At 37.6% G+C, this 72089-nt stretch overlaps 2 protein-coding genes across 6 annotated transcripts; one reads left to right on the plus strand and one right to left on the minus strand.

Moving 5' to 3' along the window:
* Positions 1 to 18802: 18802 nt before the first annotated feature.
* Positions 18803 to 24859, plus strand: LOC107831220 (peptidyl-prolyl cis-trans isomerase FKBP20-1). Of its 4 annotated transcripts, none has more exons than XM_016658965.2 (7): positions 18803 to 18954; positions 20712 to 20845; positions 22282 to 22415; positions 22495 to 22574; positions 23462 to 23554; positions 23688 to 23838; positions 24656 to 24859. In XM_016658965.2, exons 2-6 carry the CDS (start codon positions 20737 to 20739, stop codon positions 23830 to 23832), a joined length of 561 nt encoding a protein of 186 aa, XP_016514451.1. In that variant the 5' UTR covers positions 18803 to 18954; positions 20712 to 20736; the 3' UTR covers positions 23833 to 23838; positions 24656 to 24859. The 4 variants fall into 4 exon arrangements, with proteins under 4 accessions (XP_016514451.1, XP_016514450.1, XP_016514449.1 ...); XM_016658964.2 differs by lacking the exon at positions 24656 to 24859 and adding an exon at positions 24167 to 24436; XM_016658963.2 differs by lacking the exon at positions 24656 to 24859 and having other exon boundaries at positions 23688 to 24047.
* A 1170-nt stretch (positions 24860 to 26029) lies between these two features.
* Positions 26030 to 31136, minus strand: LOC107831219 (E3 ubiquitin-protein ligase RDUF2-like). 2 transcript variants are annotated; one of them, XM_075233538.1, is made up of 2 exons: positions 29420 to 31136; positions 26030 to 26354 (listed from the first exon to the last, which is right to left on the minus strand). In XM_075233538.1, the coding sequence occupies exon 1, from the start codon at positions 30944 to 30946 to the stop codon at positions 29741 to 29743; it is 1206 nt and encodes a 401-aa protein (XP_075089639.1). In that variant the 5' UTR covers positions 30947 to 31136; the 3' UTR covers positions 26030 to 26354; positions 29420 to 29740. The 2 variants fall into 2 exon arrangements, with proteins under 2 accessions (XP_075089639.1, XP_075089640.1); XM_075233539.1 differs by lacking the exon at positions 26030 to 26354 and adding an exon at positions 26395 to 27799.
* Positions 31137 to 72089: the final 40953 nt, after the last annotated feature.

Genomic DNA, 72089 nt, shown 5'->3' on the forward strand with positions numbered 1-72089 from the left:
GAAACCTTCTCTCTCTAAGGCTTGTGAGTTTTGACCAATGGGTAGAAATTCGAACATCTTTTGAAAACAGAAAGAGAGAAATCCCAAAACTCTCCACAAATGGCATTGGGAAATGTAAGATTTGGAGTACACAGTCGTCTACTGTTTTAGCTGACAATGTATCACGAGATCTCCACATGGGGGATTCTTCATTCTTCTTCCCATCAACCCTTTCCTTTAACCTTATTCACTCACCTATGTAATTGTATTCCTTTTACTATATATACACACACCCCTTAATTGAACTTATTATTTTTAGCTTGAATTATATATATTTAGACGACAACAATAATATCTCAGTGTGTTTTTATAAGTAGGGTCTCGGGAGGGTAGGATATACGCAGTCAAATGAGGATTTAGGGGGGCGGAAGGATGTTCACTCGAACCTCCTTTGTCGAAAATTACACTTTATATGCAAGGTAAAATCTATTTTTTACCTTTATATATTATGTTTTGAATCACCGTGACACAACCCAAAAGCATAACTTAGTAGTCAAGGGGGTTCAAAATATTTATAAGGTCATTGATTCTATCCCCACTAGCTACAACCTTTTTAACTTTTTTCTTTTTTTGAACCCCTTTGGCGATAATCTTGCCTCTATCACTGTACACAACCTTCTTCTTTTTTTCCCTGTACGTAGCCTTACTCCTACCCTGAAAAGGCAGAAAGACTGTTTCCGATAGACCCTCGGCTTAAGAAACAATGGAAGAAGTACTGATAGCAAGTAATAACAATACATGATATTTAAAAAACTAAATCCAAAATAACAAAAGAGAAGATGAAAGAAATACTTATAGCAAGTAATAATAGTACAATATATATAGTAATAATTATATACACTTGGACGAATATAAAAAAAGAAAAGCATGTTTACATCTGATAAGATCATATTCGCTCATAACTCATTAGATTAGACTTTTCAATTAGCGTATGCATTTACATTTTTCTCATTTTATTTTAAGCGACATTATTTTTCTATTAGTTCGTAACGAAATGGTACTTTCTATTAGTGCTGTATTCTGGGCCGGGGCCGGGCCTTCGTGGGCCGGGGCCGGGCCTTCGTGGGCCAAACGGGCCGAACTTCGTGGGCCTGGGCTTCGTGGCTTAACAGGTGGAACCGGCCCGTGACGGGCCTAAGCCCACATGGTCCTGGGCTTAACGGGCCGGGCTTGTGGGTCTAGCGTTTTTTTAAGGCAATTTCTTGTAGTATCATGGCTATATTAAAAATATATATGTAGTATATATGTAGATCTAATTATTAAAGTGCTTGACGAAAAAGAAAAATAACAAAACAATAGTAAAACACTAAATTGTCATGCATAATATATTGTCTTGTAGTATATATTGTATCTTATGTATATATATTCGCATAATATATTGTCTTGTAGTATATATATTGTATCTTATGTATATATATTCTCTTATATATTTTCTTGTAGTATATATATTGTATCTTATGTATATATATTCGCATAATATATTGTCTTGTAGTATATATATTGTATCTTATGTATATATATTCTCTTATATATTTTCTTGTAGTATATATATTGTATCTTATGTATATATATTCTCTTATATATTTTCTTGTAGTATATATATTGTATCTTATGTATATATATTCGCATAATATATTGTCTTGTAGTATATATATTGTATCTTATGTATATATATTCTCTTATATATTTTCTTGTAGTATATATATTGTATCTTATGTATATATATTCGCATAATATATTGTCTTGTAGTATATATATTGTATCTTATGTATATATATTCTCTTATATATTTTCTTGTAGTATATATATTGTATCTTATGTATATATATTCGCATAATATATTGTCTTGTAGTATATATATTGTATCTTATGTATATATATTCTCTTATATATTTTCTTGTAGTATATATATTGTATCTTATGTATATATATTCTCTTATATATTTTCTTGTAGTATATATATTGTATCTTATGTATATATATTCGCATAATATATTGTCTTGTAGTATATATATTGTATCTTATGTATATATATTCGCATAATATATTGTCTTGTAGTATATATATTGTATCTTATGTATATATATTCTCTTATATATTTTCTTGTAGTATATATATTGTATCTTATGTATATATATTCGCATAATATATTGTCTTGTAGTATATATATTGTATCTTATGTATATATATTCTCTTATATATTTTCTTGTAGTATATATATTGTATCTTATGTATATATATTCTCTTATATATTTTCTTGTAGTATATATATATTGTATCTTATGTATATATTGTAGCTTATAAATAATTCTAAGTAAAGACAAAGAAATATTGCGAAAAGATATTCAAGGGTAGAAGCAATAAATTTTATTACCAAAAATGGCATATCTTTCTTAGTCATCCTTCCCCCAATGGAATGAGCACAACAAGGTACTAATACCACCATTAGAAGGAAAAAAAACTAAGGAAGATGTGCCAAAATACAAGTTACATATTAGTCTATGTATTATACAAATCTCATAAATCCTTCAAGGTTCGGAGGAGGTTGCGTTGGTGGTGGTGGAAAAGAAGCTTGTTCATCACCACTTCCGGGCGAAGCCGAATCCTCCGCAAGTTCAGCTATCATTTCTTCATAAGCTTCATCTATCGCCGGTTGTGCTTCTGCAATTCCAAAGTTTCTTCTTTCCGAGCGGATCCAATCTCTAAACAGTACTGATTTTTCCAAGCTATCCCTCATAGACGCTCTATGATCACCTATTTGCAGTCTTGCTTGACTGAAAGCGCTCTCTAATGCAACAGTTGAAGCTTGAATTGATAAAATATCCCGAGCCATCCTTGCAAGAACCGGAATATATTTTTCCCTTGCCTTCCACCATTCCAAAAGATCAAAAGAGCCGTCTGGATTCTCCTTTTCAAGTCCCTGAGACAAATAAACTTGAAGCTCATTTAGATGTGAAGCTCATTTTTCCCTTGCCTTCCACCGGAAGGCTGACTTTGCATAAACAGCCACTTTTGGGTCATATTTAAGATTTGGTCCAGTTGACCCACACAGCCTTAAAAATCTTCGTCCCCGAGACGTTGAAAGGCCGTGTTTGCAATATTGAGTTTTCTAAATTTGAAAAACGATAAAAAGAGTCATAAATAAGTCAGGTGATGTTGTTTTGTCATAAATAGTCGAATGTTCCCGAAAGGGACGCCGGGAGGCTGACTTTGCATAAACAGCCACCTTTTCGGTCATGTTTAGGATTTTTGGTCTAGTTGACCCACATAGCCTTATAAATCTTCGTCCCTGAGACGCTGAAGGGCCGTGTTTGCAACACCAGGTTTTCACAGTAATTTGAAAAAAAAAAACACAAAGAGTCAGTGGTCAGGTGAATACTGTTTTGAATTTTGTCATAATAAGCCGAACCAGCTTCGGCCGCGTCTTAAATCGTTCTTTCCGAAATAGCCTTAGAGTATCTTTCAGTTGTCGAAAGGTTATTTTCGTAAAAGAACGGACAAGTTTGTAAAGTGTCCTAAAATAATCCTCCTCGGCCTCAAAATTCATGTGAAAGTTGGAAGGGGCCACGTTTGCAAAAACAATCATTTGGTTAAAATTAGCAAACGGAGGAAGGAAGTTGGCCATATGTGGGTTGTTTGATTTTCGAGTTTGTAGGTCATCTTCAAACCTTTGAAACCAGTTTGTTCTAATATGAAAATTGAAAAAATATTTATTATTGTTTATCTTCTATTGGCACGAACTACGCTCGGTCTGATTCATGCGGGGTCATGATACGTAGGCAATCTCCATAAGATTCGACCACGAAAAAATGGGAAAAGAAAAGAAAAATGAAAAAAAAGAGAAGAAAATGAAAAAAAAAATATCGAAAAAATGAGGAAAAAATATATATTGATAATAATAAGGACCGACTGAGTCCATTCTAACATGTTCTGTTTTAAATTGTGAAGAAAGTTGAGGTGGTCGGTTTGTGGTAAGCGGGCAACACAAGGTCCAAGGAAAAATGATAGCTGGCGTCGAAGCTGTTACAAGTGCTCCAGAGACTCAGGGTCGGAGGGTTCAACAAGAGTCTACTATGGTTGAGGAAAATAGAATATTGAAACAGCAAATGACCGAAATGTGTCAAGCATGGGCCAGTGGTCAAGGACAGCCTCGTCATGAGTCACAATTCGCAACACAACAAGAGCAGTACCACTCTCCTGAGTACCACTCGTACTCGTTTGATCTTCCTGCAAAGATTGAGAAGCCTGCCCAAAAGATGGTACAAGAAGAAATGACCCAAAGAGTGAAAAGCTTAGAACAATGGTTGAAAAACATGCAAGGGTTGGCAGGTCAAAAGAGTGTTGCCTTCAAAAACCTATGTATGTTCCCCGATGTCCACTTGCCGCCTGGTTTCAAGACTCCCAAATTTGAAAAGTACGATGGACATGGAGATCCCATAGCCCACTTGAAAAGGTATTGCAATCAATTGAGAGGTGCGGGAAGAAATGAAGAGTTGTTGATGGCTTATTTTGTGGAAAGCCTTACGGGAGTAGCCCCCGAATGGTTTATGGATCAAGACACGTCTCGCTGGTATGTCTGGGATGACATGGCACAGGCCTTCGTCAGACAGTTCCAGTACAGCATCGACATTGCCCCATACCGCATTTCCCTTTCAAACCTGAAGAAGAAACCAAGTGAAAGTTTCAGGGAATATGCCATTAAATGGAGAGAGCAAGCAGCTCGAGTTAAGCCACTCATGGATGACCACGAGCTAATTACTCTCTTCCTTCAAGCGCAAGAGCCATATTACTTTCAAAACATGGTGTCCGCAGTTGGAAAAACCTTCTCGGAAGAAATCAAAATTGGAGAAATGGTAGAGGAGGGTCTTAAGACAGGCAAAATTATAAGTCAAGCAGTTTTTAAAGCCGCAACTCAGGCTGTCCGGGTTGAGTCTGATAATTTTAGCGACACAAATGAGAAAATTGAAGAAATCATGATGACATCAGGGTCGAGAAGAGGTCCCAGGAGAACATCTCGAAGGTATGAGCAGCCTCCTCAGGTTTTCTATGGCTCCCCTGAGCAGTATTATCCACCCCAGGACCCTCAATACTCTGTCGCTCCACCTCAGTATGTTGTCCAGCCACCAAAACACCCCAGGAGGCGAGCACGAGCATCACAAAATCTCCAGAAGTCTCCACAAAATTTTCAGGTGCCCTATAACCAACAGCCAAGCCAGTGGTATAAAGGGGAACAAAGGTTGAAAGATAATTTTACACCAATAAGAGAGTCCTATGAAAGCTTATTTGAGAAGTTAAAGAATCATGACATGATTGCACCTATTCCTCCAAATTGCGTGGACCCACGTGCAAGAAGCTTTGACCCTTCTAAAAGGTGTGAATACCATTCCAATGCCCAGGGGCACAATGTTGAAAGCTGTCGGGATTTGAAAAGAGAAATAGAAAGAATGATCCAAGAAGGGCGGATTGTGATCAATAACAGTGACATGGAGCACTCGAACCCTATCGAGAACTTGTTGACAGAGGGTGATGATGTTGAAGCGGGTAATGGTCTTGGCAGTATTGATGCAAAGCTCAGTGGCTAAGATGCCAGTTTTTGATAAAGTGGGAGGACGCTTCGTTCCATGGTCAGCAAGAGAGAAGCTGGTGGTGGCTTATTTTGTGGTCATTTCTATTGTTCGGATTATTAGGGTTATAATTCGGATTTTGTCCTGTGTCAAACTTTCTTATCTTTCCATTTTGTCATAGCGGTTGTTTAAATTTTGTCCAGTTTGTTTCAGGATTCTGTTCTGGTTTGTTTTGTTATTCAAACCATTTCACCAGTCTAATGCAAATCCGGTCTTTTAGTATTTCCAGTCATCTTTTTTGTTTAGTCCTTTTATCATTTTTGTTCAGCGCCGATTCTAGTGACATGACATGCGCACACAATTTGGGCCTAGTCTTTAAAGTTAACCACAAAACCCTGGAGAGGTGATCAGAACAGTTAAAGAAAATAAGGACGGTTTGAGATCAATATAGAGCTCGAGTCATGTGGAACTAGGGCAAGTAAAACACAAATAAAACCGTTAAAAAGCAAGATTCGCCAAATTGGCATGAGGGTCATTCATGATAATGAGAGTGTCGCCCAACGGTGCTTTAGAAATGACAAAGGAAAAATAAAAGGTTTAACATAATTGTCAAGTCCAGCACCATCGGAAGAGACTATAAATCTATGTTCAATTGTGTTGTTTGCACTTGACATGTTTTGAAGACTGGAATGACGAAGGCATTTTGTTCTACTACCTAAACACTTTACCCTTCATTACCCCTTTTGAGCCTTATTTATTTTCTTTCATACCCCTCGTTCGGAATTAGTAGCAACGAATAGAAAACGCAAGCGCGGCAGGTAAACAAAAGAAAGAAAAAAAGAGAGAAAGAAAAGAAAACAACAAAACGAAAAAGAAAAAAAAAAGAAAAGAAAATGGTAACAAAGAAAAAAGGAAAGTCAAATGAAAAAAAGGAATTGGGAACTACGTTTGACCTGATTCCTCAAAGAGGATACGTAGGCGCTTCACAGCTCGGTCATAATTTTGAAAAATGAAAAAAAAAATCAATTAAGATATCCCCAAGAAGGAAACTGGGGCAAAGGTTGCGTTTGTTGTAAATAAATCTAATTCCGAAGGTTGTAATTAATAACCCAAAATCGATGCATTTTTGAGCCTTTAATACCCTTTCTTTCTAGCCCTATCCAAAACCCACATTACGGTCCAAAGAAAGACCTTCTGATCAGTCTTCAAAAGATGCCAAGTCAGACAAATGAAGAGTCTTACCGGCGAACCTAACATTCTGTTCCACAGCAGAAAAGACTCTAATCTCCAACAGAAAGAGTCATACCGGCAACACTCCGAATCCCCAGCTGGAAAGTGATACAAAGGAGAGAGTCTTATCGGTGAAAATCTTCACGGACACCATAAGGCGATGAAAGCTGAGAGAAAAACCAAAAATGAGAGAGACTTGATAGTGAAAACCCTTCGGGCACTACAAGTCGAATAGGATTGAGAATCAGATGAGGAATTGCCAATTGAAGATCTTGAAAGATGATTGGCGGTAGAGGATAGGCCATATATGCATGTCATGACCATTGGAGTCGGTATTTGCATTTGATAGGTTTTTATTTATAGTTTCTTTTGTTAAAGAGTCATCTTTTTCCTTTGTCTTTTTATTCTGTCCCCTTTTATCTTTTTCTTTCATAGAAAAATCCCCAATAGAGTATGTTTGGTCAGAACAAGTGTGAATTGACTTCAAAATATGCCATCAACTTTCCAAATATGCAAGATGAGATCTGATTAGTACATCCAAGTGGTATAGTCAGCAAGGAACAAGCGTGGGGCCAGTGTCAAAAAAGATATCCCCAGCAAAAGGGAATTGACAAAAAGATTGACAAGTGTCAAGAGGGATACCCTTGCAAAAATCAAAGGTTATAAACCTCAAGGCCAAAGCCCGTGGGCAAATCAAGGAGAGCAATGAGCATGATTTGGGAAATTCATACTAGACTAAAAGGTCGGAGAAATGCCAGTTTCCGAGCTATGTCACAAAAGAAGAGGGATATCCCCAGCAGGAAGGGATTATCCCCAACACATAATATCATCCCCAACAAGCTGTGGAACGCAGAGCAAGGAAGGAGAAAGGGAAAAGTCATCCTATTAGGAGTATCACAACCAACCACCGCGTTTTAAACTAACAAATTTTGTTTGATTTGAAACAGGTAAAGGAAACGACATTGATGCCAGAAATGCATGCACAGGGATATTATCAAACTGGGGCAGAAAATTTTCCTTCCATTTAGAAAATTTTTTGGAAGTCAGGTACCCATTCGGGGAAGAATAAAAGATAATGCCAGTCTCGAGGGAAGTGGTCTTAGAGCCAGTGTTGCCCCCAACATAATAAGTTTCAATAGAGGAAGTTGTTCCCCAGCAAAGGGATGAAACTTGAGCTCAGAAAAAGCAAGAGGCCAACATCATTCCTAACAGCCTTCCGAAGAGTGAAGCACTAGTTCTGAAGGAATCAAAATCCCCCGGCAGTGTTATCCTCAACAGCGTTATCCCTAGCTGATAACATTTTACCCCCAACAGGTAAGTAAATAATTCCCCAACAGTGTTATCCCCAGCTGTTTCGAGGAGTCCAACACAAGTTTGGTGAAAATCGGTATCCTCAGCAGTTCCTTTCGGGGAAAGGCAAAATGACTCTCAAGGGAGGTAGTCTTCGAAGGAAGAAGCTATGCAAAAGCAAAAAAAAAAAGAATAAAAAGAATATAATGAAAAAAAAGGGAAAGTCATCCCCATCAAAATAATCCCCAGCAGTTTCGAGGGAAGACAACACATGTAAGTAAATAATTCAGGAAAAAGGAATGGTTCACGCATAGGAGACGCACTTCCTAAGCGAAGATTTCATTAATAGGAGACGCACTTCCTAGTTTGAAATCATTAGAGTTTTACCCATAGGAGATGCATTTTCTCCTAAGTTTATGTTTTAGCCATAGGAGACGCATTTCCTCCTAGGTTTATTTTAGTTTCACCCATAGGAGATGCATTTCCTCCTAAGTCTAGTTTTCCCCATATGAGATGCATTTCCTCCTAAGTTTTACCCATAGGAGACGCATTTCCTCCTAAGTTTGTTTTAGATTCACCCATAGGAGATGCATTTCCTCCTAAGTTTACCTTTACCCGTAGGAGACGCATTTCCTCCTAGGTTTAAGTTTTACCCATAGGAGACGCATTTCCTCCTAAGTTTGTTTTAGTCCTAGTCTGATGAACTTTCTCCTAGGATCAAAATCTTAGTCCAATGAATTTTTCTCCTAAGATAGAGACCTAGTCTGACGAACCTTCTCCTAGGATCAAAATCTTAGTCTGATGAATCTTTCTCCTAAGATACCAAAAAAACAAGACCTAGTCTGATGAGCCATCTACTAGGATCAAAATCTTAGTCCGATGAATTTTTCTCCTAAGATAGAGACCTAGTCTGACGAACCTTCTCCTAGGATCAAAATCTTAGTCTGATGAATCTTTCTCCTAAGATACCAAAAAAAACAAGACCTAGTCCGATGAACTTTCTCCTAGGATCAAAATCTTAGTCCGATGAATTTTTCTCCTAAGATAGAGACCTAGTCTGACGAACCTTCTCCTAGGATCAAAATCTTAGCCTGATGAATCTTTCTCCTAAGATACCAAAAAAACAAGACCTAGTCCGATGAACTTTCTCCTAGGATCAAAATCTTAGTCCGATGAATTTTTCTCCTAAGATAGAGACCTAGTCTGACGAACCTTCTCCTAGGATCAAAATCTTAGTCTGATGAATCTTTCTCCTAAGATACCAAAAACAAACAAGACCTAGTCTGATGAACCTTCTCCTAGGATCAAAATCTTAGTCTGACGAATTTTTCTCCTAAGATAGAGACCTAGTCTGACGAACCTTCTCCTAGGATCAAAATCTTAGTCTGATGAATCTTTCTCCTAAGATAACCAAAAAAAAAACAAGACCTAGTCCGATGAACTTTCTCCTAGGATCAAAATCTTAGTCCGATGAATTTTTCTCCTAAGATAGAGACCTAGTCTGACGAACCTTCTCCTAGGATCAAAATCTTAGTCTGATGAATCTTTCTCCTAAGATACCAAAAAAACAAGACCTAGTCTGATGAACCTTCTCCTAGGATCAAAATCTTAGTCCGATGAATTTTTCTCCTAAGATAGAGACCTAGTCTGACGAACCTTCTCCTAGGATCAAAATCTTAGTCTGATGAATCTTTCTCCTAAGATAACAAAAAAAACAAGACCTAGTCCGATGAACTTTCTCCTAGGATCAAAATCTTAGTCCGATGAATTTTTCTCCTAAGATAGAGACCTAGTCTGACGAACCTTCTCTTAGGATCAAAATCTTAGTCTGATGAATCTTTCTCCTAAGATACCAAAAAAACAGAGACCTAGTCTGACGAACCTTCTCCTAGGATCAAAATCTTAGTCTGATGAATCTTTCTCCTAAGATACCAAAAAAACAAGACCTAGTCTGATGAACCTTCTCCTAGGATCAAAATCTTAGTCTGATGAATTTTTCTCCTAAGATAGAGACCTAGTCTGACGAACCTTCTCCTAGGATCAAAATCTTAGTCTGATGAATCTTTCTCCTAAGATACCAAAAAAAATCTTAGTCTGACGAATTTTTCTCCTAGGATAATTTGAAAAAAAAGAGTCATTTTTAGTCTGAAAAAAAAACAACGTTTGAATTTGAAAAAAAAAGAGTCATTTTTAGTTTTCTTAAGATTATCAATGTTTAGTTTTTCCTAAAGCCAGGCGCCCACCTGTATAACGAGAGGAATACTTTTTAGTCTTTACATTTCATGCCCCTGTATAACGAGAGGAATACATTTCAGTCTTTTCATTTTAAGTGTTGAAGCCAGGCGCCCACCTGTATAACGAGAGGAATACATTTCAGTCTTTACATTTCATATTTCAGGCGCCCACCTGTATAACAAGAGGAATACTTTTTAGTCTTATACTGCAGATTTTGGAAATCAGTAACCCCACCGGAAGGTAGAAGGTTACAACAGGAATCCCCAACAGGAAACAATAAAAATTCCCGCACGGGGAAGCAGAAGGCTACAACAAAAATCCCCAGCATTCAATCAAGTTATAAATAGCAAAAGCTCGCCTCAAGAATGTGAGTCAACAGTCTGAGATGGTCAACAAAAGCTGGTCACAAGAAACAAAAAAAAACAAGAAAAGAAACAAAAGAGAAAAAATGAATCCAAAGTACGGAAGTGGAGAACATATGTGGTCTGCTCAAGAACTAGCACCTACAACTAGCAAGTATCAAGGTTCAAATCCAAAGTCTGTATGAAGCACCATTCAAGACTCAAGACCAAGTTTCAGAAGACTTAAAGATAGGAATCCTTGTAACTAGTAGCTGATAGGCATAGTTAGTCTTTTTCAGTTTTCATTTTTGATGTAATGACAGGACCACAGACCGGAACCTCAACGAAACGGCACCTCGATCAGCTCTTCACCTCGGTACACTTTACCATCTCTCTCATTTCCGAAATACACGTGGCCTGATTCCTGTATAACCAAGGATATGTAGGCAGCTCAGATACCAGGGCTCGGTCACATTCCCTTCTTTTCCTTAGTGTAATCAGTCCAAGTAATGGTCGGGTCAAAAACATGTCTAGTCGTTCTTTGTCGGAAAACTCTTCGTGTTTCCAGTCAAAGAGGGGCAGCTGTAGACACCTGATTTTTGACCCTCCCCGAGAATTTTTACATTTTTAGCGTGAATATGTAAAATTGGGTCTAATATAGCCATTTTAACTATTTTTACTTTATTTCGTCGCAAAAGAAAAAAATTACAAAAATATATATATAAATTTTTAGTTTATGTATTTATCATAAACTTGAAAAAATACAAAAATTGTACTTTATTTTTGTACTTTATATAATTTCGAAAATTACCAAAATATATAGTTCTATTAATGTTTTATAGTCATTTTAATTTTGAAAAATACAAAAAATATTACTTTATATTTTATCTTTATATTAAAAAATGAAAATTACAAAAATAGTTTTAATAATATTTTGTAGCTATTTTAATCTCGGAAAAATATTAAAATAATAATAATATAGTTTTGTTTTAAATAATTAGTCTTATTTTAGTAGCTATTTTGCTTACATAATCAGTTGAGCAACGTCGTGTTCCTATTTCTCGGGTCCGGGCAAAAAAATAATATTCGGGTTCAGACTACCCGTTTTTAGGCCTAATTTTCGGACCTAGCCCATAATAATCCGAGTCCACCACACATGGGGGACACGCGTGGGGAACACGGACGGAACACGACACACGGGGAACCCCACCACGCGTGGGGGACACAAGTCTTGAACCCCACCACGCGTGGGGCTCATTTTTCTTGGCAAAGCTACACAAATACACGGACAAGTTGGACTTTGAACGGGGGACTTTTAAAAATTTTTGGGAGGAAAAAATTTAGACTATTCATCTTCTTCTTCCTCAAAGAAGAAGAAGAGAACCCTAGCGGAACCCTACCCAAACCAACCAGTCCCACACCCTCACGACCACCATCAACCACCCCGTCTCCTCCCAAACCCCATCGCAACCAGTCCGTCACCTTCCCCATCACCCTCCCATCGTGAAACCACCACCAAATAGACCCTTCCACCACCATCACTGCCCGTCGACCCTACTGTCGACCACCTGCTCCGACGACACCAGCTCCCTCATCATCTCACACAGCCACCACACCAGCTCCCTCCATCGTCGATCACTGTCCGGCGACCCCCACGCCTCAGCTGCTATCAAGCAGCAGCTGCTGCTGCTTCCTCGTCGGAATCGCCACTGTTTCGCCGTCCCCAGCCAGCGAGCTCCTGCTCGTCGTCATTGTCAAGCTGACGACCAAACAACCCAGCTCAACACCACCACCAAACGCCACTGCCCAAACGACCCCTCGTATTCCCAGCAATGAATCCGTAACACCGTACCAAGGCAACCATCCAGTCACCACCACCAAGTCCAAACGGCTGCTTGCAACATCCAGCCATGAACGACCCCCCCCTCCTTGCCATGACTGACCGGAACACACACACACACACACCAGCTGAAGCTTAACCGAAAAACGTTCGAAAAAGTAGCCCAGAAGTTCTGTCCGGGGTGAGGTCCGTTGAGGTCGTCTTTGGTTCGTCGAGGTCCGGTACGTCGAGGTTGTTGTCCGAGGTTTCGTCGCAGGTCCAACGCATCGGACGTTAATCTCAAGTAGGTCATCTCTGTCCGTGTACCTCATATTTTCTGTTAGTAATATGTATATGTGATGTTTTAGGATACCATCCTAGTTCATGCGGATAGTGCGCGAATTGAGCGAGACATATATACATGATGTTTGCGAATGGCTATTTTTGTTAATTAACTCCGTATGGTATTGAAATTTGGCCGTGAACGTCTTTTTCCTTTGTTTCGTTTGCTTCAAGTAGTTATTTGACATTTTGGCTTCTTCATGTTTAGAGTGTTGTTATCCAAATATTTGTCATAATAGGGGAAAAGTGTTAATTATTTTAGTTTGTCTTATAGTTGTATATACATGTGGTAGTAAATGTTGAAATTATAGTAGCAATTTTAATTCCGCGGAAAAATACTCGTTTCATCAAATAAGTCCAATTTACAACCCATGACCTAGCAAAGTAGCAAAAAATGTAGTTATTTTTAGCCTTATCCTTTTCCTTTTTTAAAAATAAATAAATAAAAGAAAAATAAAAAAAAACGATACGAGCTTCGTCAAATAAAAAATGTACAGATTGCGGAGTCCTCACAGAATATATGTATTAAATACTTAGATTCCGGGACGGGCCATTTAGCAAATTTCACGGCCCTACCCAAAATAATAATGCGCTAGTTGCTTTAGGCGCGCCTTTAATAATGTTATCTCCCTAAAACTCGGGTGCACATTTATGTGACCCAAATCCAAATCTCAACGAAATCGAAATGTGTCTCTAATCACGGGTACATTCATTGTGACGTGGTCTAAGATGCATTTCCATGACGTTGCAAATTCTTTTTTTTTTAAATAATAAATGAGACGAGCCTCGACAAACAAAAATGCACAAGCTGCGGGGCCCTCTAAATGTATATATTAAAATACTTAGAATTCGAGGACAGGCCGTTTAGCGAATTTTACGGCCTTTCCCAAAAATAACAAGACGCTAGTTGCTTTAGGCGCGCCTTTAATAATTTATTTTCCTTAACTCGGGTGCACATTTATGTGACCCAAATCCAAATCTCAACCGAGTCGAGATATGTCAAACAACTACGGGTGCATTGATGTAACGTGGTTCGAGATATGTTTCCAGGACGTTGCAATTCTCGTAAAATAATAACAATAAGTAAGAAAGCGGTAAAAAGATAAAATTTTGCACATAAGTTCATATTTACATAAAATCAGATAATCAAGCCGAATATAACAGTTGAGCGACCATGCTAGAACCACGGAACTCGGGAATGCCTAACACCTTCTCCCGGGTTAACAGAATTCCTTATCCGGATTTCTGGTACGCAGACTGTAATATAGAGTCATTCATTTCCTCGATTCGGGATTAAAATTGGTGACTTGGGACACCCTAAATCTCCCAAGTGACGACTCTGAAATAAATAAACAAATCCCGTTTCGATTGTCCTTTAATTGGAAAAAACTCCCTACGCCCCCTCGCGGGGCGGAAAAAGGATGTGTGACACATCTAACATGGAAAATACTAGTAAATGCAGGATTTAGTGTTGTTGTAAGCATGCCTATAGCACTAGTGTTACTAGAAGCATTATCCATAGAAATTGCCATTATTTTATCGCTAAAGCAAAAATATCTACAAATATCTGCAACAACGTTAGCTATAAACTTACCTGTGTGACGCGAATTAATTATTCTATATGCAATTATGCGTTTTTGCATTATCCATTCTTCATCTATCCAATGACTTGTAACAGTTAGATAATCACAATCATTACCACTTCTACCAATATCAGTAGTAATAGAAATCCGATTAGGTATATGAGTAAATAAATACCGCAAATATTGTTCATATTCATGTTTGAATTTATAAATATCACTCTTAACTGTTGCGCGAGGCCAACCTTTATAAGTAGGATTAAAAACTCTTCTAATATAATGAACCCAATTAGGATTAGAAGCAAAAGTATAAGGTAAGCACATAACAGTAATCATCTTTGCTAATTCTTCACGATCTCTATTTGGATCGTAATATAAAATACCTCCGGTGACAGTGTTAATTCCTGGTTGAACTAGATTTGAACCTGTACTAGGGTTAACCGCAGAATCTACACTTGTCCCCTCTAGCTGCGCTTTCATTTGAAAAAATCTAGCCTTATCTCTAGGGTGTGTTTTTATGTGCCTAGTCAAACTACCCGTGCCGCTACGGTCTCCAGTATATTTATGCGACATTAATTTCCCACAAGTTTTACACTTAGCCTTATTTTGTTCTCTTACTTGAGTAAAAAAATTCCAAACTAATGATGTTTCTAGGCGTTTAGCAGGTTCTCTATTAAAAGTAGGAGTTTCTACAGGTGGGTCGACCGGTGCATCAGTTGGGTTATTAAGAGGACTAGTAGGTGTATCATCTAAATGCGGTGCTTGAGTTTCATCCTCCTCCTCATTTTCCTCATTATTTTCTAAGATGGTTTCATTAGGATAAAGAACATTCATAATTTCATCATCTAATCTTTCACCTAGTGCAATATTATGGTAAAATTCACTATCGGTAAATTGAAAACAAGGGTGATCACTATCAAGAATTAAAGAAGGAGGAGGACGTCTAGGTTGGCGACTACTTTCAACTTGCTTATCTTTTCTAGGTCGGGGAGCCGAGGGAAGGGTAGTTGGTTGGCCACTACTTTCACCGGTTTTATCTTTTCCTTTACCAAATATTTTTTTCAAAGAAAATGCCATATTAATTATAATTATGCAATCTAAACCACACAAAAATATATTCTTAAAACGTAAGAGTTGAAACGAGTTTACCGGATTGCCGAACAACTTCTTGAAAATTAAAAATCGTTGAACACTTGAAAACTTCAATTCAACAACTTCACAATTTTTCACGAAATTTCAACAATAGATTAAGTAATTGTCGTAGAGAGATTGAGAGATATTGATGAATAAAAATGAAAGAATGAGGAGGTATTTATAGTTGAGAAATGGGAAAAAATGTAATTATATAAAGTTTGGGGTTAAAATAAAGTTTGGGGGCTAAATGACCATTTTCTAAACTACCAAACGGTCAAAAAAAGCCCCAAATGGCTACTTTTTAAATATGGCCGTTGGGCTGTTTTTTAAATTTTTTTTTTTAAAAAAAGTTATAGCCGTTAGGCCCGCTAGGCCCGCTGGGCTCGGACCAGGCCCGCCAGCCGGTCCCGGACTAAACGGTCCCGGGCTCGTGGGCTTACCAAACAAGACCAGCCCGCCACGGGCTTTAAGAGACCACCAGGCCCGGCCCACCAGGCCCGTGAGGCCCGTTAAGACCGCAGGCCCGGTCCGGTCCGGTTCGGGACCGGCCCACAGTGCAGCATTACTTTCTATATTAGGAAATGATTAATTTCAAACATCTCATTTTATTTTTAATGATATACTTTTACAACTATAAGAATTTTATGGCATAGTTAATATTAACTAGAAAACAAAACATAACCAAAGTTTTATTCCTTTTTTAGAATAAGATTTCAAACAAATGGAAAGTTAAATACTTTTCTTGATTCGAGAGTTTATTTGAAACAACATCTTTACCTTCACAAGAAAGGTAAAGTATGCATAAACACTATTTTTTTAGATCCTTGTGAAAATATACTAGTTATATTATTGTCATTGGAAAGTCGATTTTTACCAAAAATACATATTAAACATGCACATATTGTATTTTCCCGGCAAAGGAATGATTTTTTCCCAAAGCCGACTTCCTTTATCGAGCGGCTCTCTCTGTTGACGATAAAAGCAATGGTCCGGACTGTCTGAAATAAGCGGTAATTTTTCTCAGTCCTAATCCTAATAAATACCACGTGAAGCGCGTGATCACCCAGATTCCTAATGCCTTAATTATCTTATATATATAATAACTTATCGACGTCAGCCCCTTGTAAACAAAATATAAGAAAAGAACACTCTTTCACATTATAGGTTTTTTTTTTTTGGTTAATTAATGTTTCTGTTTCGGATAATACAAAGGTTCGTGACTCATAGACACCAACTCAATCTGGAGTTTTCTATACTCGTTATTTATGAAGGGGCAATAGGGTCCCCATTTGATGTCTATTATGTAAACACTATCTAATCCTATGACTCACTAGACATTGGTATCTCTTTTTCCTCTGCCAACATAACGTTGTGTTTGATATATAATTATTCATAACGCTTTGTTTTCAATTGTTGATAAAATAAAAAAAAATAACTCGGTGCATTAAGATCCCGTTATGCGCCGGTCGAGGAAGGTTCAAACCATAAGGGTCTATTGTATACAACGTTATCCTGCATTTCTACAAGCGGCTATTTTCTCAACTTGAACACATGACCTCTTAGTCACATGACAACAACTTTATCAATTATTTGATTTATTAGGTTAGAAATTTATTATTTGTACTTATGTAATAAATTTTAAAAAGCTACATTTGCCTCTGATTACTAACGAAAAAAACAAGTACTATCATTAAGTTGTTTGACTTTTAAGATTGTGTTGGTATTCAAATGGGTGTGAGTGTTGGTACTTGGTGTCAAGATTTTTGTATCTTTTAATTTGTAGTTTTTTACTTTTATTTTAAAAAATAACAAATCATTATTTGTATTTCTAACCATAATTGTATTTCGAGACGAAGCAAAAAATAAAATATTAAACCTAAAAAAGAATCATATTTGGCAAATAAAAGGTTATCATCGAAGAGTCTAGATTATAGAGTCCAGTGTTCGATCAACGATCACATCAAAAGTCTTAGCCTCGATTTTTCACGTGGACACTATCAAAATATTCTTCTACAAAATATCTTAAAATTTAAAAAATACTTACTAAATTCTTACACGTATATTCAGTCAATCCATGCTATAATTTTATTATAATTAAAAACAAATACGAGATACAAGATACTTAACTAACAATTAGGATATGAATAATCGCAAAGTATAATTCATGAAAATTAAGATGTTTTGCATGCTAGATATAGTGCAAAGCTTTTGACACAACTGACTATTCTATCAAAAATAATTACAGCCGCAAGCAAAATATATATATATATATATATATAAAGATATTTGTACGCTATTATTTTAGGAAGCGATTAAACTATATAAAAATCCTAAAAAATGCCCATGAAACACTTCTGCTGTTTTTCGACCCGTTTATTCACATGAGTGATATCTTGTGGGCTCCATATGTTCACGTGAAAAGCCCTGTCGCTATCTTTCTAATACTCCTAGTTAAGAAGATATGATGTTGGGATTACTTAGGCTCAATTTACTGATATATATATATATATATATATATATATATATATATATATATTATACATTGATTATACATAATTGTATACATATAATATATAAATTATCCATATATTATACCTTCATCGGCTATTTTTAGCTTAAGTGATTGGACGGGCGGCTATTTGGATTAATTCTTCTGCATGAATTATTCATATATTATACATCTATCGGCTATTTTTAGTTTAAGAAATTAGATGAACGACTATTTGGTTAATTCTTCTATGACGGTGAACATTTTAATATTTTAGTTGGTGGGCTATGATTTAGCAATGGCCCATTAAGTAGCTTTTTGTAGGACAAAAAGAGTTGGATTTGGGTCACCAAATGGATTGGATCCAAATTCATAATTTGATTCTCATTATATTATGAATGTGACAATGTATGAAGATTTTGCACTAGTTGGATTGAGATTACATATAACAAATACTAACATATCCGGTATAACTTCACAAGTAGGGTGTAGAGAGGGTAGAAAGTACCGCAACCTTAACCTCCCTTTGTGCAGGTAAAGAGGGGTTATTTTGGGTAGAACATCGTCTCAAAGCAAGCATGCATAAACACAATATAGAGAAAAGCTATGCGGTATGGAAAAGTAATCCATTTTAATTTTTAGCCAAAAATAAAAAGAAAGAAAAAAAGGTGGAACGACATTTTTTGAAAGGATCAGGCCCTATGAATTGGGCTTATGGATTTCACACTTCAAAAGCCCATATTCCTTTTAGCCGTTTGCGTTGACAACAAGCAAATGGATTCCAATTTGGGACCCAAATTCGAATTGATTATGCTCTCCAATTTCAGATGACGCCGGAGTAGCTGTCCTCTTGCCGTCAAATTTCCTTATATTTCTCCGGCGAAATTGAACTGTAAGTTCACTCTCTATCTTTTATCTATCATAGGACGAAAGCTTAACGCCATTTTCGCATGATATTGTAATTGTTGAACGCGAATTGTTAGATGAATTACTATGCTTTTTGCAACTCTGAATTATCTGAAGGAGCCTCAAGTTCAATTTGGCGTAGTTCTGTGACTTTTACATGTTTAAGTTGCACAGTCAATTTTTTTTGGCTTCTGATATTGTACTAATTTGAAGAGGAGCCTTGACATAATTGGTAAAGTTGCCTCCATTGCCTCCACGTGACCAGGAGGTCACGAGTTCGAGCCGTGGAAATAACCTCTTGCAGAAATAGGGTAAGGCTGCATACAATAGACCCTTGTGGTCCGGCCCTTTCCCGGACCGTGCGCATAGGGGTAGCTTAGTTCACCAAGCTGCTCATTCGGTCGATTATTATGAAAGTACGGTTCGGTTTATCGGTTTTCGGTTTTGTAATATTAATAACCAAATCAAACCAAAGTATTTACGGTTTGGTGCGGTTTTTCAAAGTTCGGTTTGGTTATTTCCGGTTTAGTTTTTCGGTTATTAACGGTGCAAGATTTTTATATCTTGGATTTACAATGGATCCAGCAAAACATAGTAGTTAACAAATCAATGTAAATTAGAAGTCCAGACTTAAATCCCAAATATGGTTTTATATTTAGTATTCCTGTTGCTCTGGTTCGTGTACGTTAGAGATATCAGTTAAACTACTTACTAGTACTATATAAATGTTGATAATATAATGTTAATATGTTATATACATACTGTAACATCTAAGTTAGTGAGTCTCACACGTTATAGAAGGAAGTCTGAACAGGTTTAACCGTTCCCACCCTGAACTTCATGTTATATAATGTTAACAGAAGGCATTTTCGGTTTAACCGAAAATCGAAACACCAAAACCGTAAACCGCACCGAAAAATCGAAATTTAATAATTTAAAAACCGTGCACCGACCGAATAACCGAATAAACCGAAACTGAAAAACCGAAATTCACGGTTCGGCCAGTTTTTTCGGTTCGGTCGGTATTATGCCCACCCCTAGTGTGGTATCCTCCATAGCTTTTGGAGGATCCAATACACTGGCGACATTTTTGAAGGATCTAAGCAACATAGGTTTGCGGCTAATCTAGTCGGTCTTCTTCCTTTGGATTATATGATTTATTTTGCCTCAGTAAGCTGAGATTGGGGACTTCTCTGCAACAGAATTTCTTCATGGTGTATCCTCTCCTGATACAATACTAGGAGGTCCGAAACTACGACCCAAAATGAGAAATGAAAGAAATAGAAGGAAAAGGAAGTGTCAGTACTGAACTTTCAAATTTTAATATTAAAAGGAAAAAAATGTTGAAAGACTAAGTTTAAAAAAAATAAATATTAGGTGAGTTCTTATAGTCTTTGCAGTTTAAATTGCCAGTAATTAGATTGGTGTTCTCAAACCTAAATCTTACATAAAGTGTAATGTAATGCTTTCCTTTGTGCCCTTCTATTCTTCATTATACTGGTAAGTTTCAGAACATTTGCCTATTTTGCGAAAATTAACGCCTTTGATGTTAATAAACCCTCCCATAATACAGTTAATGGAGAAAAGAACTATGAAATGCTCTTAATTTTTATGTTAACTATTTCCTTCTCATAACTTTCCCATTTATTTCCTTCATTTTTGTGTGTATGTGGTCTAAGCAGTTAGTTGCTTAAATAATGTGAATACCATCCTCTGTTCGTCACTTGATATTCTTTTTTCCAGACAGGTTACTGAAAAGTTTGATAACATGGGTGATGCAATTGATTTAACTGGAGATGGAGGTGTTATGAAAAAAATAGTGCAACGTTCGAAACCTGATGCAATTGCTCCCTCAGAGAGTCTTCCTCTTGTTGATGGTATGGGTCACATAGATAACTTTGGGCATATGACATTAAATGTCTACATTGTTTCTGTTTTCTGTTGTCCGTCTCTGTTGTATTCACTCTCGCATTTTCATTTTGGCATGTCTCTTACAATGGACTAATTATATAGTTATTAGGATTACACTTGAATGCATGGTGAGCCTTTACTGTGTAGCTATAGCTCTCATGCCATTACTTCCTTGAACGATGCTGCTTGAGACTGTAGATACATGCCGTGTTTTCCTTCATTGATATGCTCAATAAGCACCTCTCTCAAACATTGTTGTAAAGAATCCAGCCTCTACTATCATAGAACCTAGACAGAACAAGATGCGTAGAACGTTACTTTGTAGGTTTTGTACAGATATCAATGCTTTGCAAGAGGAGTGTTGTAGTTACTAGTTACTGCCTTTTTACAAAGGCAAGTGTGCTCCTTATAAAATGAAAAGAAGAAATCTCCTGCAAAACAATTGCTTAATTTATAAATAGAGAAACTATAGCTAATTCTGATTTGGTTGGCTGTAGAACTATATGCTAATGTTGAAAAGCGAAATAGGTCTTCATTCTACTAAACGTTAATGTTTGAAGAACGAAATATGGGGTAAAGAAACAAAGGTAGAGTGGGAGCTTTGAGATAGTTGAAAAGGGGTGTAAAGATTGAGAATTTTAAAGCAGCAAGTCCTCAAAAGTCACTGTTAGGTCGTTTAATACAGTTTCTGCTATAAGTTAGGCTTCAATTGGGAGCTCCAGCTGCTCTACTTCCATAGTCATGAAGTCCTGCAGATAATTCGAATACCACAATATCCTTCTATCCCTCACTCAAGCGTGATCATTATTTGATTTTGACTAACTGTCGATAAATGTTCTTTTTGACAATAAACTCATAATTTAAGGTCTTCTTTTTTTACTGAAAAAGTCTCCAGAATTGTGTCCTTCCACTTTTGAACTGTAAAATTACACGTTTACATGCATATGCAGACAAGCTTCTAGATTTTCTTTATTCTGGCAATAGTTGAGACTGAAAATTTTTAGACACTGACCAACATTTTTGATTTCGTTAACCATAATTTTGTCCCTGGATTGACTTGTAGTGTGGCCCAGTGCCCCACATAAGAGCTCAAGAATAATGGAAAATGCTTTTTATTTTTGCTTAATGACAATTTTGTGAATTAATTTTCTTCTAGCAACATATGAAAGAAAAACAGGGACGAGGTTCAGTTTAAAGTTAATACTCTTTTGTGATCCATATTTTGAAAATGATTAATTTGTCCTCACCATGTATCTTGTTTCAGTGATCGGTCATCTCCAAATTTACAACTCAATTTCTAACATGTGCATATTTCTCTTTAGTGGTACCGGAAATAGCTACATCTTCCTGGTTGAGATTCGGCACATTAATCTATTCCTTTTGTTTTTCGGTATCAAAACAGTTCATTATGAAGGCACTCTTGCTGAGACCGGTGAAGTATTTGATACTACCCGTGAAGATAATACAATTTTCTCCTTTGAGATTGGTACTGGTTCTGTTATTAAGGCTTGGGATGTTGCACTGAGGACCATGAAGGTCAATAAGCTCTCTGACTTGTGGTGGTTATACATCGAGTTTGAATTAGTTTTCAACTATTTTCCTTTTGATCTCTCAGGTTGGGGAAGTAGCTGTAATTACCTGCAAGCCAGAGTATGCCTATGGAAGTGCAGGATCCCCACCGGATATTCCCCCCGAGTAAGTTAACTCTGTAATTTTTTTACATGCTGCAAGCGTGTCTATCAATCAATGTCTAATTCAACTACTTTCTTACTTTTAGGATTTTGTTTTCCTCCACTACGCTTGCTTAGATTGGACTCCTTTCTATCTATTTCAAATCCTCAGCCTTTTTCTTTGTAGTGAGAAATCACCCTGTCTATACTTATAGAGTTCAGTTTAGTGCTTATTACTTGGTTGGGGTGGCGCACTAGCCGTAAGAGAAAGAGGTGTGGAATACGGCCACTCATCCGCTGAGCTGGCCGAAAGAAGCAAGCAAAGCGTCTTACTCTAAAGAAAAAGCATATTCCTATTCTAGAAATCCTGCAAACTATTAATCGAAGTACTGAAGGAGGGAACTCAAGCGCTTTCTCCTGATCCCAACATTCATATATACTCTTTTCAAAAGTGGAGGAGAAAGAATAATGTTTCTGTATTAGGAGAATGGTATAGGTCCACCTATATTTTGAACCATGTAAAATAAAGCTCTCTACTAAATGGCTTGCACTAAATGGAGCTGGAGTCTAGGGTATTGTGGATTGCCTTCAACACCTGGACATCATTCAGAACTTATTTTTACTATTAAATGATAAAGGTTTCATTTCTACAGGTTTTCTTTTAGAAAATAAATACTTGTTTCTTTAGCATTACTTTACCTGATTTTTTTTTAAAAAAAAGAATTTTCTTTAACATTTGCATCTCATCAAGTCATTAGGTCACCAAATTCCTGGACCTTCGGGCAGTCTAAACAGTTAAAGGAAGTACGAGGACGTCGATTCATGGCAACACAATCAATGTTTTGGGCTGGTAGGGGCGGTGTTCTTTTGAAGTGGTAATCTAATTGTTGGTTTTGAAACATCTTAATACAGTGCAACCCTTGTTTTTGAGGTGGAGCTCGTGGCTTGTAGACCACGTAAAGGTTCTAGTATCAGCAGTGTTTCAGATGAAAGGGCTAGGCTGGAGTAAGTTCTCGCTCTTTCTCTCTGCGCTATTGGGTTGAAAATCGTGGTTTATTCTATGTAAAAGCCTTCATTTATATCCTTAGAAAACAACTGAATGGAATTTCGACAAAACAATTGGCACTGTATTAAACAGGGAGCTAAAGAAGCAAAGAGAAATGGCAGCTGCAGCTAAGGAGGAGGAGAAGAAGAAGAGAGAAGAAGCAAAGGCAGCAGCAGCTGCTCGTATCCAAGCCAAACTTGAAGCAAAGAAAGGAAAAGGAAAGGGCAAAGCAAAGTAAAATCCGGTATGTATTATATTATATATACTGATAGACGACGAATAGGACATGGTATCTAGATGTTTAAATATGCTAAATTCGTAAGCTTTATCATTTCCTTGATCGAGAAGTATTTCTATGCTTTCAAGTTGTTAAATCTTTTGGCATCTCTCCATAGTTTATACAGGAAGGATATTTGGTTAATCTATTTAACGGTTTTACAGAGCACATTTTCAGCTATCAATTGATGGTTTTAAAGCTCTCAAATAATCGGATATTTTAAATGTTGCTTATAGTCTAATGCTCGTGAATGAGTCTTAGCATTGTGGCTCAGTTAGATTACGACTATTCACAGGTTAATATTGATCAGAAGAAAATGTGCGCTCAGTTCAGATGATTCCTTTCTCATTTCAATAACAAGGAGCGAATTGGCCAACAAAGTTACAAAATCCATTAAATTTCAATTCGTAACACTACAGTTTGATTTGAAATGATCAGCTCAAATGTACAGTCCCCACTTTCCCTTCTTAATTGGCCCAGAAGGATAATCATGCAATCAAAAAGTGCAAATATCTACGGGATGTAATACTTCTTCTGTTAAAGTTTACGTGGACTTATTTTCTTTTGTCGGTTTGTTTAAAAAAGAATAATCTCTTTCTGAATTAAGAAACAATTGAACTTAAACTTTCAATTCACCCTTAATGAGAAGCTTTTATTGCCAGACAAATACTTTGGCTTGTTTAACACTACAAATTTCAAAAAAATTACAAGCATACAAATGGTATGGTTTGTTTAGAATCATAAGTTTTAAAGTCTTCGTTTCTTTCTTATATTCTGTGTCCAGTTGAATAGGTTCATATAAATTAAAACGGATGGAGTATATGCCATTGTCCGAACAGACAAATCCAACTAATAGCCTTCCCTTGGGCCTATATGGTAGAAGGGCCCACTCCACTAGTGCGTGTATAAGGCCAGGGATTACTTTCATCAACATTCAGGTGAATTTTCCTCTCTCCTTTCTCTTAAGGCGGATTTAGGATTTAAATTTTATGATTTTGAACTTCGTAATTCTATCACTGAGTTCAAATTCTATTATGTATACCTATTTAATGAGCTCTTAAAATATGTATAGTGTTTGAACAAAAATTGGGTTTAGATGGACCTATACTACAACAACAATAGTGTAATTTCACAAGTGCGATCCGGGAGGATAACTTTCATTCTATCGAGCAATTGGTGCAAGCTTTTTCCTAGTTTCATTGAAGTAAAGTCGTGGTCCAAATGTTCATTAAGATGCCAAATAGCCACTTATTCTTCCAAAATGTTCATTAAATAGAGACAAATCCCAAGATTTAAGGCCCTTTGATTCCGTTTAATAGCAAAAGCCAAGCTGTTAGCGTCCAACAGAAAACTAATTTGTTGTAATCACATGGCACCATATCAATCTTTAGTTATAATTTGTCATTCCCTAGATTCTTAATTATCTTCAAAACAAACAGAGATTACAAACAAAAGATTTTTAAAATATTATTGACTGACCCTTTGGTAAAATACAATTTCTTTTGCCAGAAAAGTACATACTTTCGGCCATTTGCTATTGCTAAGCTAGTAGTCTGTGTAGACACTCCTGAACAATGTATTATCACTTAAATCTATAATGATTAAGATTTAATTATTTGATTTAGAATAAAAACCAAGTGTGAGCTAAGTGATAAAATATTAACTGCAAGCTTCAGATGTAGTATTTTCCCAAAAATATTCGAACAAAATAAAAATCCAATCCAACCAGGCTGAAGAACAAATTCTTTTGACAATGGCGCCTAGAATATTCAGATATTTTGCGTTATTTTTTTGAGAAAGAAAAGGGATAAATAAAGAGAGTATGCGTTATGTCTATTATCTACTTTTTCTGTTTATTCTTGTCAGCTATTTGTAAGACTAAAGTTGCTACCACAACATTCAAAACTCAATTGACTGGAATACAACACTATAAACATTAGCTCAAGAGGTAGCACAAATTTGCACCTTTAACTACAAGAGAACCTAAACATTCCCTTAACCATATGTCTCGGATTCGAACTCTGCGTATGGAAAAATACTTGGTAGGGAGCGCTCCCCCTGAATGGAGCCCTACGCAGAGCGAGTCCGGATATAATCGAGCTCCAAGGCGGGTACCGGATACCGGGTGGGAAACCACAAAAAAAAAAAAACCTAAACATTAACATCCAAAAATAGGTCCAAAAATAGATTTAAATGCCATGGCAACCATGCAATTGATAGTAACAATATACAAGGAAAGATTTGCACCTTATATTCCCCTTCCCATATATATCAAGAAGATGAGATCATAGGACACAACAGTGTAAAAAGCATCGAACAAACAGCTTTTGAATTTGAGCAGAAATATAACCAAATGCTTAAAGATATCCTGCATATGCTTCTTCTTCAAGAATTTGATACTATCAATCTTTTAATAGCCTCATTTGTGCCCCATTAATCAAAGGGTCCACAGCTCAGGGTCCAAATCCAGCCATACATCAGACCTACCATGTCATCAATCTTTAGAATATGAACAAAACTAAGAACGTGGTTAACCACCCATTATATAATATATGCATTAGGACAAAGGAAAGACCACATAATAATTGAGCTAAACAACAGATACAAGGTCCCTCAAATATGGAAATTCAGTTACAAAAACTTTCCAAGTCAAGTCTGATTAGGAAGTCCCACATAACCTGTCATAAGAAATTATAGTACTATAAAACTCAAATCCCCACCACCACAGCCTAATGCAATCACTTTAAAAACTTGTACAAATCACGTATTTTTCGCTTAAAACAAGAACTATTTCTTCACCTTAGCAGACAGGGAAATGCACCAAAAAATTAGTCACAGCCCCACCAGACTATTAGGTCCCATCTTAATAAAATGTTGTAACTGCTCTCTTTTCCTAATCTTTTAATGATAATCACCACTTTTAACATTCTAATTTCTTAGCAAGAAAGTTTCCTGCTAACACCTGTCTTCTTTTCTGAGGTTCTTGTCACTAAACAGACCAGCTCTACAGAATCTCAACCAAGAGTTTATGGCTACAAGTAACTCTTGAAACCAGTCCTTTCACCTTCAGAAACCTTTTTATCTGCAGGTGTATTATTAGATTATCACACCAACATGTTACAATTCCACTCTGACTAGATGACCCCATATGCTATATGCCAAATATGTCAAGTAAAATAACTTTCTTAGGTTTACCTCAACCTAAAACTTGTAACAAGCCAAGTAGTGGTCCAAAATATTAAGCTGTCAAATAGCCACTTATGTTTCACCCAAAAGAGACAGATTCAATAGGGAGGGATAGCCCTTAGATTCCTTTTAATGGACAAAAGCAAAGCTGTAAATGTCCAAAAAGAGCTCAATTTCTTGTCATGGCATGGATGACCAAGCAAAGATAACACATTGGATGAACAAGCATAGATACCACGCCAGGACTAAGACAAGAAAATGAATTTCCAAATTCCACAATAACTATAAACACCCAAGGGTATGGCCTAGTGGTCAATGAACAAATCCCAACGGAAGTAAAAATACTAGGTGATTTCTTTCCATCTGTCCAATCCTTGGTGGACAGCATCATCCGATACCTTTATTGCTAGAAGGTAGCAGGTATCCTTCTACCCAAGAGTATCCCGTGAAATTAGTTGAGGTGCACGCAAGCTGGCTCGAACACCACGGTTATTTAAAAAATAAAAATATTAACTAGAAACGGGAAGGCACACTATATTAATAGACAGTATCTACACCCAAAAATGGGCCTAATCGAAGCACCCTGTCAAACAAACTATCTTTTGCAGACTCATTTCTGCCCAGATGTATCATAAGTGAAGAATAATATGCTATAGATCCACTTGTTGGTTTGAGTTTATAACTACCAAAGGATCCGCTGCTCATGGTCCATTATCCAGCCATACATGCAACCTACCACCACCTTAAGAAAATGAACAAAGTAGAATGTGACTAATCACCAATAATATATATTATATAAAAGACAATGGAGAGACCACAGAGTTGAGCTAAGCAGCAGGTCACTATGGAAATTCAGTAGCAATTGAAAAGCTTTCAAAGTCAAATCTGATTAGGATGTCCCAAATACCCTGTCATTAGACTCATTACAAATTAGTATAAAACTCAGGGCCACTATTCCTAATGGGATCACTTTAAAATCCATCAAATACTCTTCACTGAAAACAAGAACTATTTCTTCTCCTTAGCAGGCAGGGAAGCTGCACCAAACTATAACCACTGCCCCACCAGACAACTACAGCTCCTACCCTAATAAAATCTATCAACTTGCTCTATTAATATCCATCAAGTAGCTGCCGCTTGGAACAAGAGATTTTTCTTCTCCTTAGCAGGCAGGGAAATTGACTGAACAATCGCCGGAATATTTTCTTTTTAGCGACAGTGATTTCCCAGCCAGCTTATGCACTATTCCATCGGGTACTGCTATCTCCCACCTGTACAGAGTTACCCGAACTCTGCAAATGGGAATCCACCAGGCTATATTGTAGGTCCCACCTAATATAATGCCTGCTTGGTCTCTCGCAACTTGCCTATTTCTCTTTTAATAAGTAATCTAAATGATAACCAGGCCTACTTATAATTCATAACAGAAGGATTGAGGCTAATATCAGTCCTCTATCTGAAATTTCCTCATTCCTTACAAGTCTACAAATTCATCTACCCCAAAAAGATTGGAGCTACTACTCTACTGGACCAGCATATATTTCACCATTGGAAGGCTTTGTTATCTGCAGATGGATTATTAGGTTCACCCATCAACAAGTTACTAGTTCCCACTTTGCCAAGAATCAAGACTACCACCTTAAGCCATAGGCCCATTTTATCAACTAAAATTGCTTTTTTAGCTTATGCAAAACCTATAACTTCAAAAAGCAAATTCATGTATCAGTAAAGCCGGTACTTTATGCTTCCATCAGCATTTTGCTATATTTTAACATGGCCTGCTATTGTGACCTCACTTCACCTTCCCCTACTGCAACTGGTGTTTACACAAGTTTATCCCCGATGAATAAACTCCACTTTAAAAACATAACTCGCGAACTGAAACACAGAATATCAACGTTCACCATTTATCATATTATGCATATGTACATGTCCATCCTCATTCCTCCGAACAAAACAACTAACAATGTAGCTTTCAAACTTCTATTAATGACATCAAAATGAAAAGAACAAATAGATTCCAATATAAGGAAACAGTTTGCTATTTATAATCTTCGATGAACAATTTAATTACATGATCAAAAGGAAGTCTTTAACTAACAAGCCAAGACTAAATGCAGGGTCCCCTATTGTGGGACATACCTGAATTTCCAATAAAAAGTGAAGAAGTCCAGATACAAGAAACTCAGAATTCATGTAAGCTTCATAAGTTTCAATAGACTATTGGAACAAAGGGGGCTGAATTTAAACTTAAACTAAAAGCTTAAAAACGAAAAAACAAGAGAATACAAGAAAGAATTACATTGTGGGCACTCTTTAAGTTAAAAGGCACATTTGGTACTTGAGAGTTGAGGCAGTCTACCTTAGTTCCAGGAGCCAATTCTTGCACTAATATTCCAGTGTCATCTCCCCTGCTATAGCATCTTCATAAATATCACCTTAATAAATATCAAAAATTAATTCTTGCGTGCCATTAAAGAGCCAACATTCACATCCAGTTATTTACAATGACGAAGCTTATCGTCCCACCAGTATTCAAGTTACCATCTTTTTTTTCTTTATGGCCAAGAAATCGGTCTGCGGCCAACCCTTAGGACCAACCACAGCTTTCAAAACTCGGGAATGATGGTCCTGCCCCTATCCTTCTCCACTTAAATACTAGGTTAGTTCCCATAGGGGCAACTTACCATCTTCTAACTCCATTATTACCTTCAAAACCCCAACCTCTACGCCTCCTCGCCGTAGCTAAAAACACAGACGACATTGAACTACTCCCGCTTCGATTTATTATCCTAGAATCTGAACTAGTGGAACTAGACCTTGAAGAAGAACCACCACCACCACCACCACCACCACCACCACCAAAACACGCAAACAAGTTGCCAAAAAACCTCCTCAATCCACCATTTCTCCGCGATTCGCTCCCTCTAGAGCCCCACAAAATCCTCCTTGTAACTCCATTATTATTATTACTACTATTATTAAACCCACCATCCATTTCAGTGTACACAACAGGAAGTGCTCTCTCCCCCCCACCCCTCCTCCCTCCTAACCTCCCAACAGCAAAACCACCACCAGGTAATCTCCATATCGTCAATCCAACAGCTTCCTCCTCCACTGCCTCTTCATTTCCTACTACAACATTCTGTTCGTTCGAATCGACAACGTCCCGTGACTCAGTGGGCAATTCGTGCCTACAGACGGGGCACGAATTGCGCAATGAGAGCCATGGGAGTATGCAATCGGAATGGTACAAATGCTTACATGGCATTTCCCGTGCCTCGGTACCTAACTCGAATGGCTCCTTACATACTGCGCAGTATGATTCAGTGGCAATATGGTCATTAAGTATCTCAATTGTGGGCAATGATTCTATTGCTGCTTTTGAAGCTGGTGGATTCTCCATTCTTCCAATACCATTGGCTTCAATTTGAGCAAGCTGATCCAACAGCCTGTCAAAACCCGACCCGAGTAAAAACTCCGACATAGTAGCCGGTAAGGGTCTTAAGCCCGACCCAGCTCCATCATCATAATATAGTTCAAACGCAAACGCCCCTCCCCCTCCACCTCCTCCACTCCCTCCTCCGCCACGAAGGACGATGACGGGATTAAACGGTGACCGATCACCGCCTCCATTCCTCCGGTTCCGGCGAAGACCTGGACTTGACCCAGAACCATGACCCGTCCCGGAAATAGGACCCGTTCCTGGAGACTGATCGGAGTTACGCGGCGCCGGGAAACGGCGTCGGCGGGACCCGGAGAGAGAGGATCGGGTGGGAGCCTCGACTTCTTCGACGAATCCGGTGTTACAATCGGGGCATGTAACTGAATCCTCGTTGTATACTCTGTAAAATCTGTTGCATCTATAACACCAATACGTTGAAGACATCGAAAAATCTCTACACTTCAAAACTCAGAAAAAGTCAACAAACTCAAAAACGGATTTGGTCCAAACCCAGTTTCAGATCCCACAATTGCAACAAAATTAATTCGAACAAGGGAAGTTTAGAGCGATATTTTGAAAACGAGAGAATATTGAGAGAGAGAGAGAGAGAGAGAGAGATTGGGGGTGGAATGAATGGGGGAAGGAGACAAATATAAGGAGAAGGGATATAGAGAGAATAATAATAAGAGTGGAGGGTAAAATAGGAAAAGAGGTGTAAGAGTGATGACTAGGAGTGTGGCGTATAATATAAGCTGGTAATTCATTGACACGTGTCAGTTGAAGGATGGTCTAGAACAAATTTAGTCAAAGTGATTAAGCTAATAATGAAATCTATTGCTCAAATACATTGTTACGACCTAACTATAATAAATTAATATAAGAGTATATAGCTCGCTTTAAATACTAACTCTTTATTTTGTTAAATTTATGAGGGTAGCACTAAAATATTTTCTTTCCTTTTACATATAAAAAATAATAAGAATAGATGATTTAAGTGAGAACAGAAAAAGAAGATATTTTTGAGAATTATTCTATTCTTGAATAGTCAATATTAAATGGCGCTTTCATTTTCTTTGTTTGATAACTTCGTTTTTCTGTCACCAGAATACATACATTTGGAAATCCATGTATTAATTCAACCACATATGTATAGGATGTGTTTAATTTAGCTGAAAATTCAGAATTTTTTTTAAAGGAAATACATCTAGTGTAATATTTGCAAAATTTGAGTTACACGTTCTTAAATATCACCTAACCGCGCAAGTTCAAAATTTTAAAATTTCATTACTCTCATTCTACATAATAAAAATGTAATATATTTTAAGTTTTTCTATATTTAGAAAATTCGAGTTGAAAGTAGAGAGTGCATCCGCTCGGTCTATTCATAGTACAAATTATTAAATCCGAATGAAATTAGATGTGATTCGATCAACTACATAAGTCGTAGTGCACGTACTCTTCCATACGTAGGCTCCCTCGTTATATCTTAATCAAGAAGTTTGATTATTATACAATTACTTAGTTCGTGCAAGAGTGCGCAAGCTTTTTATTATTGCATTCTGCACCACATATAATAAACTTTTAGAATTTTCCATTTTCAATAAGAAATTCAATTCAAGTGAAATGAGAATCTGTTGGTTCTTTCTTAAAAGGATCAAACCAGAATGAAGTAATCAGAAAATACTGTTTCACTTTATGAGAGAAAAGGGGCTGAGAAAAGACTGCATATTTCACTCAAATCTACGCAGCGCACTAGAAAAGATTAAAGAAAAACTTAAAAAGGCAATGGACTCATCAAGAGGATAATATGTTGGTAAGTCTTCTCTTTTTTTTTGTGTGTCCGGTATTTGTATTGAAGTTTCAATTAATCCGAATTTATGTCACGTATAACTCATTAGAGGAAGAAACGAAAATTGGGGCATCCGGTGCACAAAACATCGCATATTCACGCAAGGTTCGAGGGTCGTACCCCTAAGGGTGTAATGTAGATAGTCTACCCTAATATCTTGAACCCCTGACCTATAGGTCACACGGTGACAATGTTATCGTTGTTCCAAGGCTCCCATTCTTAAAGGAATTATAAACCTGATGCACAAACCATTCAGTATTCACGCAAGGTTCGAGAGTCGCACCCCCAGGGGTGTGATGTAGATAACCTACCCTAATTTGCAAGCATTAGTGTCTGCTTTTACAGCTCAACCCCTGACCTATAGGTTACACAGTGATAATATTATCGTTGTTCCAAAGTTTTCCTTAAAAAAAGAAATGCTCCTTATCAGAATTTTTTTTCGTTTGCAAAACTTAAATCGAAACCTCTGGTTAATGATGAAGTTATCATATTCGTTCACAATCATCTTTAGTGTTAAGTCTCATGCTTTACAGTTGGTCATTCTTGTCATTTTGCTAACCGTTGGTGTCAATTAAAGTTGGTAATTGTGAGGGCTTTAAGGATTATTGTACTTTTCTTTTTTACTTTTGGAAGATAAATACTGCTGGTCTAAAAGTTGCATTACTATTAGGACTTTAAAGATTATATTAGGTCTTTTCTTTAATTTTTTCTTTTTCTTTTTGAGGGATGCATTGCTTTATTTTTTTGGTGAAAAAGTATAGTAGTAATAAGAGAACTTTGCAATCCATATCTGCTTTTCGATGGATATCCACTTTAAAGATTAATCTGAATTCTCTGGAAAAGTTTAAGATTCGAACACAAAAATTCTGGTTAAGAATAGAAAATTTCAAGTTTCAACCTTTTATGGTTATTCACTTATTTGTTAGATATGCATGTCAAAAATATTCAAGGAAATAAACAAAGTAGCTGCCTTCACGAAAAAAATATTTAAATTCAGTGAACTAGCAGTGTAAAAATATATATACAATTATATACGTAATTTATAAAGGAAATATAAATAAATTTATGTTAAACATTCTGTTGTAATAGATTAAATTATAGTAGTACTAATCATATAAAAGATCACACACTATCATTATAGTATGTAATGTGGAAAATGAACATGATACAAGCCTGCAACCAAATTTTTTAAGAACTCTTATTTGAGACCCCACCCCCTCCCACCTAAAAAAGAAAAAGTAAGTAAAAAAGGAAAAGAATATGTTACACTTGCATTCTAAATATATTAATAGTGCTCAACATAGACTTATATAACGACTATAGTAGACTGTAGAAATTTTTTTCTGGTATGGAGATGACCCAATTTGGAACTCTAATCACCGTCAAGAAATATGGTATAATGATTTTTTTTTAATTAGAGATTTACGAGTTCGAACTCTAGATATGAAAAAACGTTAATAGGAAGTACTTTCTGTTACACCCCATATTTTCGTACGTAAGAGTACGTCTTAAGTCAATTGATGTAAGTTCATAAATGAGATCATCTTTGAAAGTACATAAAGTAAGTTAATCATGTTACCATGTAAGTTACAAATATTTAAGATCATGAATACCAAGTACCAAAAGGGTTGGAAGGTTTTGAAGCTAAACGAATTGAAGAAAATGAGTTTTGTCGAAAATCGACAAGTTGGGAATGTTATAACATGTACTTTTGGGGTGAGAATAGGGTGTTTAAAATTATAAGGAGATTATGTTATGAGTTATTTTAGTCGTATGATAGACATGTGTTATGATTTGAAGCCAAGCGAGTTGTGGAACAAAAGTTGAAAAAGGTCATCACAAGTTACATTCATAAATGTGTTGAAACTTAGGTCAAATGTAGTTGAGCTTTTCTCCCAATATACTTGGAATTAGGGTATTATCTACCTACCAAATTAAAGATCTACGAGTCTATTTTCTAACACATTAAACCGTTCATCTATACGACATAGGAGTAGAGATATATTTACAGTTTCGCGAGACTGCGTAGACTGCATAGGTGACAAGTAGATGCGTCATTAAAGCTTTTTGAGCAGTACATTTCGTATTTTATATGAGGTCTTTTGGGACATATTATATACCAAATTGAATTTCTTGGAATGTAGTTTCCAATGCTCTTAACCGTTTGTTCATACAACATCCAGGTAAAAAGATATAAGCGTCGAAAGATGGGCCAATGCTAGGGTGCCAAGCTAGCACCTCTTTGGCTTTTTCAAAGTTGATATATATGTGTCTTAGGTCGGCTTTCTCTTCATTTTTCAGTATAACACGACCAGAGAACACCCATAAACATATCCTTAAGCTCTCTTCTAGGGTTTCAAAGAAGATTATCATCCTGAGCACAAAATCGAAAAGCGATAACATCAAAATGATCCCCACAACGTAAGTATCATTATACCGCCTCTCTTTTTTCTTTGTAGTTCGAGTTTTGGAATGTACTTCATAGTTAGGAAACGTCTAATATCTGTATTTAAGTGTTTAAATATCAAGGAAGGTTGATAAATTCGTTTCCTAATAGTTAGAACTCATAGGACGGTGATCGAAAACTGTGAGTTCGAGTTATTTGACTTGTAGTGGACTGTTTGTGGGTTGTTTCGTGTTGGCCTCTTATGCTGATGTTTTATGGAGTTTTAGAGGAGAAAAGGTGTGGTAAAATAATACATAATGACGGAATGGTGTGCTGGTTGTTTGTCATTATTTTTTTTAGGTTGTTTGACACTACTTTTGTTGCCGTTTTATGTATGAAGTGATTAGGGTGTGCAGACTGTTTTGTGATATATTGTAATAGAGAGAAAGTTGGAAAATGATGCATACATGTTGTTATTGTTTTGTTCTTGGTGTCGTTGGTCTATGGTATTGGAGGAGAGCCTTGTTACATGGGAGATGCTGCCCAAATTTACGTAAACAAGCTACTAGTTTATATTGCGGACTTAGCCTTTACTCAACACTGATTTTGAATCTCCTTATGTTGTGGTAAATTGAGTTGAGTTGTTTGAAGAATTGCATAGAAGGTATTAAGGACTCAACGAAGTTAAGGTATGTGAAGACTAAACCTTTCATTCATTTTGGCATGATCCAGTAACTACATGTGTTTGATAACGAGACATAAAGAGAAATTCATATTCCTGAATTTATGTGCATTTTCCTATTCTCATAAGTTATAGCATTCTCCCTTATCGAGACTTCGTATTCAGTTTAGTTTTGTCTTCTGTCAGCCAAGAGAGCAAAGAGTCTATATATATATACAGTATTACAGTGTTTTCACCATCATCGAGCTATAATTGATGGGCAAGCCCCTATTGGGCAACCTCTGATCAAATGGTGAGTTATATACCGAGCCTACTGTGGTCGAGCGCCTTTGAGCGAGCCTACTACGGCAGAGCAGTTACACATACCGAGCCTTATAAGGCCAGATAACTATTTTACTTACTATATTGAGAGAGTTGAGCCAGTATTAGTATGTAAGCATATCTTCAGATTATCTTTGACTTCCAGTTACTTTCAGTTATTATATTATCAGTTCAGTTTCAACTTTCAGTTATCCTGTCTCTTCACATACTCGGTATATTATTTCGTACTGACGTCCCTTTTGCCGGGGACGCTGCATTTCATGCTTGCAGGTCCTCATTGACAGTTGGTGAGACCCTCCCAGTAGAAAGAGTCAAACATTAACTTGGTTGGTAAGCTCCACTTCCTCGGAGTTGCTAGGTTTAGACCTTGGAGTCCATTTGATATATATACAGGTTTGATGGGTAGGTCGAGGCCCTGTCCCGACCATGGTACAATTCAGTTATCTCTAGAGTCTTGTAGACAAGTCCTGTATAGTTTGTATATCAGTAGATGTTCATGGCGGCCTCGTCAGCCTCCACAGTTATATATATATAGATGAGCTTTTGGGTATGTTTATCCCACAAATGAGAGAGACGTTATTTTCAGATGATTCAGAATATGGCTTCATCGGCTTAAGTTGAGGGTTACCTCTCCAAAATCCAAAATTACAGAGTGATACGCTCGGGCCGAGTATGGCACTGAGTGTCGATCATACCTCATCAGGTTTGGGGCGTGAAACTTTCTCTTCGATAAGCCTCATGTGTTGTATTCTGAATTAGTCGACATATTAAATTAATCTTTTTACCTATATTCCAAAAGGATAAAAGAAACCCTAATCAAATTCCGTACGTAATTCTACAACTTAAGTAACATTCAACAATCACAATTGACATTTTTAATACATTTAATTTTTTTTTTGAGGGGGGAGGGGGGGCTGACTTAAACAATTAAAAGAAGCCTCCTCCATGATTGAAGATTTAATTGTTACAATAAGTGCTGACATTTGAGGACGATGACTTTGAGATTAACCACCGCTGATGCAGCGTTAATTTAAAATTATTTTCTGTTAAAGACTTCTAGACATAGAGATCTACTTCTTTTTTCTCCTTAAAAAATAAAGAAGGAAGAGAAGTCAAAATTTACTTCAACCTGTCTATAGGAGATTAAATTATATATATGATATAATATCATATACTATTGATAAAAAAACAACAACAACAACAACAACGACCCAGTATAATTCTACAAGTGGGATCTGGAGAGGGTAATATGTATGCAGATCTTACCCCTACCCTGAGGGGCAGAGAGGTTGTTTCCAGGAAATCTTCGGCTCAAGAAAGCAACAAGAGACGATATATTAGTACCATCAATAGAATCTTAATAAAATAACAACAATATAAGAAATACGAAATAGATGGAAGGTATAATAATAACCAGCAGATTAACTCTTAACTGGCTAGTCTCACTCTAGTGCGCTGTATAAATATTCACAACTTCCCCTAACCTACAACCTTAATGCTCGACCTCCACAATTCTCTGTCAAGGGTCATGTCCTCAGTAATCCTAAGTCGCGCCATGTCCTGCCTGATCACCTCTCCCCAATTCTTCTTAGGTCGCCCTCTACCTCTCCTCGTGCCCACCACAGCCAATCGCTCACACCTTCTCACCGGTGCATCAGTGCTCCTCCTCTTAATGTGCCCAAACCATCCGAGTCTTACTTCTCGCATCTTGTCCTTCATGGGGGCCACGCAGAGGCGGATCCAAGATTTAAATTCTATGGGTTCAATTTTTAAACGTTGAGCCAATTATATATTTAAAGTTATGGGTTCAAATCTATTATTTTTGCAATTTTAATAATTTTACACATAAATTACTATTCCGCGTCGAAAGTTATGGGTTCAATTGAACCCGTAACTCTCACACTGCATCCGCCTCTAGGGCCACGCCCACCTTCTCTCGAATATCTTCATTCCTATTCTTATCCATTCTTGTACGCCCGCACATCCACCTCAACATCCTCATCTCTGCTACTTTCATCTTCTGGATGTGTGGGTTCTTAACCGGCCAATACTCAGTCCCATACAACATGGCAGGCCTAACCACTGCTCTATAAAACTTACCTTTTAGTAACGGTGGCACTTTCTTGTCACACAGGACTCCCGACGCTAACCTCCACTTCATCCACCCCACCCCTATACGGTGTGTGACATCCTCGTCGATCTCCCCGATCCCCTAAATAACCGACCCAAGGTACTTGAAACTATCCCTCTTGGGAATGACTTGAGAGTCAAGCCTCACGTCTACTCCAGCTTCCGTTGGCTCAACCCCAAATTTGCACTCGAGGTATTCCGTCTTCGTCCTGCTCAACTTGAAACCTGTAGACTCAAGGGCATATCTCCAAACCTCTAGCCTCTCGTTGACGCCGCCTCGTGTCTCGTCAATTAGAACTATGTCATCAGCAAGCAGGTTGACTGCTTGCACCATGGCACCTCCCTTTGAATATTGATAAAAAAAATTTAGAAAAATTTAGCAAGAATGGATTTATGCGTAAGCGATGAAGTTTACAGGTTGACTGCATGCACAAGTAAAGTTGTTGCTTATTAATTATCCAAACATATGCGAACATAGTGAGACTTGACTATATTGAATTATGCTAACAATATTAATAAGATTCGAACCTATAACCCTTACCTATTACGGAGTCTAATTATATTATTGAAGCGTTTATAGTTTCGTCTAATTAAAATTTTAAACAGCTAGATAAGAAATACTTCGGTGGAAAAAGAAAAAAAAGATGACAAATACTTCGTTTATTCTTACTTTATTTAGGTATGTGAGACTGACTTATTTATCTATTGTTTCTAGAAAGTCACAAAATGTTGTCTAACAATGACTAGGAAATAGGAATAATGTTAAAGGAAGAGATTTAAATTTGATAGTTTAGAAGGAGTCTTGACATAATTGGTAAAGTTATTGTCATGTGTCACAAGTTCGAGTCGTGAAAACAACCTCTTGCAGAAATGTAGGGTAATGTTGCGTACAATAGACCCGTGAGGTCCGGCCCTTCCCCGAATCCCGCATATAACGGAAGCTTAGTACACCGGGCTGCCTTTTTTAAATTTGATAGATTCAATTTTAATTTATTAATATATTAGTATCAATTTTTTTTATGTATTTATGCTACATGTCAAAAATACTTGATTCGCTTGAATGCTATTTCTTTCTTTTATGTCCAACGTTTTTATTCGGGGTTGGGTGGGGGATCCAATTCAGATTACTTTTTCTTAAAAAGATATTGTGATAAGTTGTCAAATGTCAAGAGATCCTTCAATTAATTCATATCCGATAGCTAATCAACTTTACGAGAAAGATCACCTGATTTTTCTTTTTCAAGTTCAATTCGAAAAAAAAAAAGAACTTTTTTTCTTTCTTTAAGAGTTGAGACAAATTATAAGTTCTTATACTATATGACTAACCACATATACATATTAATGTGCCAAAAATCGATTGAAGAGTAAACTTATCTCATTTCGAATAATTCAAGAACAAAATTGGCTATTTTTTTCCGTACTTTATATATAGGGTGTTTATTTCTTGAAGTGCGTAGTCATATTTTATGCAAATACTTCGTGTAGAATGTAAATTCGCGCTTAATTACTATCACTCATGTATATATATATATATATAAGTTTTTTATTCTTACATCTTGACTTTATGTATATAGATATATAGAAAACTTTTAGAAATTCCTTCTTCAATAAGAAATATGATTCAAGTGGAATGAGAACTTGTTAAAGATCAATGACCAAAATGAAGTCAATCAGAAAATTTTACGAGGAAAAGGAAAACAGAAAAGACAGCACTATCACAGCAAACGCAGTGTACTAGCAAACAAGCAATGCTTAACTATCAAGATTGTCTTAAAATTGTTGTAATTGCTTCGTTCTTAATTAAAGGTATCAAGTAATTCAAACCAACCCCTTAGGGATTGTTTGGTTTGAATACGGCTTATGCCAAGTTATGCTGGGATAAGTTATGTTGGAATTAGTTATGCTGGAATTGTTTTTTATCTATTGTTTGGTATGTTGTATTAAATATGATAATTGCATAATTTGTAAGAAGAATGTATAAGTTATACCGATGCTAATTACCCCACTCTCTATAAGGTATAAGTTATATCGGTGTTAATTTTAATCTTGAGATAACTTATACCTAGTTTGCTAACCAAACGAAGTATTAAGGTGGTATTAAATTTTATACCAGCACTATACCTTCTTATACCTAATACCAAACGACCCCTTAGTGTACTAGCAAACAAGTAATGCTTAACTATTAAGAATTTCGTGAATGTTATGAAACAATAAAAGGACAAGAACAATATTACAGAGAAAGAGAGAGGGAGAGAGAATTCTTATTGATTTTAGGATGAATTACAATAGAATAGAACCCTCTATTTATAGGGAGAGGCTGACTTAGCCACTAAGTATGAACCCTAGAATCTCTCTAAATATAGACATTCACCATAAATAAAATTCTATTTATAACACTCCCCTTTGAATGTCTATTCAACAGATAATATGCCTCGTTAAAACCTTAACTAAATAAAATCCAGCAGGAAAAAAATTCTAGAGAAGGAAAAAGAGTACATATATCTAATAATACGCCTTTTGGTTGCCTCGTTAATCATCTGCAGGTATGTACACTGAGGTGCATGGCGGCTTTGGTTTCGGGGAGCAGAACGGAGGGGGCATTTCGCTGTTGGACTTTGCTAAGGCTTTGGATCTAGTCATTGCGAACTCGAGTTTTACGAAGCGGGATGAACATTTGGTTACTTACCAAAGTTCGGTGGCGAAGACTCAGATTGACTATCTCCTCCTCAGGAGATGCGACAGAAGGTTGTGCGAGGACTGCAAGGTTATCCCAGGCGAGACCCTCTCAACGCAGCATAAGCTTTTGGTGATGGACATTTGTATTAGGATAAGGAGGAAGAAGAGGTCAGTACAAGGACGCCCCAGGATTAGGTGGGGCGCCTTAACTAAGGATAAAGCTAAGGAGTTGGAAGGAAGGTTATCGGCAATGGGAGCTTGGAGAAGTAGTGGGGACGCAAACACAATGTGGTCGACGACAGCGGACTGTATAAGAAAGGCGGTGAGAGAGGTGTTAGGGACATCTACGGGCCACAATGGGGGCCACAAAGGAGATTGGTGGTGGAATACAGTTGTGAGCACGTGATTTTTGCCTTACGAAAACTACTCCAAAATAAATCAAAAAATAAAATAAATTCCTTTTACTGTGTAATTTTTGAATTTTTGCGTGGTGTTAAATACTTGTGTTATGTCCGTAAATGTTTACTTTGTCATAAATAAAATGAAAAATAAAATAAAATACATGTTGCATGCATATAGGATTTAATTATGCATTTAAGAGATAATTTAAATAAAATCACAAAAATATGCATTGGTTCTATTTCAAATGTTTCATTGTGTGATTGATGTTTTGTCTATGTGTTAAATAGTTGTTATAGAGTAATTAATATATTTTTGTGAAGTTAAAATTATATTATAGTTAATATTATTGTAATGATAATTTTATTTTTATTTTTTTTAGGATTTTATTAATTAATAAAATCAGAAAATAAAAAATGTATACAAGTTGTAAGATTTGGACCTGGATTAAAATCCAGGCCCAAATCAATTAAATCCCCTTCACAGCCCAATCCCAACAACCCCATGTCCGGTCCAATTCAAACAAATCGAAACGACGACGTTTCATCACCCTTCATCAAGGGCCGTTTGATTCAATCCATCCAACGGTTGAGATCTCATCACCCTAACCCGTAATCCTTACCCGACCCAGTGACCCGACTCAGTCCGACCCTAACATTAAACCAAACGACGTCGTTTGGATTAGTGGATTGATCCTGGCCATTCATCTTACTTGATCGGACGGACAATACCAATCCACCCCACCCCTATATAAGTCCCAAGCCTTACCCCGGCCCCCTAACTAAACACCCCCTCCGCTCCTGTTCATCATCGTTCCAAACCAAACCCCTTAACCCTAGCCGCCCCTATTCCCCACCGCCTGAAACCCGGCGGCATCAACGCCGCCGGTCACCACCTTAACACCCCAGAACCCCCTGAACCTCCTCTATCCAAATATGTTATCTGCTTGGTTCGAATCTCCCTGAAGGTTCTCGAATCTTCATTTGAAGATTCGAGCCAAGTTCAGATCTAAACCAAACAGCACCTAGTTAACACCATAGCTTCCCCTAGTCATCCTGAGTATGGATCTGTTGTTTGTTTGGCTCGAATCAGTTCCGAGCTTCTCGAATCTTCTTTTGAAGATTCGGACCAAACAAGAACAAGCTCAGATTTGTTTTAAGCTGACACCAAATGACCCCTAGGTTACCCTCACCCTTGTGTCATGTTTGGTTCTTCTCGAATCTGACCAGAAATGGTTAAATCCCAAATCGAATTTTTAAGAACCCTAAAAATACCAAACTTTCGGATTCTGTTCAGATTAAGTAAAGATTGAGGTTCAATCGACCTTAGTCGAAGTATTTTCAGTGGAAAATACTTCGACTAAGGTCTGTTTGATTTCAAATAAAAATCCGAAGCCGAGTTGAGTTCAAGTTTGAAGATTCAGAGGTATTTTTCCTATTTTTTTTTTGTTTCCTACATGTATTGTTGTCCATATTAATAGCTTGTGGATTTTTCATATTTTTGTTTTGATTAATTTTGTTATATTGTTCCCTACCCGTCTACTTGATTTCTAAAGTGAAATGTTTCTGTTGGTTATGATTGTTTACAATTTCTGAAAATGTTGACTAAAACAGTCTGCTTCTATTATTTTAGACTAATTATTGACAAATGTTGTAAATAGTCAATTGATTAATGCTCGTCAATTAAATCATGATTGTTTGTGAATCAGTGAATTCAAATGTATGTTGTATATGTTATTGTCTGAACATTAAAGTTTCAGGGCATTGTCAGTATTGACAATGATCCTGTGTGTGTTTGATCTTGGTTTAATGTTAAGTCCAGTCTGAATTGTTATGATAATTTCAGAAATATGCTGTTATGATGTTAGTTCTGAATTCAGTATAATATTGCTGTAATGTCAAGTTTGAATTCAAGTTTACAAAAGTTGTTCAAATACAATTGTGTTAGGAGGTTAATAGGATTGGTTATAGCTGTAAATCAGAAAGATAATTAAGTTTATACAGATTTTAGAATCTGTTTTGCAGTAGGTTCTGATTCTTCAGTAATAATATCAGGATTTCAAGGGGGTACTATTGGGATTAAAATAATATGATGGAGTGTTAATGGCTATATTTAAGTAATAAAGGGGGAACAAGGGATAATGGGGCTGCTTAAAATCAGGATAGGATCATTTAATTTATTCAAAAGCAGTTTTTAATGGAACTTTTGATTTTAAAAGAAGAAGGGGGTCCAAGAAGCACTTAAATTGCCTAGGACCAGCCCTGTATAAATACAGGGGCTGGACAGACATTTTTGAAGGGAGTTTTTTAGAGAATAAGGGTAGTTTTTTTTAGGATCAGTTTTTCAGAGAGAGGGAGGTCAGTTTTCAGAGATAGGGATCATTTTCAGAAGAAGAGAGTTTGAGAGATTTTAGGAGAGGAAGAAGAAACAGAAAAGGAACAAAAAGAACAGTCACACACACACACAGATATACAGCAGCAGAAACAGAAAAATCAGAAAAAATGGGAATTTGAAACTGAAAAGAAATTGAAATCTGAAATATTGTTCTTTTGTTGAATCTGTTCAACCTTTCTTGGCTCCACTGATTCAGTTAACATCTGAAGTATCTTTTAAAAAATAACTGTACTGTGCATTTGTTTTCTTCGGATCCTATTATTGTTTGAATCTGTGGGAATACTGGTATTCAGCTGAGTTTGTTACTGCTGCTACTGCTGAAATTTATTCCTTCCACCTTCATTTTCAGGTACATGTCTTTTAAATTTTAAGTTGGAAAGAGATTCAACATGACTCATCAATGAAGCTTGAATTGAAATGCTATTTTCCAATTGTCCAAGTTCATTAGTTTTAATTTCATTTTTATGTTAGTTAACTAGTAGTGAATTCAATTTTATAGCTATGAGTTAAATTGTCTTATTTTGAAATTCATATAAAGTTTTTTTTTGTTATAATGTTAGCCATTCCGAAATCTCATTGGTATAGGTATATGTGAATTGTCAAAACAGGGAGTAAGGCATAAAAATGGGCCATTGATTACATCCCATAATACCATTAGCTAAATGTAAAGATTAAGAAGTTACATTAGTAGAATATCTTGTAATAAATATGATTTTGTTTAGATTGGTATAAGTTATTATATGGTATGATGACAGGTATAATCATATGAGTAAAGTAAGTTGGTATAGTTCGTCATGATGTTAAAACGTTATGAATGTTTACGCCAAACAGTTAGGTTGCATGTAAGGTAACTTTGTAGAAATAACTTGTATAATAATTCCCTTCCTATAAATTCGATGCTTATTTACCTTCATAAAACAAAGTGACCAAATAATTAGGCCTATTAGATTAAAAGCGATTAAATGAGAATGAAAAGAGATGTACAAGCATAAATTGCCACACTTTACATCAATGATAATTAGAAATAGAATTTGCATTAAGTAAATAATGAAAATTCTCGGAAAATATTTCCTTCCTTTATGAATCATTTATTTTCAGTTTCATATGCAATTTATTCTTTGGCATATATATATATATATATATATATATATATGTCATATTTGTTTAAAAAATAGTATTAATCATATTTTTATTCTGTTCTTTGAATTTGAATAGTTGGAATGAATATAACTTATATTCGGAAATCATAATCGACGAACAACCTTTAATAGATTGCGAATTCTTTTCAAAGAATTTATAGGCCTCTAAATAGGAGTTTCTCATGATTTTCACATAAAAGAAATACATGAATATAATAAACAATTTGTGGAAAATCCCTAAACCATTACAAATATTTTGCGCAATTAGGGATACGTTCGCGTACCCTGATTATATTTTTAAAAGTAAAAATTCGGATTATGCGTACGCGCAATTTCGAGCGAATATTTAATAAAAGGATTTTTCCAAAGGCGTTAAATCAATTCCATAAAAACCCGAGATGTACGGTTCACTATTCAAGAAAAACAAATATTCTTGATTCGACACAATTTCGAAAAATGATTGCTTAATAAATATATTATCAAAAGTTATTGTGTACACGTACGCGTGACACAAGTCCGCAATTTTTTTAAACACGAATATACGTACGCGTAATTCGATTCAAAGAAGGGTCCTCAATCACAGTAAGTATAAGCGGTAGCAAAAATCATGTAACATCAATATATTTAATAAAATCAAGATAATTAAGCCAATAATAAAAACAGTTAAGCGACCGTGCTTAGAACCACGGAATTCGGAAATGCCTAACACCTTCTTCTGGATTAACAGAATTCCTTACTCAGGATTTCTGGTTCGCAGAATAATAAACAGAGTCATATTCTCCTCGATTCAGGGATTGAAATTGGTGACTTGGAACGCCTTAAAAATCCCAGGTGGCGACTCTTAAATAATTAAATAAATCCTGTTTCGACTGTCCTTCAATTGGAGAAAACTCCCCACGCGCCCCGCGGGCGCGGCAAAAAGGAGGTGCGACAGCTATGGCGACTCTGCTGGGGACAAAGTGAACTGTAACCCAGAACCATTGGTTCAGAGTTTAAAGAATTCGAGCTTAAAATATCTGTGTTAATTGGCTTTATTTACTATGAGATTTTCAACTGTTTATATGCTAATATGCTAAATGTTGCTGTTTACCGCTTTAATATTATTTGAATTGTGAATATATACAACTGCTACGAAACCCCCTTCTTTCTGAGTCTTCTGAATTTATGGTGTACACGTGCGCGTGACCCACCTTTCTGTTAAAGTCGTACCAAATAAGACGGAGTTGGGACAAGTAACTAGGCCGGGCAGACTTTCGTGCTCTCGGTACGTTGCCCCCACTTCGGCTCAAACTGTCCGTTTGGGTAAGCCAGGTTTAGAACAATCAACCCAAGGTTTTACACTTAGAATAACTCAGCCATGTACCGGATCCCTAGTAGGAACGAATATTTGCATCATATGCATTTGGCCTTGGAGACTCAACACAGGGGTTGGGTCTGTCTAGGACAGGTGAACCCAAAATAAAAGGACCATCATGATGCATCCTACTTGTTACTTGTGCATTCATTTGCCTCGAACATGCTTGTTGACCAGCTTAAATAAAATCATGGTAAGAAGAAAGGAATAAAATGGGTTGTTTTAAATTTCGAAAAAAAAGGGTTTTAAATCTTGAAATAAAGGTATTTAATAAATAAATAAAAAAAAATTCGAAAATTATTTTTTTAGTATAAATTTTCAAAAATGAATTTTGACTTTATCAAAATTAAATTTCAGATACAAAATGAGCATCACACAAAGCCCCTCATCCACAAGTACGGAAGAATTTCTATGTCAGCTTCAAATGTGGTGGTATGATTTAGGCGAAGACGGTCAAAAATGGGTCGTCAAGCATTTGGGAAATCTCACGGACATTATGAAAGTTAAACCCCGTGATGATCTGATTGCGGCGTTAGTAACTTTCTGGGATCCTGTTCACAATGTTTTTCGTTTCTCTGACTTCGAGCTTACTCCTACATTAGAGGAGATAGCTGGATATACTGGTTTTGACGGAAGTTTAAGAAATCAAAGCTTGATATTCACAAAGGCTCCTTCAGTACATCGATTCTTCGGTCTTTTGAACATCAGCAGTCAAATCAGGAAAAGCAATGTCATCAATGGATGTTGTTCCTTCAACTTTTTGTATTCAAGGTTCGGAAAGTCAGATGAGTTTGAAATTCATGAAAAATGCCTTACTAATAAGCAAAACAAAGACACTTGGTAGATTCACCGTCGATTTGCTTTCATGGTGGCTTTTCTAGGAGTCATGGTCTTCCCAAATAAAGAGCGAACAATTGATATTCGCACCGCAAAAGTTGTGCAAATCCTTACCACCAAAGAAAATCACACCTTTGTCCCCATCATTCTATCAGATATTTATCGGGCTCTGACTTTATGTAAATCAGGAGCAACGGTCTTCGAAGGATGCAAAATTTTGTTGCAAATGTGGGTGATGGAGCATCTCCAACAATAGCCCAAGATCATACAATATGGGTCAAAAAATGATAATTGCATCGAGAGCTATGAGGAAAGAACAAAAAATTATCAAGCTCCAGAAGGGATAGAAGCATGGGTATCTCATCTAAAGGCTTTAACGGCAAATCAAATTGAATGGACTCTGGGATGGCTCCCGATGAGGGAAGTAATACATATGTCAACCTCAAATAGTTATCTACTACTATTGGGATTAAGAAGCATTCAGCCGTATGCACCACTAAGAGTCTTAAGGCAACTAGGGAGATATCAAATAGTTCCTGATGATGAAGATTTGAGTGTGCAAGTAATCGAATTACACCCAGAAGCCACTATTCCCGAGGCTCTACTTCAGCAGATGTGGAATGGGTGCCGATACTTGAAAAGTGATACTCAAGTCCCAGACGCTACAAAGGGTGAGATAAATCCTGGATATGCAAGGTGGTTTGAAAAACGATCTCGCGTGGATGATGTATCAGAGCCTGAGCTAAGAAGACCAACAAAAAGACCCCATGTTCAAAACTTCAATGATAAAATCCAAGAGCGGTTGATCTGGGGAGAAAAAGAAAAAGGGTACAAAGCAACTATCCATGCCCTAAAAGAAAATCTAAGAAGCCTCAGTTTGGAAAAAGATTTGCAAGCACAAGAAGCCGAAGGTGAGAAAAAGAGTCTAGCTTGTGAGAATGAAAATCTTCATGCTCGATTTCAAAAAATGAAAAATGCTTCTGAAACGCCGAAGAAGAGCTGGAAGGATCAAAAAACCATCGCCAAACTCTTTGAAAGAATGCAAGATTATGATTCCATTCTTGCGGAAAATGAAAGGGCATTGAGCAAAGCAAAAGAAAAGATCCAACAATTAAACGAAGAAGCCAGATCTAACAAAGAACGCCAAGATAGGCAATCCGAAAAAGACAAGGCACAATTCAAGAAGGAAAAAGATTATTGGATGCGATCAGAAGACCAGCTTCGTGCACAACTAGAAGAGGCAAGAAGATGCAACAGAGAACACCAACAAGCAGACCTCGACAGGGAAAGAGCGCAAGCAAGATTAGATCAGGCCACACTCCGAGCTTTGTTAGAATCAGCTCTAGATCGTGAGAACCGTGTCAGAGATATAGCCACCACTCGTCAGCAGCAATTGCAAGACCAAGACCAACGTCTCCAAGGTTTCAGGGCACAAATCCACGACCTGGCAGTCTTCACATCTCAAAGTTATGTAAACTGCCAAGGAATGGATTATGAAAGGTTTACAGAGCATGCGCCCACTTTTGCTCGTCATCTAGCAATGGAGTTGGAAAGGATGTATCGAACGCTGGGAGGCTATCCAGGTCAAGCACCACATTGAGCAGATAATCCAATATTTGACAACAAAAATGGAAAGTGGGGCATGTTGTAAGATGTTATGAATTGTATCTTTATTTTGATTTAAGTGTGTGTGTCGTCAAGCCATTTTCTTAAAGTTTTCAAATGTAATTCCATCTTTGTGTAATGAATAAAAATGATTGCCTTTGTGTCCGAACTACGCAAGGTCTGATTCATGTGAGGCATGATACGTAGGCAATCTCTAAGATTCGACCACCACGATAAAAGATATATATAATAAAATAAATTGAATAACAATAAAAATTTCAAGAAGGCTGGGACGACACAAGCAGCCGAGCAAATGCATAATAGAAAGGGATTATTTGTCTAGGAGCATTGCATCTCAACGTGTGATTATATATGTGTTAAACTCTCAAAACTAACAAGTTTGTTCATTTTCAGAATTCAAGCAGTTAGTTTCTCTAAAGAGTGTACTGGCATATTATCACTATCACACAAGATCAAAAGGACCAATACCCGAAAGTATGTCTATCCCAGATGTTGACACAGGTATGGAGATAGAAGAGATGGATGTCGGGAAAATGAAAGAAGAGATGTTTAAGCTCAAGCAGCAAATGACTGAGATGTACCAAGCTTGGTCTACAGGACAGTTACCCCCATCTTACCCAAATAACCCTGCTCCATCAAAGACTCAAACTCAGGATAATATCACCACTGAATTATCCCCAAACTTCCCCATTTACCAGCACTACCGAGGCACCACCTCCCAGACACCACAGTCTCCACCTCCAAAACCAGTTCCGTACTTTCCTCCAACTATGACTCCTGTTTTTGTAGCACCTCCCCCTGCTACATTCCACAAATCTCCTAGTGAGCCTACATTCCAGGCCCAGGACAACCACTATTACCCCCCGGAGCCCACCTTCAAAGCCTCCGAAATCAATTCAACTGCTCCTCGGTTTGATCTCCCAACCGAAATTGACAAGCCAGCAAAAAATACTGAACAAGAAGAAATGTTCAGGAAGGTCAAAAGTCTAGAACAATCGTTCCGAGACATGCGTGGATTGGGTGGACAAGTCAGTGTAACATACAAATATTTATGCTTATTCCCTAATGTACAATTGCCAGTTGGCTTCAAGATGCCCAAATTTGACCTATACAGCGGGCACGGCGACCCAGTAGCCCACTTAAGGGGTTTCTGTAGCAAGATGCGAGGAGCTGGGGGAAAGGATGAATTATTAATGGCATACTTCAGTCAAAGTCTAAGCGGATCAGCTTTGGAGTGGTATACATGCCAGGACCATGGAAGATGGTACACCTGGGATGACCTGGCACAGGCATTCGCATACCATTTCCAATACAATCTGGAAATCATCCCAGATCGATTATCTTTGACCAAATTTGAGAAGAAACACAATGAGAGTTTCAGAGAGTATGGTTTTCGGTGGAGAGAACAGGCAGCAAGAGTAGATCCTCCTATGAAGGAGAGCAAAATGGTAGACTACTTCCTCCAAGCCTTGGAACCGACTTACTATGCCCATTTGGTTTCAGCGGTTGGGAAATCATTCAACGAAGTAGTGAAGATGGGAGGTATGGTGGAAGAAGGCCTCAAGACAAATAAAATCATGAGCTATTCAGCAATTAAGGCAACTACTCAAGCTATTCAAGGCGGGGTAGGAGGAATCGGAAGGAAAAAGAGAGAGAGGAAGCAGCCGTAGTTGATTCAGGAATTTGGTCGGGACCCAGAGGTTCACCGCTTTACTATAATCAACCACGACCTCGCCAATCAGCTTACCATCATGATTCATCCCAACACTACTATCACCCTTCAGAGCCTCATTTTTCCATTAACCATGCTCAAGCATACAATCAGCCATCTGTTCACACCAATTGGCGTGCTCCTGTCACACCAAATACTTACCCACGAGCCTATCCCGGACCAGGTTTCAGGCCGAGGCCAACATTCAGGGGAGAAAGGGAACAGAAAAAGAAAACTTACACTCCATTGGGAGAGTCTTACACTAGTCTGTTCCACAGGCTGAGACAGCTAGACATGTTGAGACCAATACAATCCAAGCTACCCAATCCTTCTCCAAAGAATCTGGATTACACCATTGGCTGTGAATATTGCTCCGGTGCACCAGGCCATGATACGGAGAAGTGTTGGCATTTGAAAAATGCAATACAAGAGCTGATTGATACTAATAAAATCGAGGTTCAAACCCCCCGAAGCCCCAAATATCAATAGAAATCCAATGTCAGCTCATCAAGAGGCTAACATGATAGAAATCATACAAGCTGATGGAGAGACAAAGAAGCCGTCACAAACTGTCATGATGATCAAGACTCATGAAACCAAGCCAGATAAGCAGTTAATGGAGGAGAAGCCGGTGTCTAAGCAGAACAAAAATGGTGATGAACCGTCTATGATAGTCGATGAGGCATCATCGAGCAAAGTTGCCGCAAAACAAGAAAGGCCGAAAGTGGTAGTACCAGGGGTTGCTAACAAACCCATTATATTTGTGGAAGGAGCCCGTACAGATCAGGTTATTATTGCACCTGTAATCCAGCTGCCGGTCGTCAACAACAAAGTCATCCCATGGAACTATGAACGGGTGACTGTAATGTACAAGGGCAAAGAAATCAAGGAAGAAGTGTGTGAGGTGCAAGGCTTGACACGTTCGGGAAGATGTTTTACTCCCGAAGAGTTGAGAAAAACTAAAAACAATCCAACGCCAACAAAGAGAGCTGTGACGGAAGAAGAGGCAGAGGAGTTTTTAAGAAAAATGAAACTTCATGATTATTCTGTTGTGGATCAATTAAAGAAGACCCCCGCTCAAATTTCATTGTTGTCATTACTGATACATTCAGAGGAGCACCGTCTGGCGTTGATGAAAATCCTGAATGAAGCTCATGTTCCTGAAAAGATCTCTGTAAATCATTTGGGAAAAATAGCCAACAGAATCTTTGAAACAAACAGAATTACATTTGCTGATGATGAATTACCTGTGGAAGGTACCGAGCACAACAGAGCTCTTTACCTCACCGTGAAATGTGAAAACTCCGTAGTAACCCGGGTATTGGTTGACAATGGGTCCAGTGCAAACATATGCCCTCTCTCCACTTTAAACAAATTAAAGATTAAAGAGGAGAGGATCCAGAAGAATAGTATCTGCGTACGAGGATTTGACGGTGGAAGCAGAGATTCATTTGGCGACATAGTGTTGGAACTAACTATAGGGCCAGTTGAATTCACAATGGAATTCCAAGTGTTGGACATATCTGTTTCTTACAACTTGTTATTGGGTCGACCATGGATCCATGCTGCTAAAGCAGTCCCGTCAACACTACATCAGGCTGTCAAGTTTGAATGGGATCATCAAGAAATAGTCGTGCATGGAGAAGAAAGTTTAAATGCTCACAACAGTACCATTGTACCGGTCGAGGGAACAGAAAATGACCAGGGACCATGGGTATACCAAGTGACAAACACAGTGTCGATAGAGAAAATTCCAGAAGGGAAATACCTTCCGAATCCAAGGATATCCTCTGCATCAGTCATGATAGCTTATGAAATGTTAAAGAATGGCTTTATACCCGGCAAAGGTCTGGGCTTATCTCTGCAAGGAATTGTACAACCAGTATCTCTCCCCGAGAACTGGGGAACATTCGGTTTAGGGTTCATACCCACTGCCAATGACGTGACAAGGGCTAGGAAGCTGAAACACCAAACATGGGTTCTTCCAAAACCAGTCCCACATCTGTCAAAGTCTTTTGTCAAGACCGGCGCTAAAAATCGCCCGATAACAACAATTCCTAAATCCCGGGTCAATCCTGAGAAGGAATTAATTGAAAGGTTCGAAAAATTATTTAGTGATGTGAATATGTTGGAAAGCGGAGAAGGGTGTAGCAGCGCAGAAGTTCAATTCGTTGGGCCAGAAACAAAGCTCAATAATTGGAAAGCCACTCCTCTCCCAATTCGAAAGGAGTCTTGGTAGTTTATTTTGATTTTCTTTCAGTTTGATTGGGTTATTTCAAGGTTGTAATCCCAAAGTTTATCTTACAGTTGGTTTGAAGTGTGCAAAACCTTGTTATCTTTCATCATCCAATAAAAAGCAGTTTCCTTTTTATTATCATTCCTAATAGCTTTCTTTTCTTTTTCTTCTTTTCTGTACAGTTCCTTTTACGCTGGCTCTAGTGATATGGCATGCATGAGGAATCTTCAGCCCAGTCTTAAAAGTCAATCTAGTTCCGAAATATTAATTTAAGAAATATATTGTGATTATGAATCGGAATAAGATGAAGATGAGGTTTTTGAAGAGATTAGTAAAGAGTTAATTCACTTTGAGGAAAAAATCAAACCTAACTTGAGTGATACCGAGGACGTCAATATAGGGGACACGAGTAATGTCCGGGAAACTAAAATAAGTGTCCATCTCGAACCAAAGATCCGAGAAGAGTTAATTAAAGCACTCATAGAATTCAAAGATGTTTTTGCATGGTCGTATGACGACATGCCGGGCTTGAGCACTGATTTAGTGGTACACAAATTGCCCACCGATCCAACGGTGCCTCCTGTCAAGCAGAGGTTGAGAAAATTCAAGCCTGATATGAGTATGAGAATTAAGGAAGAAATCACCAAACAATTGGAAGCAAAGGTCATTCGAGTCACTCGATATCCTGTTTGGTTGGCTAATGTCGTTCCTGTGCCAAAGAAAGACGGCAAAATTAGAGTATGCGTCGACTATCGCAATCTCAACAAAGCAAGTCCAAAGGATAATTTCCCATTACCCAATATCCATATTTTGATCGACAATTGTGCCAAGCATGATATAGGGTCTTTCGTGGATTGTTATGCCGGGTATCATCAAATTCTAATGGATGAAGAGGATGCAGAAAAGACGGCATTCATCACACCATGGGGAACTTATTGCTACCGGGTAATGCCATTCGGTCTAAAGAACGCCGGAGCAACCTATATAAGAGCAATGACCACAGTGTTTCATGATATTATACACAAGGAGATTGAGGTATACGTGGACGACGTGATCATAAAATCAAAGCATCAGGACGACCACGTTGGGGATTTGAGGAAGTTCTTCTTAAGGCTTCGCAGGTACAACCTCAAGCTTAACCCTGCCAAGTGCGCATTTGGAGTTCCATCCGGAAAGTTGCTGGGATTCATAGTCAGTCGACAAGGCATCGAGCTAGATCCATCAAAGATTAAAGCCATCCAAGAACTGCCACCTCCGAAAAACAAAACTGAAGTAATGAGTTTGTTGGGTAGGTTAAATTATATCAGCAGGTTTATTGCTCAGCTCACAACAACCTGTGAGCCAATTTTCAAATTGTTAAAAAAGGATGCTGCAGTCAAATGGACCGATGAGTGTCAAGAAGCATTCGACAAAATAAAAGGGTACTTGTTAAACCTACCCGTGTTGGTCCCGCCAGAGCCAGGAAGATCTTTGATTCTTTACTTGACGGTTTTGGAAAATTCATTTGGTTGTGTATTGGGGCAACACGACCTCACTGGCAGAAAAGAACAGGCCATCTACTACCTTAGCAAGAAGTTCACAGCTTATGAGGTTAAGTATACTCATCTGGAAAAGACATGTTGCGCCCTAACATGGGTAGCTCAAAAATTGAAACACTATTTGTCATCCTACACTACTTATCTCATTTCTCGGTTGGATCCATTGAAATACATTTTTCAAAAGCCTATGCCAATGGGAAGACTTGCAAAGTGGCAGATATTGCTCACGGAATTCGACATCATCTATGTGACTAGAACTGCAATGAAGGCTCAAGCACTGGCCGATCATTTAGCCGAAAACCCGGTCGATGAGGAATATGAGCCGTTGAAGACTTATTTTCCTGATGAAGAAACAATGCATATCGACGAGGTGGAACAAATTGAAAAACCTGGCTGGAAACTTTTCTTTGATGGAGCCGCCAACATGAAAGGAGTCGGAATAGGAGCTGTAATCATTTCTGAAATAGGGCATCACTATCCTGTTACGGCTCAATTGCGATTTTATTGCACCAATAATATGGCTGAATATGAAGCTTGCATTTTGGGGTTAAGGCTAGCTGCAGACATGGGTATCCGAGAAATCTTAGTCATGGGAGATTCAGATCTTTTGGTACATCAAATTCAAGGAGAATGGGAAACCCGAGACTTGAAGCTCATCCCATACCGGCAATGTCTACATGATCTTTGTCAACGATTTCAATCAGTGGAATTCCAACATATTCCAAGAATCCATAATGAGGTTGCCGATGCATTGGCTACCCTGGCATCAATGTTGCACCATCTGGACAAAGCTTATGTAGATCCAATACATATTCAAGTCCACGATCAGCACGCTTATTGCAATATGGTTGAAGAAGAATTTGATAGTGAACCATGGTTCCACGACATCAAGGAGTATATCAGGATGGGGATATATCCCGCACAAGCCACAGGAGACCAAAAGAGGACCATTAGGCGATTGGCAAATGGATTCTTCTTAAGCGGAGGAGTTTTGTATAAAAGAACACCAGATCTTGGATTATTAAGATGCATAGATGCCAGACAAGCTACAACTGTCATATCTGAAGTACATTCAGGAGTTTGCAGACCCCACATGAGTGGATATGTATTGGCAAAGAAAATCCTCCGAGCCGGTTATTATTGGCTTACCATGGAGCGAGATTGTGTCAGTTTTGTGCGCAAGTGTCATCAATGCCAAATACACGGAGATTTGATTCATTCTCCACCATCCGAGTTACACACAATGTCGGCACCATGGCCCTTCGTTGCCTGGGGCATGGATGTAATTGGACCAATTGAGCTGGCAGCGTCCAATGGGCACAGGTTCATTCTGGTAGCTATTGATTATTTTACCAAATGGGTTGAGGCCAAGACATTCAAATCAGTGACCAAGAAAGCTGTGGTCGATTTTGTCCACTCAAATATCATATGTCGATTCGGAATCCCGAAGGTGATCATCACGGATAACGGTGCTAATCTTAACAGCAACCTAATGAAGGAAGTATGTCAACAGTTTAAGATTACACATCGTAACTCTACCCCATATCGGCCCAAGGCGAATGGAGCAGTAGAAGCAGCCAACAAAAACATAAAGAAGATACTTCGGAAAATGGTAGAAGGATCAAAACAATGGCATGAAAAATTACCATTTGCATTATTGGGATACCGCACTACTGTTCGCACTTCAGTAGGAGCAACTCCTTATTTGTTGGTATATGGCACTGAAGCAGTAATTCCTGCAGAAGTTGAGACTCCTTCCCTTTGGATCATCGCCGAAGCAAAGATATTGTTGGTAGAGATTTGATAAACAAATCAACCATATTAACTTCAACGAATTTGTTTCACCTTGAAATCATCATCCCTGATAGATGTATTGTCTTCATCTGATCTTGTTGGAATCGTCATTTCAATATCTTCACATAGGGGTAAAGACTCTTGCTATCATATTATCATGCTTATAGTTATAGCAAAATACTTTTGTGCATAAATTGCACTTAGGATATGGTACTTCAGGACCAAGAATTGTATATTCTTTAAGCGATTAAAATCCTTCAAGGATTGTCATATAAGCCATATAAATAGACTTTAGATGCATATCAAGTTTTTATGTCATGCTAGACATATAAGATTGGTAAAAGTAATTGCATACATCATTGACTTTATAGTTTATACTTTCAAGTGTTTGAACTACATGTCCAAAACTATGTGTCTTTCATATGGAATCAATTCTACTTGAAGTGTGTCTCTTCCATTTGGCCAATACTTTTGTTTCTATATTCGATAGACTTAAGATCCTCATCTATACTTAGCGCTATGATAGATGTCGTCGACAAACATTTTATATCGATTCCAATATTTTTTCATAAAGACATAACATAGAGATCTCATATATTCAGGTACCTGAATCTCTCATGAGATTTTATGAAGTGTTATGTCATGTGATCTTCTAGATCACTTGCCTCCTTTATTATGATCATTTTGATCATTTGCTCATCTTCTTTATCAAGAAGTTTATTTGAAACCGATTTGTCTATATGGTTTAAGCGTACCATAGACTTTGTCATTCTAGGACTTAATAGGAGCATTTGCAATGAGAATATAGTTACTTTCTTTGGGTCAGCAAATGCGTCTAGCATACTTTGCAATATATTGCAGATGAATTATCTTTTGATGAACTTCAAGTTCATATTATCGTATTTGAGGATCTAGATATACAAATGATAATCAATTCCAAGTAACTTTTTCTCAAATGTTTATCATGTCTCTCCCTCATGTTAGAAAAACTAACTTGCTTCCTCAACTTTAAAAGCCCATCTTTGTGTGTCATGGTGTTAATCAAAATATACATCGCACATCAATAATAATAAAATGGAATTATTTGGTTCTTGATCCTGAACCACTTGTGAGGGGAGAATGTAATATACTTTCGTATATAACCTATATCAAACTGATATAGATAACTTTGTTCTCGTAAGCAATTATTTAGCTATTAAGTGGAGGCACTCAATAAATCATTTTGCTAAACCAACTGTGATGTAAACCAACTTATCAAGATGAACTATCTTGAATAAAAAAATATGAAATATGCTCTAAATTAAATTATTGAGCAGTTACCTCGCAAACACCAGGTTGTAGGTTAATAATAATCGCACATGTAACCATCTCATAGATGCATCTTACGTGGTATACATGGCAGGTGAATGAGCCCATATTCACCTTTGATATTTCCAGCATTTATGGGATTCAATCCCAATTTTAGTTGGTCAATTTAATTAATGAGAACATGCAATATAAGAGAATTCGTAAAGAACTTTCTAGTTCTTTAATATTTACCCATATGAACTCTCTTTTATTTTGCACATTATACTTAAATTGATATGGCTAAACTAGTTATGCCAACCGAATAAATTATCAATATTGATAAAATTCATGTTTACACTATGACACGTGCAATTATCAATAAACTTCAAGTTTATTATGATATGAGTTTTTATATCAATAAACTTTCACTTTATTGTTGCATTCTTTTATTTATGCAGTACAAATTGGAGAATAAAGCGGGTAACTCTTCACATATATATTACCCCGCTACAAGTTGTAGTAATAGAATATATTAAATCTTTCTTTTATTTATAGTCTCCATATAACCGATCGCTTTCGCGTATACTTTGGAAACTGAATAAGTTTCTTTGAGACTTACTACAATACAATAAATTGACATGACAATCAATTGTATTCCTTCAAAATAATAATAATTGGCTCTTCCAAAGCTCTCAATTAATTTGGTGTTACCACATATTCATCAACATCCATATGGTGAATATCTCTTTTAAAGAGAAAGTTATACCATTATGGTTATGGTCAAAATTATATGCAAGATCTGTTTCTTGCATTACCTTGTCTTTAAATAATCACATTGCCAAAATATTTTGGCGTGACCAGTGACCATTTATGCCATAATAATGACATTATTTTCTTATTTCCTCTCAAACCTCCTTCTAGAGGTGAGTGTAGTATATACTATTAGCACACTCATATTCTTCCAAGAATGAATATGTATTCATAAATCACATGTTGTCACATTAATCATCTATATGTGCTTTACAAAATTTCATGTCAGCTCGATGATAAATATTACTTTCATATAGTGAATGATTATTTTGAGAATCCTTATTGTTCTCATTATCACAATAATGATGATTATAATTTCGTCTATTGCCACGTCCACATTCATTGATACATTCATAGTAATAATTTTGTCTTCTTTCGGACTTATTACATACTGCTATCACATTCTCTTAAGGGAATGATAATGGAGCAAATTCAAGGGGACGGATTTTTAATTCTTTGCCCACAACCATACATGAATTTGATCATGGCAAGGCATAGAAATTTTACCACTTTGGGTGGTTATAATTTCTTTCAAACTCCATTAAAGTTACAATCACAATTTATCATCTTTGCTTATATTTAAAATCAAATTATAGAATGTCAAGAATTTGAAAGAGAAAAGTAAAATACTTACCTTAAATCTTGAATTTAATCATGAAGGAAGTTCATGGAACAATTGACAATCATTATGCTCAATCCCAAAGCTTCTACTCAATTGATTAGAGTGTCGTGCTGATAACGTGTTATGAAACAATAAAAGGACAAGAACAATATTGCAGAGAAAGAGAGAGGGAGAAAGAATTCTTATTGATTTTGGGATGAATTACAATGGAATAGAACCCTCTATTTATAGGGAGAGACTGACTTAGCCACCAAGTATGAACCCTAGAATCTCTTTAAATATAGACATTTACCATAAATAAAATTCTATTTATAACAGTGAAGTTATTGTAATTTTTCCATTCTTAATTAAAGGTCCAAATTCATATGGTAAAAATATAGAATCATTTGTTTAAAGACTGCTTTACCCTCTTCACTAATTCTACTCAACCCATCGGATTAATAGATTTCGAAAATACCAGACACTACAAAAAAAAAAAACGCATAGTCAAAAGTGGCCAGTCCTGTAAGGAACAAATTGTTCGTGCGTTACAACTGGTCATTCTTGTCATATTTGAAGATATAATTGTTCTTTCTTTTTTCTTTTTTTCTTCTTCTCTTTTTAAAAGATGGATATACCTTTATGTCTTTGACCAGAAAGTACGAAAATACAAGAAATTCATATATAAAGTTAAACGGGCCAAGCCAATGTTGAGCTTTAACGACCAAACTTCACTTTATAACACATTTATTGAACTGTGGGGCATGAACACAAAAAAGAGCTTTAATTACATTAATGCAGACAAAAATAAAAAAAGAGGTATCCATATAATATAATAGTATATATTTAAGAGAATTTTCTGTTTTTTAATTAATTTTAGGCAACACTAGTTAAACTAAGAAATACATTAAAAATTCTGGTTTGCATTTATTAATGTTTATAATTTTAGCGTTACGACCCTAATGAGGTGGTCTAGTGGTTGAAAAGATTGAAAATCAATTAGTTATTCGTCAAAATTTTATTTATTCAATGACCAGAATTAAACAAGGATTTCTAACTCGGAGAGAGTAACAATATTTGGAATTAATGTTTGAATTCCAATAGAGGAGATATAAGGTGATTCATTTCATCAACCTAAATCTTGATAGCCAGAAAAATACTTAATTTTCTATTTAATTAAAGATAAGTCAATGATAACAAGATCGATCATTTCATCAATTTTCTAAAAAAAAAATTATTACCAGGATTAATACCAAAGAAAAGCAGAGGTTTGGTTCTTCTTCCTCCTTTTTTGGGTTGAGGAATAGATTTAAGAAGCCCATTACTGAGCCCAATATTAGAGTAGGCCCAAATTGATTTCTGTTGTTCAACTTATGTAGAAGAATTATAAAGTCAGCCTACATACTTATATCCTGATTTGTACCTAATGATTCGTAATAATGTAAAAATTTCAGGGGACGCCCTATTTGGTCAACCACAGTTAATATGTACCTTTTTGTCCCTCTAAATATTTAACTGATATCTAATTTTTGAATAACTTCATATACGCTTTTCACTTCTTCTTCTTCGTTGTATTCATGTCTAAATATATTCAGGAGCTTTATTGTTACTTTCTTCTTCTCTATATTCTCATGTATTCACCTAGGACCCAAGGAAGCTTAATTGGCTTGAATCTAATTATCAAAGATGGGGCCTGTTGTAAGACTGTAACTCATATCATGTTAGTTTAATATTCATATTGTGCATACAAAAATCGAATTCGGAATTTAAACTTTGATGGATTCAATATTCATGTTTTCACCACTGCATATATATATATCACGGGTTCAAGCTATGGAAACAGCCTTTTACAGAAATGCAGGATAAGGCTGCGTACAATAGACTCTTGTGGTCCGACCCTTCCCTGGACCTCGCGCATACACTACTAGAAATTCAGCAAAAATTGATCGCGGTCGACCGACCAATTTTAGCCCGTCAAAAAACTGGCCAAAAAATCGACCAAAGTAGGTCGGTTTTCCAAAATATGTTATTTTAATTTTTTTTACGAAACCGACCAACTTTGGTCGGTTTTCTTTGGCGCAAAATGCGAAAATATATTTTTGAGTCCCGCAAAAATTATTTTTGAAGAAACCCACCAACTTTGGTCGTTTTTTCATTTAAAATAAATTAAAATTAATATTAAAAAATCGACCGAAATCGATCGGTTAATTCGGCCGGTCATTTTAAAAAATCGACCGAATTCAGTCGGTAATTTTATTTTTTAATAAAACCGACCGATATTGATTGGTTATTTTCATGCGAAAATACAATTAAGAGTATAAATGAAATAAAAGACAGTCTTAAAACAAAATGCACCAATGATCTAGTGGTAGAATAGTATCCTGCCACAGTATATACCCCGGTTCAATTCCCAGATGGTGTATTTTTTAATTATATAATTAAAATACCGACCGACTTTGGTCGGTTTTTTCGGCATTTTTTTTTTGAATTTAATTGACCGACCAAAGTTGGTCGAAAATTACCGAACTTTACTTTGGTCGATATACCCTTCCGACCTTCTAAATATCGACCACATGTTAATGGTCGCATATTGGACGGTTATTGGCCATTACCTGTTAGAGTAGTTTGTAAGTATGTGAGAGTCCCACATCGATGGCCACAAGCCATTTAGTTGGCTTTACAAAGCTTGGCCCATTAAGTTTAATAAAATGAACAATTGACATATTTAGAAGTATATGTGTATTTTATATTTAATTATATATCTAAATAACTTGGACTTGTACTTGGGGATTAGGCACGGGCCGGGTCGGATCTTAAATAAAGATTTTATTTTTCGTATTTTATTTGGAACAACTTTTTGTTATTTAAAATTTGAATTTACCTTTAAATTTTAATTAACAGAAAAGTTGTGGCTATTCGTGAAAAGGGGCATCTCTTCAGAAAAGTCTCTTTTTCTTATCTGTAAATACGGAAGACATCCTAGAAGTAGATGATTAAATCTGCACGTATGTTTCAGGCTTTGTTGTATCCTGATAGAGAATTGCTTGTAATCCCTAACGTATATACATGCAATAACTCTTGAAAGATAGTGATCTTTCACACCTCAAAGCCTTTAATTCTGTATTACTTACCTATATTTTCTAACAATTTTCAAGAGTTATTTCTGCTATGGAGAAATTATTGGCTACTGTTGAGAATTCAAAAGGCTTAATCAAATTGGATCGCTTTGATGAATCAAACTTCACCCGTTGGAAGGACAAGATGATCTTCCTACTCACTGCGCTGAAAATCTTTTATGTCCTTGATCCATTGTTGGCTGCACTACCAGAACCAACCCTAGAGGATACTGATACGATCAAAGCAGAGAGGAAGAAACGAGAAGAAGATGAACTGCTCTGTCGAGGTCATATTCTGAATACTTTGACTGATCGATTGTATGATTTGTACTCCAATTTAAAATCTCCAATGGAAATCTGGACAGCGTTGCAGACCGCATATGAAAACGAGAAACGAGGTATCGATAAATTCATATCTTTGCAGTATTTCAAATTTAAGATGGTAGATACAAAGCCTATAATGGATCAGATTCATGAGTTACAAATCTTAGTTTCAAAACTATGTGATTTTGAAGTGAAAATTTGCACTTCAAATAGGTGCGATTCTCTCGAAATTGCCTTCTTCCTGGAATAACTACAGAAAAAATCCTACATTCTACTGACAAATTAACTATAGAACAATTTCGAACTCATCTTCAAATTGAAAGTGAGACTCGTGCTCGTGATGAAATTGTTCATGCCTCTAGTTCTACTGTCACGACCCGAAATTCCCACCATCGGGACCGTGATGGCGCCTAATATCACACTTGCTAGGCAAGCCAACGTTAGAGTATTATTAACTAATTTTCTTTACATTTCAATAATTAAAAGTAAACAAACTAAAACAAGTATAAATATTTGCGGAAGTAAGTAAACAACCTCTTTGTTTATATACTATTACCAATACTGTTGCTATTACTACCCAGAATCAAGTGTCACAATCAACGAACATACTATGATTTTCTACAAACATCGGTCTAAAAGAAATTACAACTGTTTTGAAAATAAAGAAAACAATAATATAGAGATGAAGAATGGGACGCCAGGGCTTGCGGACGCCACCAGGACTACCTTGGGTTTCCTAGTTGAAATATCTGCAACCGACCTCTCAATCAGCCACTACCTGCTCCAAAATCTGCACAGAAAGTATAGAGTGCAGTATTAGTTCAACCAAACCTATGTACTGGTAAGTGCCGAGCCTAACCTCGATGAGGTAGTGACGAGGCTACGACGGGGCAATTACAATATAACCTGCATAAAGTGTATAATAAAAGCAGAAGGAAGAACGGAAAAAGAGAAGACAGTAACTTGTAGGAATGAATACAGAGCTCAAGTATCTTATCAGTATACAACTATAACCAATCCTTAAGTGAAATACAGAACTATAGAATAACTTACACAGTAGAAGAATGATACATAAACACACAAACTGATGCGGCGCGCATCCCGATCCCACCATATAATCAATATCAATATGAATATTCACCCTTATTACTCTATATCAATCCATCCTTATTCCTCTTGTTGCGGCGTGCAACCTGATCCCATTGTATAATAGCAATTCACCCTTATTCCTCCTGTATATATCATCCTTATTCCTCCTGTTGTGGCACGCAACTCGATCCCACCATATAATAGTATTTCACCCTTATTCCTCCCCAATATATCACCCTTATTCCTCCTGTTGCGGCGTGCAACATGATCCCACCATATCAATACCAATTAGACAATAAGAACAGAAATTTCACAATTTAACTCGAAACTCTTCACAATATTCAAGACTCAAACCAAAACAAACGGAAAACTTGTACATCATGAAACTTCACACAAATAATACTATTCAGTGAAACCAATCCAAAATATACCATAAAACACAGATAAACCAGCTTAAGCCAATAATATGAGACAATGAAACTTCGGGATATCTAATACCTTCAACAACGAAAAACAATATCTAACAAGTAGCAATTAAACATGGAACTACTAGTAAAACATGTAACAGTTAAGGCAGGGAAGACAATATAATAAGAACGGGAAGAAAACAAGCAAAACAAATAAATTGGCGGCGCATAGGTACTCGTCACCTCACCTATACGCCACTCACATGTATTTTCACATAGCAATTAAGTCAAGAGTTCCCAATCTCTCGAGTCAAAGTAAGACACATCACTTACCTCGATCTACAGGCCACTCACTGCTCAATTATTGTTTTCCCTCTAGGTTCCACATACAAACCACTCGTATCTAGCCATAATTAACTTAATAACATCAAATATTTCTAAAGGAATCAATTCCAATACATAAATTTAGGTTTCCTTACATTTCTCCCAAAACGTCAAAAGCCGACCCCAAGTCCGCTTGGTCAAAACTCGAGGTACAGACGAAAAACCATTCACCCAATCACCCCCGAGCCCGATTATGTAATTAGTTCCGAAATTCGACCCCAAATCGAGGTCTAAATTCCCAATTTGCAAAAACCCCCAGTTCTTCCAAAAACCCCTAATTCTACCATGAAAGAACACAATTTAAGACTAGGAATCTAATGGGTGATGATAGAAATTGAAGAAAATGAGTTAAAGAGTACAAACCTATGATTTGGTGTTGAATTCCCCCTTCAAAAATCACCCTAGGCCGAGTTCTAGTGTAAGAGATATGAAATTTTTAAGAAGTCCCTTTTTGGGTCGGTTTTAAAATCACTGGACAGGCCTTCTTCGCGTTTGCGAAGGGCCTGTCATGATCACGAGAAGCAGCGGCCAAAGGCTTACGCGTTCGCAAGTCTCTCTATGTGTTCGTGAAGTCAACTCCCCCTAGCCTCCGTGTTCTCGAGCCAGTGCTCGCGTTCACGTAGAAGGACAGTTATCCCCTCCCCCGGGTCCTTTATGCTACGCGTTCGCGAAGGGTAATGCGCCCAACGCTCTGCGTTCGCGACTAGGTCTCCGCGTTCTCGTAGAAGAAAATCTTCTTCAGACAAGCTTGCTTTTCGCGTACGCGAAGAAGAAAACACCAGATGACAGCTGAAGCCAAAAGAAACCAGATTTTCCAAGTCTAAAACATACCCTAGCCTATCCGAAACTCACCTGAGCCATTGGGGCTCCAAACCAAACATGCACAAAAGTCTAAAAACAACATATAGAGTTGCTCGTGTAATCAAATCGCCAAAATAACACCTAGAACTACGAATGTAGCACCAAATCACACGAAATTCTTAAGAACATTTTGAAATTCTTATTTTCACAACCGGACGTCCGAATCACGTAAAATCAGTTTTGTTTCTCACCAAATTTCACACATAAGATATAAATATTTTTTTGTACCTATACCGGGCTCAGAAACTAAAATATGGGTCCGATATCAATAAGATCAAACATTATCCAAATTCTTAAAACTATTTAATTTTCAGCCTTTCAATTTTCATCAAAAATTCATTCTCGGGCTAGGGATCTCGGAATTCGATTCCGGGCATACACACAGGTTTCATATTTCGATACAGACCCACCAGGACTGTCAAAATACAAGTTTAGGTCCATTTACTGATGGACTCCAACCCTATACCACTATAAAATGGCAAAAGCGGTCGATGCAGCTTTTACCCGAGGGGTCGAGATCGATTTTCACAGAGAGATAAGATAGGTTTGGAATTAGGTTCCTATAATCTAGGAATGTGCGATATTCTTAATTACACTTCCAATCATTCTTTGTTTGTTTACTATTCTACTTTAATACTAATGAAGCAGGAAAATAAGCAAGTATGATATTTTTTGTAAGGAATTTCTTAATTGATAAAAAGGTACTAGGGAAGTGACTTGTACCTAGGTGAGTATCTAATGAGATATAAAACTTAGGGCAAAATTATTACAATTGGGATCATGATATAGCGATTGCACATAACTACTCACTCTATACCTCTCGGTAGTTTGAGTGACTTTGCCCTAATTAGCTTTCTCAAGATCAATTGGGTGTTCAAACAATGCAAGCAAAATTGGCTCAAGTCGGGTATTACTATCTCTAGGTTTAACCCTTTAATTGGGGCTATCAATCTCTTGAATGCACCCCAATTCCTTGTTGGCCTGAATTTCCTAGACTTAGTCTCTCTTTCTCAAGAAAAGCCTAAGTCAAAAAGGCACAAATCAGTATTTGCAACCACCAATTCAACATTTAAAGCATAAATCAAGCCAAATATTATTCACCCATAAATATTTAAGCCCTAAAATTGAAGACCCATTAAATACCCACACTAGGGTTAAGCCACAATCCTAGCTAATAGGTTTAGCTACTCATAATCAAAGAAGAAATCAAAGATTTAGATGAAATATAACCCATAAAAAGTAATTACAAGAGAAGAATGTAAGATTAATGGTTAACCAAGCTTTAAAATTACTCAAGATAACAAAAAGCTGATGTTCACATGTTCCTCTCACAACAGATGCCCTAAAAATCTGAAAAAGAACTATTTCTACACAGCTAAATTTTTCGGACAAAATTGCCCCTACGAGGATTCCGTTGACAGCGGAAAATAGACCTCTACAGTGCTATGAATACCGTGGCTGAGAAAAATCAAGCGCGGACCACAGTCTTCAATTTTGAGCTCCACTTTTAGTTCTCTGATTCTCACTTCCGCTGAGGGCGATAACTTGACCGCATCCGTGTCAAAAGATACCGTTGCCGCACAATTTCACCGCGGGTAGTGATGACTGTCAGGCCCAAAATATAACTCTCTAAACCTTGCCACCGCTGAGAGCGTAATCAAGATCGCCTCAGCGGTGGACCCTCCGCGTCTGTTTCTTCATTGTCAGCGCCCTTTTGACTCAGCTTTGAACTTGTGCAGGTTTCACTCTTTTATGAGTTGGTTTTGACTTTCTTGTCTCTTTTTGACCAAACACTGCAAACAAGCAAAATAAATTAGCTTTCGGGAATACTTGTACACACTTTTAATATAAAACCTAAGCAAAAAAGAGCATAAAATAGACTAGAAACCCTAGTTATCAACTCCCCCAAACTTAAGATTTTGCTTGTCCTCAAGCAAACAAAGTAATTCCAGCCTTCTCAAGATAAAAGAAAGGAAAATTTCAGCTTTACTAAAATAACTTCATCAAGAATCAATTGGGACTAACAATTACTGTCAACTCAAATGCATTATTAACAATACACAACTTTTTTTAGCACCATGACTTTAGTGCGACACAAAAGCATTAAGAGTTGACTCAACTCATCAAGGAAGCTCTTTCTATTACATTGGTCATTATGGAACCCAAAATCATACTCCTCGACTCTCCATATGCAAATCTCACTTTTAGATTGTAGCACTCAGAACGAGGATTGTGGAAAACACACTCATCTCTCTCAAAGGGAGGTCACAAGTCTGGCTCTAAGTACCATAAGTTTGCCCTTTATATGAGTCACTAATCGTAGCCAACTCCGCACCACTAAGAAGTAGCGGGAGAGGGTCGCAATAGCTTTTACCCGATTTTGGGTCGGGATCGATATCCACAGAGAGCTAGAATTGGAATTGAGTGTCTATTTAGCATAGGATTTTCCAGTTCTCGCAATTCCCCCCACCTGTGGCTTACCTCCTTCTCCTACTTCTTCTGCCCCCTACTTCCTCCTCACCTCCTACTACAGCCTCCCCGGATAATGAAGCTGTGGGAGAGGTAGAGTATTCCCCACTACCGGTTGCTGAGCCCTTAGACGACCTAGAAGAAACATGAGTTGGTGCTTGGGTAGTGGGTGATGGTGGAGGAGTGTCTCTCAATCGATGCCTCTCCGGCCAGTCAGGGATGTATTCAGGTATAAAAACCGAAGAGATTTCCCGAGAGGGCTGGTACTCACTCCCCGACATGTCAATGGTCCTATCAGCTACTTTTATGGCCTTTCTCATATTTTTGATGTTTTGCCTCACTTGGGGAGTGAGACATACCATTTTCTGCTTTGCACCTCGGGAGGATTCACCTCTGCTGGGTTGTTTCGAGCCTTTTCCTAGTTGTATAACCATAGCCTGCAAGCACAATCAAATAAACTCGTTAATATCATTGCAGCAATTGAAAGCAGTGTTACAGAATGAGTTGCAAATCAGTCATGAAGAATTGCAGACAGTTGCAGAAAATGGCCCAGTGCCGACTGCACAAAATAGAGTGTGGCCGCATAGTGGTCTATGCGGACCGCACAAAATTGACTGCGGTCCACACAGGGGTGGGGTTCAGAATACCCACCCTCTGTATCTTGACAGTGCGGACCGCAGAAAATAGTAGTGCGACCGCACAGGGGCCAGTGCGGACCGCACAAAATGTAGTGCGGCTGCACTGCCCAATGTTTAGCTTCCCAGAAGTTCTTTAGTGCAGTCTGCACAAAATGGTACTGCGGACTGCACTGGTGTACCGCAGACCGCACAAAAACGACCGCAGTCCGTGCAAAGTGCCCAGAAGTGGCACTAAGCTAGGGTTCATGAAATTTTGCTTGTAAGTCCAATTTTGCACCTAATAAGTGTTTCTAAGTGACTACCCAGTTCATTAAGCTAACTAATTCAACATGAATCCAAAATTAAACTACTCTAACCTAATCAGTTAAGAAAATACGGGAAGGAGAAGAACTAAAAAGCTAAGAAAAACAAAAATTAAATGAAATTAACAAAATTAAACAAGTAAAAGGAAGATTATGGTACCAGATAGTGAGATGAAATGAAGCTAAGCAAGTTCCAACAATTAATTATGAGTAGAAGATGTTTTGAACGGTGTTTTTACGGCTCTGAGAGTTAAAATTGCGAAAAGTGTAAAAGGAGACCCTCAAGCCCTATTTATAAAAAGGGGCTGGGGCCCAGTCTCACTAACCAGTGCAGACCGCACAAAATGGACCGCGGTCCATACTACACTGATTTGTTCAAGCTTGAGAAGGCAACACTCTGCGGTTCACACAAAATGAACTGCGGCCAGCAAAGGTTCACCGCGGACCGCACAAAATGTAGTGCGGCCGTAGTGGCATACTTCAGAGAGGCTACACTTTACCCTTCACCAGTGCGGACCACATAAAATGTAGTACGGCCGCACTGGCAACTTCAGAGACTGTGCATTTTTCCACCATGTCTTACACTGCATCAACACAACCCTGCAACATCTCACAACCAGTTAGCCCAAAAATCAATCCTATACTACAAAGAAAATCAAAGGAAACAAGAATAAAAAGACATGGGTTGCCTCCCAAGAAGCGCCTGATTTAACGTCGCGGCACGGCACAGGTTACCATCACATCATTTGAAATGAAGAAGTGCCACCACGTGGCTGTCATCAATTTTCCCAAGATAATGCTTGACCTGGTGCCCATTAACTCTGAAGACTTCACCATTTTTGTTCTTTAAATCAAGAGCACCAAAAGGGGTCACAAACACAACTTCAAACGGTCCACTCCATTTTGATTTAAGCTTTCCCGAAAATAGACGTAACCGGGAGTTGAACAAGAGAACCAAATCACCTACTTTGAACTCCTTTCCACGAGCATATTTATCATGAAGGTACTTCATCTTGTCCTTATATAAGGATGAACTGGAGTAGGCATGGAATTTGAATTCATCAAGTTCATTGAGCTGCTCCACACGAAGATTGGCTGCAACATCCCACTCAAGATTTAGCTTCCTCAAAGCCTACATGGCCTTGTGCTTAACTCAACTGGTATATGGCACGCTTTACCAAACACTAACCGATACAGAGACATACCAATCGGAGTTTTGTAAGCCGTCCTATAAGCCCATAGAGTGTCATCCAACTTCTTCGACCAATCGGTCCTATTAGCATTGACTGTCTTTGACAATATACTTTTGATTTCCCTGTTGGAGACTTCCACTTGACCACTTGCTTGAGGATGATAGGGGTAGAAACTTTGTGATTGACACCATACTTAGAAAGCAACGTCTCGAAAGCTCTATTGCAAAAGTGAGACCCCCCATCACTAATAATCGCACGAGGAGTACCAAACCTTGTAAAAATGCTTTTCTTGAGAAATGCAACAACACTCCGAGCTTCATTGTTGGGCAAAGCCACGGCTTCAACCACTTTGAGACATAGTCGACCACCACAAAGAATGTAAGTATTACCATAAGAGCTAACAAATGGACCCATGAAATCTATGCCCCAAACATCAAAGATATTCACTTCAAGAATGGTATTGAGAGGCATCTCATCCCTTTTAGAAATTCCACCCACTCTTTGGCATTCGTCACACCTCTTCACAAAATCACCCGCATCTTTGAACAAGGTTGGCCAATAGAATCCACAACTAAGAACTTTTGAGGCGGTCCCCACCCCACTGTGGTGGCCCCTATAGGGTGAAGAATGGCAAGCCTCTAAGATACTCAATTGTTCTTCCTCCAGGACACATCTACAAATCATACCATCCGTGCAAATCTTGAACAAGTATGGCTCATCCTAATAGAAATCTAAACTATCCCTCTTGAGATTCTTCCTTTGGTTAGAAGAGAGCTCATACGGGATTACTACGGTCATAAGGTAATTGGCAACATCGGCAAACCATGGCATATCATTCATTGACCCTGCAAGGAGTTGTTCGTCGGGAAATGAATCATTGATCTGAAGGCCATCACAAGGCCTCCCCTCCTCCTCCAAACGGGGCAAGTGGTCTACCACTTGGTTCTCACTACCTTTCCGGTCCATAATTTCTAAATCAAACTCTTGAAGTAGTAACACCCATCGCATCAATCTTGCCTTGGAGTCTTTCTTTGTCATCAAGTACCTAAGGGCGGCATGATCGGTGTTCACTATGACCTTGGCCCCCATAAGATACGGTCAGAACTTTTCCATTGCAAACACTATGGCCAACAACTCTTTTTCGGTAAACGTGTAGTTCCTTTGAGCCTCATTCATGGTCTTGCTTGCGTAGTACACCAGATGAAACATCTTGTTAATCTTTTGACCCAAGACAGCCCCAACCGCAACGTCACTTGCATCACATATGAGCTCGAAAGGCAAGCTCCAATTTGATGCGGTAATGATTAGGGTAGTGGTCAACTTAAGCTTGAGAAGCTCAAATGCTTGCATACATCCCTTATCGAACACAAACTTTGCATCCTTTTCTAGTAGCTTGCACAAGGGGTTTATCACCTTTGAAAAATCTTTTATAAACCTCCAGTAGAACCCCGCGTGCCCAAGAAAACTCCTCACCCCCTTGACGGAAATGGGGGGAGGAGAATCCTTGAAATCACCTCTATCTTGGCTTTGTCAACTTCAATCCCACACTTTGAAATCTTGTGTCCCAACACTATGCCTTCCTCCACCATGAAGTGGCATTTTTCCCAATTAAGTACGAGATTTGTGTTTTCACATCAGGCCAAAACTCAATCCAAATTTCCCAAACACTCTTCAAATGAATCTCCAACCACACTGAAATCGTCCATGAAGACCTCCAAAATATCTTCCACCATGTCGGTGAAAATAGCCATCGTGCATCATTGGAATGTCGCTGGGGCATTACATAACCCGAACGACATCCGAGAGAAAGCGAAGGTTCCATATGGACAGGTAAAGGTGGTCTTCTCTTGGTCCTCTGGAGCGATTAAGATTTGATTATACCCCGAATATCCATCCAAAAAGTAATAAAAGGCATGCCTCGCAAGGCGATCAAGCATTTGGTCAAGTAATGACAATGGGAAGTGATCCTTGCGGGTCACCTTGTTCAGCATCCGGTAGTCCATGCATACCCTCCATCTGGTAACTGTCCGAGTGAGAATAATTTCATTGTTGTCATTTGTCACCACAGTCATACCACCCTTTTTGGTACACATTGCACCGGAGAAGTCCACGAGCTAGCGGAAATGGGGTACACAACCCCGACATCTAACCACTTGATCACTTCTTTTTTCACTACCTCTTGCATTGCCCCATTCAATCTTCTTTGATGCTCCAAGGAAGGTTTTGCATCATCCTCCAAGATAATTTTGTGTATACAGAATGCAGGGCTTATTCCCCGAATGTCAGCACAAAGTCCATCCAATTGCCCTTTTTCGCCTTTGAAGCACCGCCAAAGTGGCCTCAACCTGCATGTTAGTTAGGCAAGAAGAAAGAATAACTGGTAAAGTAGAATTTGAGCCCAAGAACTCATACCTGAGGTGTGGAGGCAGTGGTTTCAACTCCAACACCGGTGGCTCCTCAATTTATGATTTTGTTGGTGGACTTTTCCGGTTTTCAAGATCCAAAGACAATTTTCTAGGCTCATAGGAATAAGATCCCATCCCATGTAAAGCATTCACGCACTCCACTCTGCTTGCATCATCATTGACATCAAGATTTAATAGCACGGCCTCAAGGGGATCCTCCACGTTGATCATAGCACTGGTGTCATCCACTATCACAGCTGTGACAAGGTCTACAAATGAGCACACCTCGGTGCTACTGGGTTGCTTCATAGATTTGCAAACATGAAAGACGACCTTTTCATATCCCACTCGGAAAGTGAGCTCACCTCTTCAACATCAACCAATGCCTTCCCCGTCACAAGGAAAGGCCTCCCTAGGATGATTGGGACCTTATAGTCCACTTCACAGTCTAAAATCACAAAGTCGGCTGACAATATGAATTTTTCCACCCGGACAAGCACATCATCAATAATGCCCAAAGGTCGTTTCATCGATCGATCTGCCATTTGTAACCTCATGGAAGTCGGTCTAGGTTGCCCAATACCTAAAGTTTTAAAAACTGAGTAAGGCATCAAATTGATACTAGCTCC

Source organism: Nicotiana tabacum, chromosome 16, assembly GCF_000715075.1.
Source record: "Nicotiana tabacum cultivar K326 chromosome 16, ASM71507v2, whole genome shotgun sequence".
NCBI classification, from domain to species: Eukaryota; Viridiplantae; Streptophyta; class Magnoliopsida; order Solanales; family Solanaceae; genus Nicotiana; species Nicotiana tabacum.

Coding starts and splice junctions, on each gene's coding strand:
- LOC107831220 (XM_016658965.2), top strand. CDS start 20,737: ATGGGTGATGCAATTGATTTAACTGGAGATGGAGGTGTTATGAAAAAA. Junction 22,575..23,461: donor CCACCGGATATTCCCCCCGA/GTAAGTTAACTC, acceptor ATCTTAATACAG/TGCAACCCTTGTTTTTGAGG. Junction 23,555..23,687: donor GATGAAAGGGCTAGGCTGGA/GTAAGTTCTCGC, acceptor TGTATTAAACAG/GGAGCTAAAGAAGCAAAGAG.
- LOC107831219 (XM_075233538.1), bottom strand. CDS start 30,946: ATGTCTTCAACGTATTGGTGTTATAGATGCAACAGATTTTACAGAGTA.